Below are 72,089 nucleotides of genomic sequence, written 5' to 3'. Positions count from 1 at the left end.
AAAATGTAATACAAGTAAATTATGAGAATTAATAAAACTTTTTATTTAAAAAAGACATTTTGATTACAATAATAATTACAATACGTTATTTTTATTAATCCACGAATTATGGTTTGAATTTAATCCTAACCATTTTACAAAAACTTTATTTCCTTTTTTCCGTAATACTTTTTCTACTAAGTATACATCAGGATTTGCAACACTATGTAGTTCATACTCGTAAAATCCACCTGCTATTGATTGACCAGTAGAATCCTTTAATAAATATGTTATTGGATTTGTTCTTTGAACTTTTTCTATTCTAAATACTTCTGTTGTCCAATTCGGTGTATAACCCTTATTAAATAAATGTTTATATTTACTTATACGAACAGCATCGCCAACTTTATACTTTGCCTGTGCAGCTATTTTTATGAAATTATACACATTTTTCAATAAATCTTTTTCTCGTTCAATTGTTACACTTTGTGGAGACATACCAATAGTTCTGTGCTTACGATTGTTGTAATCTTTAACTAGATTTGACAGTATGTTCAGCCATTGATAATTTCCATTAAGCGTAAACATTTTCCACATACTGCTCTTCAATGTTCTATTGAAACGTTCAATTACTGATGCTTTAAGTATACTATACGTTGAATAATGATTAATTCCATGATGTTTCATTAGTTGTTGAAAATTTGTATTGTAAAATTCTGTCCCATCGTCAGTTTGCAAATTTTTTGGTTTTCTCTCTTCTAAAACTTTGGAAAATGCATGAGTAACATTTTTCCCACTTTTAGTTTTAATTGGTATAGCCCAAGCATATTTTGAAAATACATCGATAATTGTCAATATATATTGATGATTTTTATTAATTTTTGAATACAATCGCATATCCACTAAATCAGCTTGCCACAAATCGTCATATCCATGAACAATAACTCGTCTTCTAATAAAATTTTTTCGTGCTGGAGCATGTAATTCATCAACAAATTGTTTTTTTTCTTTACTCATTTCTGTTTTCCCTTATCCAACAGTTCGTGTAATTTTTTCAATAATTCTTCAAAATTACCAGGTTCATTCTCTGGAGTAACTGAAGGTACTGTAGGAATTGGTGGGAAGTTAGGTTTTATAGTAAGGTTTTTTTGGTCTTTCATTCGTTTAATTTCCTCGGCTAATGTATTTATCATACTTACACCAAAATCCATTTGTTTCTTAATTTCACCTTTGATATCATCATTTAGAGCTTTAACGTCAGTTTTTAATTTATTAATATCTTTCAAACTTTTATTTGTATCCTTATTAAAAGTATCATGTAATAAGTCTATTTTTTTTATTTCATTATTAACATAATCGTTTATAGTTTTCATTTTATTTTCCAAATTTTCAAATTTATTTTTTTTCTGTTCAAAATATTTGTTAAATTCATCAATTTGATTGCTTAAATCCACTATTTTAATTTCATCCTTAAAATTTTGACTCAAATATCTAACATTATTCTCTAATTTTTCAATTTCACTCTTCTTTCTGTCAAAGTCCTCCTCGAATTTTTTCATTCTATCATTCAAATTCAACTTCTTAATTTCAGTCTTCACACTCTCGCTCAACGATTTCACACTACTTTCCAACTTCTCAATTTCATTTTTCTTCCTACCAATATCTTCCTCGAATTTTTTCCTCTTATCATCCCAATTCATATTTTTAATATCACCTTGAAGCTTTTCGCTCAATAATTTCACACTTTTCTCCAACTTTTCAATTTCACTCTTCTTCTTGCTAAAATCTTCCTCAAATTTGTTCCTCTTATCGTCTAAATTCAAATTTTTAATGTCACCTTGAAGCTTTTCGCTCAATGACTTTACACTATTTTTCAATTTTTCAATTTCATTTTTTTCCCCGTTAAAGTGTTCTTCGAATTTCTTCCTTTTATCGTCCAAATTCAAATTTTTAATTTCACTCTTCACACTCTCACTTAACAATTTTATATTATTCTCCAATTTTTCAATTTTGCTTCTCTTCTTACCAAAGTCTTCCTCAAACCTCTTTATTCTATCATCCAAATTCAATTTTTTAATTTCACTCTTGACACTGTCACTCAAAGATTTCACACCAATCTCCAACTTTTCAATTTCACTCTTCTTCCTTTTAAAATCCTCCTCAAATTCCTTCCTTTTATCGTTCAAGTTTAAATTTTTAATTTCACTCTTAACACTCTCGCTCAGTGATTTTACATTACTTTCCAATTTTTCAATTTCGCTCTTCCTATTGTTAAAATCTTCCTCGAATCTTTTTCCTCTATAAACTAAATTTAGGTTTTTAATTTCATCTTGAAGCTTCTCGCTCAACGATTTTACACTACTCTTCAATTTTTCAATTTCACTCTTTTTCCTATTAAAATCCTCCTCAAACTTCTTCACTTTATCATCCAAATTTAATTTCTTAATTTCACTCTTGATATTATCGCCTAACGTTTTCACATTAATTTCCAACCTTTCAATTTCACTCTTCTTCCTGTCGAAATCCTCCTCGAATTTTTTCTTCTTCTCATCCAAATTTAATTTCTTAATTTCATTTTTAACACTATCACTCAACAATTTCACATTACTCTCCATTTTTTCAATTTCACTCTTCTTCCTGTCAAAATCTTCCTCAAATTGTTTTGCTTTATTTTTCAAATCAAGTTCTTCTATTTCATTTTTTACTTTATCATTCTGTAATTGTACATTAGTAGTTATTTTATTAAAATCATCTAATTTTTTCTGCAAATTTTCATTGAAATCCTTTATTTTTGTATCCAAATCAATTTTTTGAATATTATTTGAAATTTCCTTCTGTAAAAATACTTTATCAATTTTTGTTGGATCTTCATTATTTTCTTTTTTTTTAACTTCTGTATCAACATATGATTTTGTCACTGCATCTGTATGGTTTAATGGTTCACCTAAATTTATAATTCGTCTTTTGTGTGCATCATATTCACCTCCATTAATGTTTAAAGATTCATTTTGATTTGCTGTTCCTACAATAGGATTATCTATTCTAGGTCTTTTTCTTGACACTGAACGATAACGGTATCGTTCATTTAGAGATTTACCAAACACATCGATGGTCATCGTGATACTGATTGAAAATGTGAAAATTATTTTAATTTATTATAAATCCAGCCTCTTTAAGCTCCTCAATAATAGATATTATTTCATTTTGATGTGAATTGTTTCCTGCAGTTTGTGATGCAAAGAGTAATCGTAGTCGATCAACAAGTTCATTAGGATCATCCCACTGAACATAATCAATGTTATTGTTTCTATTGAGCAGCATACTGGGAGAAGTAACCTATAAACATTGCCCTTTTATTTTAGAAAAAAGTGGTTTTATAATAAACATATTGTTATGTACATAGAATAAACATACATAACTCATTGCTACAATAAGCATTATATAATTAATATTATTAATATTATTATCATTTAAAGATATAATTAATAACTCTAAATCTATCATGATTATATTAAAATATCAATAGCCTCATTGTAAAGGAGAGATACTCCTAAAAGCGACAAATTCCTAAATGTAATACGAAGCGCCAGACGCAGCTCGTTCACACAGTCGCCAAGGCTAAGTCCCGACACGTGGCAAAATGCACTTCGAAGGCAGTCGAATGTTCTAGAACAATGACGCATTTGACCATTGGGACCCGCAAATGTTACCATATAAGGTAATGTTTGACGCTGCACTTTGAGGGTAGGAGCCCCAAACGTGCAGCCCCAAAAATCAGTTCGAGTCAAAAGCTAGAAGGAGCAAGTCGAGTCTCCTAGGACCTTCAGTCCTCTTATCTCTTAAACTTATCCAGGCAATCCCTTGTCTCTTAAAACTATAATTATCTAGCTCATAGCTCTGGTTATCAATTTGTATAAAGAAGAAACATTGTAAATCAAACGTCAATAAACTTTATTATACAAAAGAATTTCGAGTTTGTCGTGAATCAGCGATAGAACCACAACAAACTGGTGGCAGCGGTGGGATCCGTTGACTGGTGAAGATCAAACCTACATAAATCTTCATCCCAAGGAAAATCAGGAAAATTTATTTCTCCGATCGACCAACCTCTACAAGGACGAATCGACGTGGATGATCATCGATACTCAACGAGACATCCGCCAACTTCGCCTTTCTCAGCAACGGAGCGACAAACCCACAACTTCGAGGTTCAACCCCGCATACTACCTCACGACTACAAGAAATCAACGACTGGAAACCAGCAGAACTTGCAGCCAGCCAACCAGTGAAAATGAGCTTTTGGTGAGTACGGTATCAATCATATCAGTAGCAATTTTATTTGTGAACATTGTAACCGCGAGCCCATAGCGTTCGTAAGTACTAAATTTTTTCCATGTACCGTAATCCCGATAATTTAGACCGAACTCAATCTGAACCCAGCTTAACTCCCTCGACACATAGTGTACCTCGACCAAATCGTGTTTCAATCTCCCGAGAGATAGACAGTTGCATCTCTCAATTAGGGAATAGAACTTTGCGTACTCTTAGGGAAACCGACGAAGGAACCCCATTTCGAAACGTAAATACGCGAAGACGGAATAGACTAACTATGGCTCACCGTGGCAACGCGAATAACGACGCCCCAGAATTAGATCATAGTTACACCGCGGAACGTCCGCCTGTCAGAATAGAAGACGCACCAACAAACACGATTCCTCTTGACGAGAGCATACCTCCTAGCGCCATAGATGCTGAAATTAGAAGATTACACAACAGCATAAGGCCCCGCGAAATTAGCGCAATTGAAGAAGAAAACACGAGACTGAGAGACGAACTCTCCAGGCTACGCCAAAATTTTAATAGGTTCCCCGCGAGGACCTCCACGGCAAGACCGGCACAAAGAACATCGTATGTGACTCCCTGCGAAAGACCTCGATACGTGCCAGATCTAGACGATGAGGAAGAAGAAGAACCTCACCACGGATATGCCTCCCTACATGTAACTCTCGGAAGAATCCCAAAATACAAAGGAGACCCAGACGAGCTAGAACCGTTTGTGAATTCTATAGTTATGGCAAATCAAAATCTACACCCGTTAGATAGAGACGAATTTCTACGGCAGGTTAGATTCACAATACTAAGAGGCAAAGCTTATACTGAAACTAAGCACAACGTAATCGAAAACATCGAACAACTAATACGAGAATTAGAAGAAGCGTTCAAACCCCGACGGTCTACCGCGACCCTCCAAAATAGTTTAAATCGATGCCGACAAGGAAAAGATGAATCGGTGCGATCCTATGCTTCCCGACTAGAAGATATATTATCAGGTTTGAAAGAAAGATGCATCACGCCAGCAAATGATCCGGCTAAAAACGAAGCCATAGAAGAATTGTTAACGCAACAAGCGAAGCATCAATTCATAAAAGGATTGAATTTTAAACTCCAAGTTATGGTAGCATCATGCGAGAGCGCAACTTTCAGAGAATCAATTGCTATCGCAATCGATCGCGAATCCTTGACTCGCTCCGACGAAGAGTACAGAACTCAACAGGGCTCGACTCATGGCAGACGCGATCACCAAGGACAACAACGATCCTCCGGACAACGGAATAATTCGCACCTCCATTGCAAACGCTGCGATAGGAAAGGACATGTAGCCGAAAAATACTACGCGAGACTTAGCAACGCAAAACGGACTCAGAGTCACTCATCTTCTGTTAACAAAGTATCCACCTCTTGCAATTATTGTAAAAAACCAGGACACACTGTCCAAGAGTGCCGCACCCTAAAAGCAAAGCGAGAAAGAGAAGCTCAACAGAATGCCAATAATTCAGAGCAGCCAGTTAACGAAAACTTGAATCGACCAACACCTGTAGGAAATCTAACCGCTAATATGGTATTATGTACTCCCATAAAAAATCTGATCGAAGTACAAGCCGCTGAATTCATACGACCAGCAACCTTACTCTTCAATACTGGAGCCGATGTCTCCATAATTAAAATAAAAGTCCTGCGCAAGGAAACGATAGCTGACAAAACCCCGATTACGCTAACAGGAATAAGTGGAACACCTGTAAAGACGCTTGGATCAGTTTACCTACACGTAAAAGTCGGAAAATACACTATAACCCATAAATTTCAAATAGTACCAGACACCTTTTCGCTAATAGCCGACGGACTAATCGGTATGGATTTCTGGAAAAGAAACAGTTTCCATTATGAAAAGGACGTGTCCTTGACGATGCTGGGACACACCTGGCCAATGAAACAAGTAGTATCACGCACGGTATCACTAAAACCGAGATCCCAAACACTAGTAGCCGCGTTAACAGATAGTAAACAAGACGGCATTGTAAACGGACACCAAATACTACCTGGAGTGTATATAGGTAACTGTGCCACTAGGCCAACCAACTCTACCTGCTGCGTCAGCATTTTGAACATCACGGAGAAAGAACTAGAGATACCCTTGCCTACAGTTGTGTTAGAAGATATCCCGAGTCCACCGACTCAGGGCGACGACCCTTCTGTACCCATAACCGTATACGCTGTCAATAACTGCGCCAGCGATCGACTCGCCCGGTTAAAGTCTCAATTAGAACTAAATCATTTAAATCAGGAAGAATTGCGCACTCTAACAGAACTCTGTGAGGAATACAATGATATATTTCACTTAGAAGGTGACAAACTCCTCACCACTGAAGCGGTAAAACATACCATTACTTTGGTAGAAAATACCAAACCTATCTTTAAAAAACCCTATAGGTTACCTGAAAAGCATAAACAAGAAATTGATAAACAAATTTCTCAGCTAGAAGCTGACGGAATAGTACGGCCGAGCCGAAGCCAGTGGAACGCGCCACTGCTCGTGGTACCCAAGAAACCCGATGCACAAGGAAATATAAAAATGCGCATCGTCGTAGATTTTCGCAAGCTAAACGAAGCTACTATAGGTGATGCCTATCCATTGCCAAACATCACCGAAATATTGGACCAACTAGGCCACTCGAAATATTTCACCACCCTTGACCTAGCCTCTGGATTTCACCAGATAGGCATGGCTGAAGAAGACAAGGAAAAAACAGCCTTCTCCACACCCCTAGGGCACTACGAGTACAACCGCATGCCCTTTGGATTGAAAAACGCGCCAGCTACGTTTCAACGTTTAATGAACACCGTATTATCCGGACTCCAAGGGATCCAATGTTTCGTTTACCTTGACGACATAGTAATTCACGCCCCTACTCTAATAGAGCACAACAAAAGACTGAAACAAGTGCTCATTCGACTGCGTGAAAATACTCTAAAGCTGCAACCGGAAAAATGCCGTTTCCTTCGCAAGGAAACTTGTTACCTGGGTCATATAATTACGGACAAAGGCATCTCTCCAGACCCAACTAAAATAGAAGCTGTAAAAAATTTTCCAGCACCCAAGAGCGTAAAGGACGTACAATCCTTTTTAGGCCTAGCAGGCTATTACCGAAGGTTCATTGACCATTTTGCTGACCTGTCGAAACCCATGACGAACCTATTAAAGAAAGGAGTGAAGTTCAACTGGACCTCCCTAGAACAATCATCATTTGAAAATCTAAAGGAAAGATTGACTACTGCACCACTTTTACAGTATCCAGACTTTCATCTTCCTTTCATTCTGACCACGGACGCCTCCAATAAAGCAATAGGAGCCGTGTTATCGCAAGGCGGGGTAGGCAAAGACCTCCCCATTGCTTACGCCAACAGAACGCTTAACAAGGCCGAAGTAAACTACAGCACCACGGAAAAAGAATTAGCAGCTATAGTTTGGGCTGTACAAAATTTTCGACCTTACTTATATGGTACTAGATTTACCATCATCACCGATCATCAACCACTTACTTGGCTTTTCAATGTAGAAAACCCAGGCTCCAGATTGATGCGTTGGAGATTAAAGTTAGCCGAGTACGATTACGAAATTAGATACAAACCAGGTACTCAGAATACAAACGCAGATGCGCTAAGTCGTATATACGTGACCACGCGCTCCAGAGCACGGCAAGCCGCCCCAAGGCCAACCGACTCAAACGAAGATGCAACCTCAGCTAACTCCGACGCCGAGGAAGAAACAGCTGATGAGAAATCATCGACCTATACTCCCACAATGGTAAGTCAAATCCTTTACGAGTATCACGATACTCCCTTCGGAGGACATGAAGGCGTAAATAGAACCCTGCAAAGAATTAAAATTAAACACGTATGGCCAAATATGAAAAAGGACATCGAAGAATACATAAAAAAATGTGACAAGTGCCAGCGCAATAAAACAGGCAACGTGAAACGTGCACCAATGCAGATAACAGACACGCCAGTAGAACCCTTCGAAAAGGTCGCCCTAGATATAATAGGACCATACCCTGCGACCAAACAAGGAAACAAGTATGCCTTAACCTTCCAAGACCTTTTTACAAGATACAGCATAGCCTTACCAATTCAAGACCAGTCAGCCTCTACTGTGGCACGACTATTCGTTGAAAGGATCATTTTTTCTTACGGGTTACCCCAAAAGGTTCTAACTGACCAGGGTACTAACTTTCTAAGTAACCTATTTAAGGACGTCTGTAAGCTATTAAAAATTGACAAAATACAGACCACGGCATACCACCCACAGTCAAATGGTGCGCTAGAACGGTCGCAACGAACATTGGCGTCGTACTTAAAAAACTTTGTCAACGAAGATTTAGATAACTGGGACGAATGGTTACCCTACGCCATGTTCACCTATAACACTACGCCACACACAGCTACAGGCCGAACGCCTTTTTCACTGCTATTCGGACGCGAGGTTGAATTACCGACCACGCTCAAATATCCGCCGCAACCTACGTATACATTTGAAGATTACTATAACGAGCTCCGCGAAAGAATTCGCTCAACGGGTAACATAATGAAAGACCAATTAATATGGGAAAAGGAAAAATCGAAGATCTATTACGATCACAATACACAAGAATCAAATTACGAAGTAGGAGACCAAGTATTGTTAAAGCGAGAAATGATTCTCGCTGGAAGACCGAAGAAATTGGAACCCCTATACGACGGTCCTTATACCATAACCGCAAAACTAAGCGAGTTAAATTATGAGTTAGCAGTGGGTAAAAAGAAAATCGTGACCCACGTCAATAGGCTAAAGCCGTATCACGTGTAGTTACCGACTCAACCACCCACACATACCATCCTCTCTCACCTCCTTTTCCCATCACCCTAATCAATTTCCTACTACAATTTACTCTTATAATTACTATTAAAATTAAATCAATTCTATATGCTACTACCACTAGAATTATCTAACCATAATAATTAAATTTTATGAATAATCAACCTTACCAATTTTTTTATATCAAAATCAACTCTTAAATATTTTCGTTACAATTAATAAGTAAAGCTCGATTCAAAAAAAAAAAAAAAAGGGGAAAGAGATATATATACATAATTTTAATCCCTAAGATATTTTTATAACTTTTCCCCTCCCTTATTATTATTAGAATTTCTCTAATTTCTCCCTCCTTCCTCTTGCCCTAACTATCTCTAAAACTTAAATATCAGGGAAAGGTACTAAAATTAGAAATTAGACATACATTTTAAATAAATTGAAATTTATTCAAGAACAAAGGAATCACCTCACCGTCTCTGACAATTGTTAAACAAAGAATTTTTTTTAATATAAATACATTTGTTTGAATTTTTAAGATACAAAAAAAAAAATTTTTTTTTTGGCTAAATTAAGCCATGGTATCGGAGGACATCATTTTCCTCCAAGGGTGGACCCGTCCACCCCTCAACCTGCTGGTTGGGGTACCCCCAACCACGGTAGGGCTCCACCCCGGTGTACTGGAGCCACCTTATCCCAAACAGGTCGAAGACGACCCAGAAGCTATCCTCCAGGCAGTCATAATCCCACTCGTGATGCCTCTGGATGCGGTCCGACTTTCGGCACATCCTCCGGAACTGCACCGCACCCACGTTGAAAATTATGACTAAATAAACAAAAGAAAAGGGATAGAAACAACGAAATTAAAATTAAGTAGAAACAAAAACTAAAACAAAAAAAAAGAGAGAGACACTCACCATTATCCAGCCTTAAGAAAAGGCGACGCCCCTGGCCGTCAATCTCCCCTCGGTCATACATATCCTTTCGCTTGTAAATTTGTACAGCCATGTCACTGTCGGTTTACGAACTTTGAGAATAGAAATGAAATTCCCCGTACGGAAACCACTAATATATAGTCCATTCCCCACTTCGCGCAAATTCACGCAAAAACGCTGACCCAATGTCTACGAACCAGACGCACCTTCGCGACCGACTAAAATAACTCCCAGTAAAAATTAAAAACTTGTTAAAATTTTTTCACATTAAAACTACACAATTAACCACACTTACCCTTTATTATAGGTGCATGCTGACCCTTATGGTCATAACGATCCACGGAAGCTCCCAGCAAGTCCAAAACATTCCCATCAAAGGTCAACCGGGACTATTTTATGAAAAATTCGGCACGGTCAATTTTTATAAAGAAAAATGGAAATTAGTGATAATCACCGACATAGTAGAATATCGCCAAAGACTCGCGCAACTAGACAAATTCCTATATGATCAAACCCTTTGCTACAAACAAGAAGGAAGAAAAATCTGTAAACACCCCGTTATTGATACCGTCTACAAGCTAGAGACAGCCGAAAAGAACCTAGACGAAATAGATGAAATAACATTACACCAAGAAAGAAACAAACGAGGACTAGCAAACGGAGTAGGATCAATCGGAAAAATTTTATTCGGAATAATGGACAGTAACGACGAAGAAGAAATAAATAAACATCTACAAAGCATAGACCAAACAGTAGAGACCAACAGAATAGCACTCTTAAAACAAATACAAATTATCGACCAAACTATAGAAACTTATAATAACACGATACAAAAAATAGATGCGAACGAAAAAATGCTGATGAAAACAGTACGTGATCTAGAAGCCCAAGCGGACGAGCGAGAAGCTCTATATAACATTAATCTTACATCCGAAGAATTAATGATAGACACGGAACACTTACTAAATTTCGTAATACAGGCGAGCCAAGGAGTAATAAATCCAAAAATTATTCGATATACAAAAATTCTCGAATACCTTAAAGATGCGATCCCTCACATCCCTCCTGGCACGCAATTCCCTTTTCCATTAGAAACACTAAATATACATTTAATTTCAAAACTAATGAAACCCACAATTTATACCAAAACCAACAAACTAATTGTAGTATTTCACATACCTCTAATAACGCCCAAAGAATTCGATCTCTTGCAAATATATCCAATTCCAATCCCTATTCGGAATTCTACAACATTACACTCCATAATAGATTTAAGACAGGAATACATAGCAATAGACAGCATTGCTGAGCACTATACAGAGTATAATGAAGACGAACTACAAAAATGTTATACGATAAAAGATAATTATTTCTGTCCAACGGATAAACCATCCAACAAAATAAAGACAATTAATCCATGCGAAATTGCATTATACTTAAAATACATAGATATAAATACGTGCGAGTATAAACTTATACATTTAGTGCAACCGATGCTAATTCCCATGAAAAACCAAGCCTCGTGGATATACTCCACACCGCGATTAGAAATTGTAGAAGTAATCTGCAAACAAAAACCTACTTATAATATAGAATTAATGGGCTCCGGAGTAATTAATTTATATAAAAATTGTATCCTAACAGCTACTGATTTTGTTTTGGAACCCGTACAAACCTCCAAGCCCAACAAACATAAACACTATATCCCGCACTATAATTTCTCTTTGAGAGCCATAGATCCTGAAAACTACGTAGCAGCAATCAACACAACCAAAATTCCCAGGCTGCATAACATCCTGAACAAGGTCAACGACCTCAACACGCTCAGCATCCAGTTAAAACAGCTGAAAAAGGATGTACAAAACGAAGACCTAGGACAACACCACACCTATCAACATATGGCCATCTCATATTCTACTACAACGTTAATCATCATAGGATTAACCATTTACATAGTCTGGCGATATCTTCACAGAAGACCAAAACCTAAGCCAAGACTCAGGTCAATACAGGCATTGCCATCCAATGCCATCGTAACAGATGACGCCGCCGCCCCAGCAACGGACGACGCTGCCCCGACGCACATGATCATCGTCACACCTGAGCAAGCAGTAAACCTTCAATACAACCCCGATTATTAACCACCCACCCTCTTTTTCCAGGAGGGGAGGGGTGTTATGTACATAGAATAAACATACATAACTCATTGCTACAATAAGCATTATATAATTAATATTATTAATATTATTATCATTTAAAGATATAATTAATAACTCTAAATCTATCATGATTATATTAAAATATCAATAGCCTCATTGTAAAGGAGAGATACTCCTAAAAGCGACAAATTCCTAAATGTAATACGAAGCGCCAGACGCAGCTCGTTCACACAGTCGCCAAGGCTAAGTCCCGACACGTGGCAAAATGCACTTCGAAGGCAGTCGAATGTTCTAGAACAATGACGCATTTGACCATTGGGACCCGCAAATGTTACCATATAAGGTAATGTTTGACGCTGCACTTTGAGGGTAGGAGCCCCAAACGTGCAGCCCCAAAAATCAGTTCGAGTCAAAAGCTAGAAGGAGCAAGTCGAGTCTCCTAGGACCTTCAGTCCTCTTATCTCTTAAACTTATCCAGGCAATCCCTTGTCTCTTAAAACTATAATTATCTAGCTCATAGCTCTGGTTATCAATTTGTATAAAGAAGAAACATTGTAAATCAAACGTCAATAAACTTTATTATACAAAAGAATTTCGAGTTTGTCGTGAATCAGCGATAGAACCACAACAATATATTTATCTCCTCTACTACTTTTAATGTGTTCACCGGGTATATGACCTCGTCTATGTGCACTTGTATACTGTAATATATCTTTATATTGTTTTAAATCTTCATCGTTATAGAGTGTCTCATTAGGTTTTTTTATTAACAAAAGTTCAAATAATCCTTTAGTTCCTTGATACTTTTTTTCACCTACTGTTATAACATCATTGGAATCAATATGAAAGATTTTATTTCCCAAATATAATTTATTATCACGAGGATCGGTGTATATACCAAAAACATCATCAATTGTTTCATGTTGTCCTAGAAGTAGTTCTCTTGCATAAGCTGATTGTATTGTAGCATATTGTTTTGAAACAGGTAATTCATCCATTGATATATATTCCATGGGCAATGATGTTTCTTCTTCAATCGTTTGATTGTTAAAACTTTCATTTAAATTAATTATATTATCGTTTGTAGGAGATGTATCATGTAAATTTCGATTTAATTCAATTGCGTTATTTGCTGAAGTATGACGATTTGTATTTATTTCTTCTGAATTAAAATTAATTTCACGTATTTTTTTCAACGGAACTTCCTTTATTGGAGTAGATGACTCTGGATGAATCCTCTTCAACGGACCTTCTTTTATTGGAGTAGATGTTTCCGAATGGATTCTCTTTAATAAACGTATTTTTTTTCTCGGTTCCATTTTCATTAATATTTTATCTTCATCTGTTGTATTAACTATTTTCTGTAGTGGTTGAATAATAGGTTCTAAACTTTTAATAACTTTCATCCTATCTTCTTGTTGACCCATCTTCAGTGCTCGATGTTTTTTTCGTATTGATTTACTAGCATTAACAATTGCTTTATTCACTTTCTCTACCTGTTTTAAACTTCTCATGTTTTCACTACCACTTTTGTTGGTTTGTTTTTCCATGATGTGTTGTCTTTGCCACATATAATATAACTAACTTCAAATAACCACATCATGTACGTTTTAATATTTTTGTCATGTGACACTCTCTATTCTCTCTCTCTCTCCATTTTTATTTGATAATTATAAATTCATCAAAACCTTTACGATATCTTCCACTATTGAATTGACTATCCTTGTCAATTACCAAAAAACCACATTTTGGTTTTCAACATATTGAGCATAAATCAGAAAAATTTTCAAACGACATATCATTATTTACATGTTCATTATAAATATGACGTAAATTTGTATTATCCTGATTGAATATTAGTATAAAATTTGCATTGTCACGAATTAAATGTTTAGGAATTTTAGCATAAGTCTGACAAAGATAAAAACAATCAATTTGAGAATGTCTACCCATCGAAAAATATTCCCGAATTATTGATTGGTTATCACAGGCTACATCGTCAAAGATAAAAATAGAATTTTGCATACTATCATTAACAGGAATAACATCTATATTGTTGGTAAAAGTATAATAATTAATTATATCTTTTAGATTATTAAAAACATTTTGTATGAAACAATATTTTGGTTGATTTAATGATTTAAAATAAACATACACATGCTCAAAGCGTAATCCGTGAGGACTGAGAAGAAGTGTAAGAACTGCATTAGTTTTACCACAATTTGATGGACCACATACTAATGCTCTGATAGTATTAGGTAATAATATTCCATGTCTTCGTTGTTCTTCTGCACTTGTTGAATATTTATTATCTAAATTATAAACTGATATTCGTAGATTTTGCTTTATAAAATTCATTTTTACTTTATACTACAATTCCAGGTTAGTTGAGGGGTATATTTAGAGAATGCACTTAAGAGAGTGAGTCAGTCAGTTTATATCATGATCATAATAGTGATTGATTCTCGTATTGGTGATTTGACAGAAGAGGAATTAAAGTATGTACCAAAGGTGATTCTTACAAAATATTATTCACATGAAATACAATATTTGTGGAATCGATTACCTTTTTTTTTTTTTTTTTTTTTTTTTTTTCCGACGCTTTGCGAGGTAGGGGGAAACTTCTTAAAGCCTTACGGCTTGTTAAGTACCTCCGGCGGCCGATGTTTTGGCCAGAGGTTATGTGGGATTCTAACCCACCAAAACCCCCTACCTGCCCCCCTACCCGGTACCAAGCATAGCTTATAACATCAGGTAGGAGGGTATACGCTCTACTCTACGACCGTATGCGGTCATCCCAAGACAAACAAAAACCCCAGACTCTACCCCACCCCAGAGGAGAGAGCAGCAGACTCCTCAGCTCGGACTCTACTGTCCTTGGAGGTGAGGACCCTAACCGAGAAGCTGGAAAATGCATTCCAAGCTCTCGGCGTACTCGTAACATGGGACACAAGGGTCTCCACCTCCAACGAGGGCACACCTAAAGCATCACAGAGTTCTGCTCTTTCGCATTCCCACAGGGGACACCACAACAGCGTGTGCTCCGCCGTATCCGCGACCGGATTCGGGGAGCACCAGCAGTCGGGAGTCGCCCTGCGGCCCACCCTCGCGCGATGACTCATGAAACTACCATGCCCCAGGAGCATCTGGGAAACATGGTAGTTCAAGCTTCTACAATTAGCAGCCAGCCAGGACCGGATGTCCGGGATGAGGCGGTGGGTCCACCTACCCCGACCATCCGAGTCCCATGCTGCCTGCCATCTCTCTACTAAATTAGCCCTCGCCAATCTCCGCGCTTCGGCCACGCCAGCCGAGGAGCCACCCGCACGCGACGCATCGTACACCTCCCTGCGCTCCAAAGCTAAAAGATGGGCCGGTGGTATGCCCGAGATTACTAATAGCGCACAGGACGAAGCCGTACGACACGCGCGGGAAACCCTCAGCGCCATGACCCTCTGCGCGGAGATTAGGGACCTCGCAATGGTTGGGCGAGAGGCAGCCTCAGCCCAGCAAGGCGCCCCGTAAAGAAGAATGCTGTGCACTAAATTCGTGTACAACATCCTTCCCGAGACCCCCGACCCACCCACGTTCGGCAATAAATTACTCAACGCCCACCCAGCCTTTTTGGCTTTTCCCACCATGCAATCAATGTGAAACTTGAAGGAAAGACGACGATCCAACCACACACCGAGGTATTTCGCCCGCGGGGAGACGGAAACCGTCTCGCCCCCGACCGAAAACCGCGGAGCCCGATCAGACCGCCTCCTAGAGAAGAAAACAGCCTCCGATTTGGAGACGTTCACCTCCAGGTTCCTCCCCTCAAGCCACAGAACGATACGCGACAAAGCCCTGTTAGCCTTCAACTGCAAGGACCCGACGCTTCCCGCAGACACACACAATGCCGTATCGTCCGCGTAACAAGTCAACGTGCAGCCCTCCGGGAGACTCAACCGCAGCAGACCGTCGAAACAAATGTTCCACAGGAGAGGTCCTAAGACCGATCCCTGCGGAACACCCGCCCCAACGCGCCACTGCCGTCCAGCGCACTCAATGACCCGGTCCCCCAGGTAACTGCGGACTATATCCACAATCACCCCCGGGACCGCGCCATTGGCGGCCAGGGCCTCCAAGATGGCCGCATGCGACACAGAATTGAACGCGTTCTTAATGTCGAGAAGGATTACGGCCACGCGTTTGCTCCGGTACACAGACCCCCGAAGGGCGATCCGAATAAAATTCTGGACAGCCGATACGGCATCCATGGTACTTCTACCAGGACGGAACCCGTATTGACCGTCCGCGAGAGGTGCGACCCCCTCATAAACCTCCGTAAGACGAGCGACAACTACCCTCTCGAACAACTTCCCCACCACCGGTAGGAGAGATATGGGTCTGAAGCCCCCGATCCCTTTCGGGATTAGGACAACCCTCGCCCTCCTCCAGATAGCGGGAAAGTCGCCGAGTTCCAGGCAGCGGTTGAACAACCGGGCAAAATCAGCGGGGCAGCTCATTGCTGCAACCTTAACCACTTCCGGGAGAATGCCATCGACACCAGGGGCCCCCTTTGCAGGGGACCTCCCGGCAGCCATGACAATCTCTGCTTCCGTGATGAGATCAGACTCCAAGATCGGCCTGGTGTTACCGCGAAACACGAATGGAACGCCCCCAGGCCTCACTTGCGACGTCGAGAAAAGACTCTCAATCGCAACCACCGTCCCAGACTCCGTCAGACTAGCAGATGTCTGTCTCTTCAATCTCTTGTAGGCCACCCAGAAGGGGCGACCCCAAGGATCTGCCTCCACTTCATTCACCAGCGCCAACCATGCGGCCCGCTTCCTCTCGCGTATAGCGGAGGAGAAAGCGGTTCTCGCCGTCTTATAGGCTTCGCGCAAGTGAACTTCCGTATTGGCACCCCTCGACCTCGACCACCTCCTGCGGGCAGCATTCGCTGCCTTACGGAGACGGTCGAGGTCCTCACACCACCAATACGCTGCTTTCCAGCGCTTGGCAGTTCCGTGAGCCCTGGGCATAGAAGCGTCGGACGCCCCGACGAGTCTCCGGAGATAACCCTCCGGCGAGACGCCCGAGCCGTCACCGCCGACGTCCGCCCCGGCCCTCCCCCGCCCGGACGGAGGGGAAGCTGAGCTGCTCGAGGCTATTCCCCACGCAAATGCCAATTCGCATAAGAGTGGGTCGAACCTCGAGCGAACCCAGCGCACCCCCCGCTCCGGCGAGGCAGGGCCAGGACCCCCATCCGTGAGAATCCACTGGATGAAGCGGTGATCGCTCAGAGTCTCGTCATCGAGCACCTCCCAAGAGACTACTCTCGAGGCGATCGACGACGATACCCAGGTGAGATCTATTATACTACCACGGTCGCCTGAGACGAAGGTCGGAGAACGACCTCGGTTGAGCAATGTCAACCCGAGCTGACCGCCCCATTCCTCAACAAGCTCTCCACGTCGGTTAGTGCAACCGGATCCCCATGATGTCGACCACGAGTTGAAGTCTCCACCAATGAGGACCGGCACCCCATGCTCCCTGACACTCCCCGCCAAGTCCTCCAGGAAAGCCTCGAACTCCCCGATGGGGGCATTAGGGGTAAAGTAAACACTGTACACCCTAATGCCCCCAACGAGAGACGAACAAAACCCCCGACCGGACGAGACGGATGCCAGTTTGCACGAAGCACCGGGCAGCATAGCCGAATCCCCCCCGACATCCTCCAAGCCGGTGCTTGGGAAATTACTATTCCTATGCTGCTCTGAGACAAGGCAGACCGTGTACTCGCCAGAGTACGTGCAATGGACGGCCAAGTCCTGAGCAGATCGCGAACGATTGACATTGATCTGGAGACCCTTCATGTACGTCTCGATCCTCTCCACACCCCGATCGATCCGCACGCTGAAGAGCCCCCAGCGTGATCATGCGCAAGCCCCGAGTCCCTACAGGCGAGACAACAAGGAGAACCCCTACAACTGGCAGAGGCATGACCCCCCTCCCCGCATCTCCAACACAGCCCCGAACGGTCTGTGCTGAATTTGCAGCTACCCGAGGTGTGACCGAAGTGGTGACACCTCTTGCACCGCACGATACTGGTCGCAGGGCGAACCCTGCAGACCACCCACCCAACGCGAACGCGCCCAAGCCGCAACAACTTGCCAGCCACCTCGGGTGGCATGGAAGCGCCGACGGCCCAGGAGCCCCCACCAGTTCTTCGCGGCGCTGAGACTCTAACCCCGGCTGCCTCCTCGCCCAGTGCGGCCAGAAGGGCCGCACGCACATCCTCCCCGGACGAAACCCCATCGAGGTCCCGGATCTCCACCCTCTCCATCGGAGAGAGAGCAGAGACCGGAATCCCGTTACCCAACGCCTCCGCGACCGCCCCCGCGAGCGTGGACGCGGAGCCCCCTCCTTTGTTCAGCTCAATCAGGAGGTCTCCCCTGCGAGTCCTCCTGATCGACCTGACCTCAACCCCGACCTTACCGGGGTCCACCCTTTCCTTCAGCAACCTCATCGCCCCCCCATACCCATCCGACCCGCACGCTACGAGCACGGCCTGGGCACGGGGGCGACGAGGAGGTGCCCCAACCCTACCCGAATGAGGAGGACGGGATATCGGGGCCGGCCCCAAATCCCTCCTCCCCCTTCCCTTCCGCCCAGCCACGACCGACCATTGCACCCCCTCCTCCCGCGGAGGAGATGCCGTAGCCACTGGTGGCGGGCCAGCTGCCCCAGAGGCCCCCTCCTTCGGCGGAGAAGGCGTCCCCAGGGCAGCTCCCCTTTTCGCGCCCCTTTCCCTATTGCCGCTTCCACCCGACTTAATCGAAACCCCCCTCCCCCCTTTAGAAGTCGGTGGAAGCGGAAGCGACGTCTGCGTACCCTTATTCTTCAGCGCTGGCCGTTGCACCTCTTCTCGCGCTTCGTCCCGCTCCCTCGTCTCAAGAAGCACAGGGAGAAGTGACCCACAATCCTGGGTCGCAGCTCCCTGCACCTCCTGCACAGTGGAGACGACGAGATCCCGCAGGTCCCTCACTTTTCCCTGGATGCTCCTCTTGACGCCCTTTCTCCCGTCCGTGAGTCCAAGAAGCTCCGTCATTGCTACTGACATACGCTGGATGAGCGTATGCAGTTCCTGCGCACTTCTGTCACGGGCCTCCAGGCGCAGCCGCACCTCCTCCAAGTCCATGGCTCTGGAGCCCGTTCCTGCGCTAACGCCGTTACCTGTAGGGGAAGAATAAGAAGAAGTTTGGTTTTCCATAAATTAATAAATAATCACCAGCATGCGGAGCGTATCCGAACGCGCCGCCTCAGGAAGTGGAGGGGTGATCACCATGATGCCTACCTCCATCAGACACCATGGCTTTGGGCTCAAGCCCGGGGACAAACATCCAGGCCGCCTTACACCTTCTTCCATCACTGGCATTCCGCATACCTCCGTGGGAGGACGGTGCGTAGACACCGGGATCCGACACGAGCACGACCTTACTGGAATCATCCACACATCCCTTTCGGGCAGTGTCAACACAGAGGCCGTACCCGTGTCCCCTGAAATGGGTGAAATGAGAAAAGTGATGTTATGGGGCCCTCGTCCGGAATCCGTACGACGGCAGATGACACATGAGAATGAAATGAGGCGAGGGTGAGAATACCATTTTGGTTCGCGACTGCTTATTCGTCCGTATGAAACGGCTTATTTCGCAGCTAACCGGCATATCTGCCGGCCGTCCCCCTATCCACCACCCGGGGACGCGCCTGGTAGCGTGGTAAACCGCCCCAGGTGGAATCGATTACCTGACCATATAAAATATGATAATGAAATTACAGAATATCGTTCGTGTACAAAACATTATAATCAACCGTGGTCACGAATTCATATTGATGGTCCTACACCAGCTGTAAAAGATTGTCGTGAATGTCAAATTTTAAAACAAAAGGAAAAAGAGGTAGAGGACTAGTTAATAGTGTTATTAATGCTCCTCCATTTGAATTACATATACCTGGGTATCAATTTTGTGGACCAGGTACACATTTAAACAAAAGATTGACAAGAGGAGACAGTGGTGTTAATCAACTTGATGTTGCTTGTAAAGAGCATGACATTGCATATTCAAAAAACAGTGATCTGAAAGAGCGACACGAAGCTGATCGAATTCTTGCTGAAAGTGCAAAAAAACGTATAACTGCTAAAGACGCTAAATTTTCAGAACGTGCAGCTGCTTTAGCTGTCTATGGAGCAATGAAAACAAAAAGAAAATTTGGTATGGGTGTTGTAAAGAGGAAGAGAAAGAAGAGAATTATTCCAAGTGCAAAACGAGGAGGATTTTTACCATTTTTAGCACCTATTTTAGCAAGTTTCAGCCGTTGTATCATTAGCTGGTGGTGCTGCTAGTATTAGTAAAGCAGTGAATGATGCTAATGTGTGCAGCACGAAAACGATTGGAAGAATTAAAACGTCATAATAAATCAATTGAAGGACAAGGACTTTATTTGGCCCCCTTAAAAGAGAGGTCGTGGATTAAGAAAACAAATAAAAAAACAGAGGAAGAAGAAAAAAAAATAAATGACGTAACAACCAATATATATCTGGAGAAAATGTTAAAAAATTTACCAGGATTTCGAGGTGTTTATATGCGTACAAATCTACCTAAAAAAATTCGTAAGAAAGAATGTGCAATTGTAAATTTGGATAATAAAGAAGGATCTGGTACTCATTGGGTTGCATATATAAAAAATGGAGATAATATTAAATATTTTGATTCGTTTGGAAATTTAAAACCACCGAAAGAATTAATAGATTATTTTGGTGAAAATACAAAAATCGTATATAATTATAAGCAATATCAGCATTATTCTGAAAAAAATTGTGGTCATCTTTGTATTAAGTTTCTTCGTGAAAATATATAGAACTATCATAATATATTTCTTCAGTCTCCTTAAGGAGTTTGCTATTTTGGATAAAAATAAAGTGGGGTGTTATGTATTTTCACCTCCTTTTCCATTTAATAATTTAAGTGATGAAGAAAGAGAAACAGCTAGATGGTTAACAAAAAACCATCATGGTTTTAATTGGTCTGACGGTTACATTGATTACAAATACCATAAAAATATAATAACCAAGTATATCAAAGAAAACAGTGGAGTTGATGTTTATGTGAAAGGATCTGAAAAAGTTACATATTTGAAACACATTGTAGGTAATGTAAACGTTTATGATCTAGATGATTATAAGGATTATCGAGTGAAAGATTATGTCAAAGAAAATCTTCCACAATGTATAACTCATTCTGGTATTTGTGCTTTAAGAAATGTATATTTGTTTAAACAAAAACATAATTAAAATTTTGTATTTATATATATGTATGTTATAATTATCATAATAAATACTAAATAACTTAGTGTTAAAATAATAATAATAATTTTTCCTTTACCACGTGTATAGAGGATATTGTTCTTTCTCATTTACATTTTTACTCATAGATATAAATATACAAGATGTAGTAGACTTAACTGAAATTACGAGTTTTTTTACTTTTTTCTATCAGTTAACAACGTTCAACTTCCTTATTCATGCTTGTTTAGACAGTAATTTAATAAGATGTAATAGACTTACTTGAAGTCAATGAGTTACTGTATTTAATTTTTTTTCTGGCACGTGTATAGAAGATAATAGTTTGTCAATTAACAATTTTTTTCTTTTTTCCTATCAACACGTGTCTCTACAGTTTTTTTGTTTTGTTTTTTGAAGTCAATGATCTAATCAATTCAAATTTTCATTTTTTTCTGGCACGTGTATAAAAGATACTAGTTTGTTAATTAACATTTTCCTTTTTTTCTTTCAACATGTTTGTATCTCTACAGATTTTTGTAGAGGGGACTCACTATATAAAACAAGATGTTTGGTAGATTCGTTAGTTTTTAGTTTTGCTTCACGCAAACAGTTTACATTTAACAAGTGATAGTACATTTTTCAACGAAAATGCAGTGCGGATACATTATGTTCTTACTTGCTGGATTTATTTCAATTATAATAAACGAAAGTAGTCAATATGATAAATTTATGATAGATTTTTTGATAAAATTTGGATATGTTAGTAAAATTAATAATAGTTCTAATGCAGATGAATTAAATTGGTTGAAATATACCAATGAAGAAATAGAAACTGGTATGACGTTATTTAAACAATACTTTAATTTAGTGCATGAAAGTTCATTTACTGAAATAATTAAATCTATGAAAGAAGTCAGATGTGGTGTAAAAGAAGATGTTTTCAATCTTAATCAAGAACAATTGAAATGGAATAAAAAGAAATTATATTGGCATTTTATTTTGGGATTACCAGAACAAATTGCTACTACTGTTGAAGTATTTAAAATATGGAGTAATATGACAGGTTTAGAATTTAATCACACTAATGAAAAGCAATACGCTGATATAGTTATATCGTTTGAATATGATAATCACTATTATAAATTAGAACCAAACATCAAATGTACTGGTCATTTAGCAGATAATGTTTTAGGACATGCTTTTCTTCCTGATAAAGAAAATAGCCCGAGAGAGATTCATATACGAAGACGTATAAACTGGTTTTATGGTTTGGGAGAAATACCAGAAGAAAAACCTAGTCTTTTTTATGTTTTAATGCATGAAGTTGGTCATACATTAGGGCTTTCTCATAATCATGAGGGTAGACTAATGCAACCTACTTATTTATTTTTTAAAAATACTAATGATAACTTATTTAATAATATTGACATATTAGATATACAAAGATTATATAATATTGAAAATAATGATAATGACAATCAAGAGGTTGATAGAAATAAAATTTCTACTACTACTATTACTCCTTCTGTTAGCACTACTAAACCAACTACTATTGCTCCTCCTGCTATAACAACTAAACCAACAACTAGAGTAATTAAAAAATCTTATTATCGTCCTAAAAATGAAATACCACCAAAATTTGATGATGTATGTGAAACATCGTCTAAAGATTTTGTTTATTTAATTACTGATGGTACACTATTCATTATGTACGGAAAATGGTTTTGACACTTTGAAGTTCATAGAAATAAAAAAAAAGATATTATAGAAATGGAAAATTAATTAGAGATTTTTTAACATTTTTACCGAGTAATTTTACTAGAATAACAGCAATACATGAAATATGTGTTGGTAAAATAGTATTATACTCAGATAATAATATATATATATATTTGATGCTCTTACTAGAGAATTAGACTCAGGATATCCAAGAACATATCAACAATTATTAGGTAATTATGTTAATTATGATGGTGTTAAAGCAGCTGTTTTAACAAATTCTGGAAAAGTTTTTATATTTTTTATACTCCTAATTATGTAATGGAATTGTCCAGTTGTGAAGTATTAAAACCCAACAAATTCACCACAGTTGAATCAGTTTTTCAAACTGAAATAAATTTTTATCAGAACTTTACATTATTCAAATATACAAATGGAAAAATATATATAATACAAAATGATATGTATAAAGCCTATGATGAATTCATGGGTATAATTGTAAAGTCAGATAAATTTGATTTATCATTATTTAATATTGAATGTTCAAGTATCACTTTAGGTGAAAAATTAAAAACTCTTATGGTGAGGATGTTAACATTTTATGGAAATGATACCAACCATTATCATAATCTTAAAGGAAATTATTTAAACGATGATGCTAATAATGATAATAATGATGATGATGAATATAATAATGATTTTAATGATGAATCATATCAAAGTATGAAAGGAGTATCCTTCGATTCTGGACGTGTTAAGAGATTTAATTCATTTGCCGAAGTGCAAAAGTATAAAATTGATCAGTTTAAGAAAAATGAATTATAAGACAACAAAAATTTCATTAAAAACTAGTCAGTAATCGTTTAATCGTCAAGCATGAACGCTGTTCCTCGAGAGTAAGTAAAAAAAATTAAAAAAATTGTCTTTTTTATTATTAATTACAGATATATTTGTTTAAAGGAAACCGATTCTTATTCTGGGAAGGCGATATCCATTAACTTCAAATGATTATGAATATTTGGAAATTGGTATTAAAATTTCAAATATTCAAAAAGCTACTATATCAATCATCCTTAGTCATATTGCAACAAATGACTTCATTGAATTTTCCGAAGAAACATGGAATGAGGTCTATAATTATCGTGAATATATTTATAAATTTTTTGATAATATACCTACACCCACTCTTCATCTACTTAGTGATGATACATCAATAGAATTGTTGGATAAAATTGATGGAATTGGAAAAAAAGTTAAATTTAATCAAGTAAATAGTGTTATTTATGTATCAAGTAAAATTTGTAAAAATATGTTATCTCTTTATCGTTGTATTAATATTACAACTCAATGGTTACAATTTAATTTGGATACAGTTTTACAAACATTTCAGGATTTTGTAAAAATTGCTCGTTCTGCTAAGTTTAAAAATTGTATTCTTGAATTGATTGAAAAACATACAATTTTTAACAAATATTCTATTGTACAAAACGAAATTTTATATTTTTATTTAAAATCAATTGTTTTATATTCCAGAACAAATTATATGTAAACAATTTTTAAGTGAAAAATAATTTTAGTGTATTTAATAACAATTGTTTTATATAAATATTGTAGTATTATAAAATAGTATACGTTATAAACTATGGGGTAATTTGTAATAAAAACTATTATTTATAATTAAAAAAAATCTTAATTTATTTATTTATTCATTTTTTTGATAATATACAAAATATATTCAAAAATTACACTTTTCACAAATATTTTTTATAATTTTTATTTAAAATCTCTCTCAGGTACTAGACAATACACATTCTACGAAGATGTTTTCCCCTATCCTTAATTTTATTGTTAGTAATTTTTTTATTTTTCATTAATTTTATTGTGTAAAATTATAATTTATTATGTAATTTTTCTAACAATATTAGTTAGTGGACTGTATTCAACTATACGATCGTGTAAAATTAAACAATAAGCGCTAGTATTCAAAAGTATATCTTTTTTACATTCAAAATCTATTCTAATGTCAACAGTACCATTCTTAATGGATTCAACTTGACGTGAACAATTAATGACAATTAAAGGCGCTATATTCTTAAATTTATTAAGAGTTAATAAATTATCCTCTTGTAATCCATAATAAACAGATTTAAATTTTGAATACATTAAATATAACAAACTATAGTTATTTTTATCAAAATCTATGTTTAAGTTGTCGTAAGGATATGATTCAGAGTTAAGATAGAGACGAGCGTTTGATATATTACAATGATCAAAAATATGAGATTGATTTGATATTTGATCTTTTCGATTTGTTTGTAATGCTAATATTATAAAACGTGGTTTTTCCAGTTGAGTAAATGCTTTCACAGCCCAAGTATGTTTGGTTGATGATTGTAAAAGAGGATATTCATATAAATCCCAAGTTCGATAGTTCATAGTAACAACATTTCCATTTTCAACAAAACGTAGAATTGCTAATTTATTCATTTCCTCCAATGTAATATGCGGTATTTTCCATTGAATTTTAGTTAATTCAATCGATGCGTTAACTTTGGGTTTATCATACCCAGAAAAGAGAGAATTCAAATCGTTTCGAGATCGAATTAGTATTAATTCGTGTCGGGCATTTATTACAATGTGATTGTAATCTTCGCAAAATCCCAATAACATTCGTAATGGTACACAAAAATTAAAAAATAATTTTTTATCACTCGTTGTTTATTTTAAAGCAACATGACACCAACCTGCATTTTCTACATAATTTTTATTAATACTGCCAACTGATAGATAATTTTTAATAGATGTTGTAATCCCAACATTTCTACATTGATCTATTTCAACACCATCCAATTCATATCTAATCTCATCGAATAGAAACGCCATACAATTATTATCAAGATATACTTCATCTTTACCTTCGTCAGTTCTTGTTACTTTTCCTTCTATGTAGAGAAAACTTTGACTTGGTAATATATATAGATCTTGATGTTGGATTGGAATTCTAATTTCATCATTGTTTCTCAAATTTGTATTGGCATAAGGATTATATCCATGAATTTCAATTTTTGTTATTCGATTGTCCAACACGGGTGATTCTTGAATGTCTAGTATGTCGATCATTTTTCACAATGTAACCTAATGATTGTAGAAGTTTAATATTTGATAGATTTAAACCTCTTCTACTAAGTTGTACTTCCGATTCACGAGTTGCTCCAGGAATGAGAGTTGAAAGATGATGTTTTTGATTATATATAAGCATTTTACTTATGCTTCTTTTTAATATGTAATCGAACAGTAATTTCTTCGCCACGAAAATTAACTAAATTATCATTTTGATCCAAAATACGTATAATTAAATGATTTATAATTTTTTGAGTTACCGGGAGATATATTGCATTTGGTGGTACCTCAACAATTTTATACCCAGGTGGTACAATTGGTGCAAATTCATGAATTGTGTGCACTAACGATCCGTTGCTATAGGCTCCTGTTGTAATACTACAGCTTATTCGCAAAATGTTCACTTTATTAACGTTAGTAGGAAAGTCTGATTTATGCCATTTGTTTGCCAAAATTGTACGTTTAGTAAATCCAAGTAAAGATCAGATACTGTTGGATTTTTCAAAATGTATATCATAAATGCAGAAGATTTCACTTTTTAAAGTTGTATTATTACCACGTATTGTCATTGGATAATTCTCAATATTGTCTGGATTTACCTCATTTGCTGACAGTGACTCACGTAAAAAATCATTCAATGCTTCTATTTCGTACAAACCATGAGGAATATCTATATTCAAATTATCGAAATAAAATTTATCGTTAGTTGCGTCAATATTTGGTATAGAATTAAAAGCTTCAAAACTAATTAAACCAAGTTCATAATCTTCATCATTTTCCAATTCAATAGATGGAAAATAATAAGATTCTAGCTGTGAGTTTGTATCGTTTAATGTTAACATTATGGACATTTTAACCCATTAACGTCCAAAATGTCAAAATTTCTTGCACGTTTTCAAAGTGATTTTTTCCTATGTAATTGGCGTTGAAAAAATTCTTGAACCACATATTCTGATGTAAAATTGCATGCTCTTTCAGAATCCGTTGCCAGAATCATGATAAAACTCACAGGAAAAGAGATATGCTCGATTGAAACATAAAAAACACCTAAATTTTCGAAAAAAAAAATTTTAGGATTTTTTTTCGAAGTGTTACAGTGAAGATATCACCTTGCGACCATGATCAAAGGTGATCATGGGAGTTGAAGTTTAACAGGGAATTTTTTTGTTGACCTTGAACCATCGCTTCTTTACAAAATGGCAGAAAAAACGATTTTTTTTTTTCAATCTTCATCAACTTTTTTCTCGAAATCTATGGTCTTTAGAAAAAAATTCATAAAAACAAAAATGCCTTAGAATCGCTCGAGGAATATTCTCAAATTTTTTCAGAATTTTTTGAGACAATTTTTGATTTTCCGGGAAACTTGTGAAATGGAATTTTCAAAAATTGTCTCAAAAAATTCTGAAAAAATTTGAGAATGTTCCTCGAGCGATTCTAAGCCATTTTTGTTTTTATGAATTTTTTTCTAAAGACCATAGATTTCGAGAAAAAAGTTGATGAAGATTGAAAAAAAAAATTCGTTTTTTCCGCCATTTTGTAAAGAAGCGATGGTTCAAGGTCAACAAAAAAATTCCCTGTTAAACTTCAACTCCCATGATCACCTTTGATCACGGTCGCAAGGTGATATCTTCACCGTAACACTTCGAAAAAAAATCCTAAAAATTTTTTTTTTCGAAAATTTAGGTGTTTTTTATGTTTCAATCGAGCATATCTCTTTTCCTGTGAGTTTTATCATGATTCTGGCAACGGATTCTGAAAGAGCATGCAATTTTACATCAGAATATGTGGTTCAAGAATTTTTTCAACGCCAATTACATAGGAAAAAATCACTTTGAAAACGTGCAAGAAATTTTGACATTATGGACGTTAATGGGTTAAATATAGTTCTTTTTCTACACGTGCCGACGATAAAATTGCATCAATGTCCAACCAATTAGACTTTATTAGCGGATGGAAGTTCATACGCTGACGACTAAATGAATACATTATTCCTTATAAGAAGTCTTTGAAGTTCGTGTATCGATGCATCAGCAAATGCATTTTGATGCATAATCGATTACATTATTCATGCATGCATGCATGCATGTGCGCTTACACACACACACACACACACATAGCTCATCGAAATTTACTCGTGCAGACAATTATGTTCTCTTAAAGTGGAGGGAGAGGGAGAGAGAGAGAGAGATAGAGAGAGAGCAAAAAACTTACCTTTTTCATGCTGATAAAGATACTCACTGCCTTGCCGACGGGGTCGGGGCCTTGTCGGCGGCGCGCATCCAGTTGCGTTGCACCCTCGGCGGCGGGAAAAATGCGCGCGGGGTTTTGAAAAAAAAAATAGGGGTGGGTGGGGGTGGTGGGCGGGGCCTTAGGGGCGGGGCCAGGGGGACAAACCCCACCCAAAAACGGACACGAACCATATTTGCACATAACCATATTTGGATCGAAATCTTTTTTTTTTGGACATGCCCATATATGGCTCGATCCTTATTTGGAATACCCCCCTCACCTCTCTTCACCCCCCCTCACCTATACTTCATCCAGGTCCTGTCTAGCCCTACTACTAACCATCAAAGAAAATACAACGCCAGTGATTTGAACAATTTCCACTGATAATTTGGAGACTCTTTGAACTCTTATTAGGTTCAATTAAGTTTCTATATACAATATATAAAACACTTTGTGTCTCGAAATCTGATGTTTCTCTTACAACTCGTAAAAATCTGTCTATTGATTGATCATTTAGTTTTTCAGTCGTTGGTAATACATTCTTCTGTATTTCTTCCACAGAACAATCTGCTGCATCGAGAAATTGACTTCTTCGTTTTTTACAGGCATCATCAGCCTCTAAGGTACTAATTTCTACAACACAGCAGTCGTCTTCTTATTGTTCCTCAACGACATCACCGATTGAATCTAAACGATCATTAGTTGTAAGATCGTCGAGATCAGTAAGATATATATTTTTATTTAATTTATTGCTTTGCTTCTGTTCCTTTTTAATTCCCGCTTTCTCCTGTGCCTCCAAAAATAAGGCGGATCACGAATTTGCATGTTTCGATTTTTACGACGATCTAAAATTTCAGGAAACAAGCAATACTCATAAAATCGTACGAGCTTAGTTTCCATTTGTCTATGCCAGAATTCATCGTCTCTTTCCACACGAATTGTGACAATGCTTTTGGGTGTCCATATACTAAACAGGCAGTATTGCCGTTGAGTAATTTGAAGCTGACCCTGCACCTGATAATAATAATTATAGCGTTTATTCATAGTTTTATTCATTTTTCTATTACCGAAAATTCGCCTCAGATGGAGTTTAGCTTCAATAACTTCTTTCGCTGACAGGTCCTTTCCGGTGAACGAGCATTTAATTTCTACTATCCCTTCATCATCAATAAGGCCATCTGTTGAAGCGCCCAAATATGAAAGTTTTCTTTCAATAAATAAACCGCAGCTTCGAATCTGCTTGTTTATTTCTTTTTGTAAACATTCTCTCGCATTTTTTTCATTAAGACGACCATATGTTATTGCATCATTTTCCAAAATTGGCGGATATAGTATTTTCATCACCATATTCGCGCAAGACGTAGTCTCGCGCATGTGACATACTTCGCCAAAGTTCGATGCTGTCAACATTTCTCTTCTGATCGTCATCAATAATTCAGAATTAGCCTGACCTCTCGTTTTACGTTCTATATCGATCGACTTCTTTTAATTATCTTTCAATTTTTCAAAGTGATACTGGCGAAGTTGATCTAACGCTTCTGACGAGATATCAGGCTTCTGCGATTGTAGGCCCGAATACCTATTTTTTAGGCTTAAAGAAGAATCGATTTTACGACATCTCCCCTTCTCCAACCGGCTAATTTTCTTTAGTAAAATCTTTTTTTGGCGTCGCTTCACTAATTTTTTTTATTGCGGAAGGAATTTCTTTGGACATCCCTCTATAAAGGCTTGGCAAAACTTCCTGCTTGTTATATTGCAGTACAGCTGCACTAACGCGACCATTGTACGAACCACGCGAGCCAAAATTTATACGTTTCCCTCCAATCTCTTTACAGATTATAAGTTCCCGCGTAAAAAAAATCAGCTTCGCAAACGGACTCGGCGATACTTTTAAAGACCGTTAAAAATCCGACTCGCCGATACGTCTCTTATCAGCCCATATGCAAGACGTATCGGAAATACCATCGGCGATACCTTTTTTTTATATTTTTTATCTTAGACTATATTACACTTTGTGGATTTCGTCAGTTATATTATTCAAAGATTATCACTTTAATTTTACGATTGACTTAGTACTAAATTATATTAAATTAGTCAAGGCTAATTATGCAATTAAATACAATTTATTTTTAAAAATTATAAGTCAATTACAATGCGAAATATAAACAAGACAAATATATTTAAAAATGGTGTGAAATGCCTAATCTCTCCTCTTCAACGACAGATTCATAGGTACATCGACAAGTTGTGAACAGCAACGGGTGATTGAATTTATATAGAGGAAAGAAAAATTATAATTAAGTAAATGAGGCTGAAGTTAGCCGACAGTTTCCAGCCGACAATTAGCTCGCGTCAAAAAATTGTCCACGCAGCAGCAGACCGGCAATCTGCACGCGTTCGGACTATTCCCTTTGTTATTTATTAAGATCTACAAGGATGTAAAGTTTACAAAATTTTTTAAAATTTCCTGGGTATAGAAAATCGCATATATAAGTGCGAAATTATGTAGCATCACTTCGCCGTTTCTAGCTTTTCATCCTACTGTACTTACTTGAAATGATCGAGATCCCTAATGAGAAATACATAGATCTCTTCGAAATTTAATACAGTAGGATTAAAAGCTAAAAACGGCGAAGTGATGCTACATAATTTCGCACTTATATATGCGATTTTCTATAACCAGGAAATTTTTAAAAATTTTGTAAACTTTACATCCTTGTAGATCTTAATAAATAACAAAGGGAATAGTCCGAACGCTTGCAGATTGCCGGTCTGCTGCTGCGTGGATAATACTTTTGATGCGAGCTAACTGTCGGCTGGAAACTGTCTGCTAACTTCAGCCTCATATTAAGTAACAAATGCAGAATAAAATCTGATCTTGACGAATCAAATGAGACCATTTTATTACCGAGCTATTGATTTCTTTTTCTCTTCGGGGATTTCTGATGCTGGAACAACACAAATTTACTGTCCTCGTAAATTGGCTTCTTTTAAGGGGAAAAGCCGCATGTTTTTTTACAAAACCTGGAAATATAATTGTTTTATATAAGACACAACTCGTCAACATTTACTATGAATAAAACAGTAAAATTACATTCTACGGCTTTTATTATATGTTCTGGCACCCCTTCTTTCCCTCCTTTTCCCCTGGCTGAGTAATTTTTCAATTTTTCTGGATCAATAATATTTTTTAATAAGCGCCGGACCATCTCATTGGGTTTGTGACTCCATAATTTTATATATGCAAGGTCTGCTGAACTCACATACACTGCAGACGCTGGCCATAATTCGATCTGTAAATTTATGTCGCATTTAACATTAAGAATCTAAATATAAAAAAGTAATCAATAAATAATCATCACCTTATCGTCGTCTTCAGTTTCTTCCGATTGCTGTACTAGAAACTGTGCTTGGTTTATTAACTAAAATAAATATCACATATCATTTCATTTTTCAATATGTTAATATTAATGTATTTGATCCAATGTGTTTGATTAATACAACACCTTTTTTAAAAGAGGAGATTTCTCTTGACGTTCTACGTTTAAACATTTTAATAGCTTTTTAAATATATTAATTAAAACCGCAGTGTTGCGCGTATTATTAGTGTGATTACTCGTAGCAGGATTTTGTATATTTGCATCTGATCCATCAGTTTCTATAGCGTTATTACTAATATTGTTATCAGCAGCCGAATTTTCAAAATCTTCATCTGATACAGCCCTTTCTATAGCATTATTACTAATAGAATCATCCAAATCTCTGTTTGTTATAGACTCTTCTACAGTGTTAGAAGTAAATGTAATTAATTATCAATTATTAAAGTAAAAGAAAATAATCAACTAGCATTATAAAAATGATTTCAATGTTTATGTCTTACCAGCTAATTTCTCAGCAGTGAAAGTGGAAAAGGATATCGGAGACAATTGAACTTCATTATGTTCTTGAATAAACTCATTATCTGAATCGTTTACGGCCGTTGGAATGTCAGATTCTGTTTAAAACACAAATATTATAATTAATATTAAGCACATTACAATTTGTATATAATTTTCTGTAACTCTAGAAGCACTGAGCATCTCATTACTATGCAAATATCAAGTCATTCGCCTTAAAAACTGAACATATGAAGCAGCTACATACTAATATGCCTAATATTTAGCAACATAAAAGCAACTTTATACCGAAAAGTGATATCCTTACAATAGCCAAACTGTATAGTCTACTTTCTTAATTGTACTTACCATGATTGGAGTAAATTGGTTTCAGATTTAATATCTCATGATGTTTTGAATCGTTTTTAAAATCCATACTTTTACGGTACTTCTTTAAGCTTATTCTTTTCGCCACATTCTTTTTAGGCTTAAATGCGCATTTATTTAGCTTTTCATTAAATATTTTTCCACTGGTTGTGACGCCAAATTTCTTCAAATACTCTTCGTCTTCTGCAAGTGATAATATTTATGAATGTACATTTATTAATTAATACAATAATGATAATATAATAAAAGGAGTTACTAACCGCTTATTTTTATGACAGTCGCTTCATACTTGATTTTACCATATCGCACATTAATTTTGGTCTTCTCTGCAATTTTCTTTTTCTTAGGAAAATGATTTTGATTTAAGATGGTAATTTGTTTTCCTATAGTCCACTGCACCAAGGCGTATAGCATTTTAAAATTTTGTCGATGAATTACAGATTACAGCTGTTACTATTCAGTGTAAGCAAACTCATTGATATTTAATTAAGTGCAACTTCATGATGCACTTTCGTTTGAATGAAACAGCTGATAGTATGGTAGGCGGACATTTGGCCTAAAAATTTTTTGGTCATGCGCATCCCCTCTATATAATCATGTGAAAATGGCTGGAGTTCGCGCAACCTATTAGCAACTCTAGCGGAGAAATATGTAGTTAATATTCACAATCCGGCAACGTCGATCTGAACTGTCAGATTGCAGACTATTATTTTTTGGTGATAACAATAAATGTCAGGTCAGTAATAACTATTTATTAAACTATTAATTTATTATTGCAAGGAGCACGATGCTTTGTGTAATTTTTTGGTTGCAGGTTTTTTCTAAATTTATACGTGTCCTTTAATATGAAGAAATTTTTAAACTCATTATAAAAATTATTAGGAAAAGGGAATATATATATTAAAAAACATAGTGTAAAACATAACTTCTAACATTGTTTTAAAGGTATGCATTAAATGTCTTACATAACTAATGAATATATATTGCAGAAAATATATCCATCTTAATTACAATAATCGAAGTTGGGAATAAATATAAGTATTTGAATATTGTAAAATGTTTTTAAAGGTTTCGATGGTCACAAGAGGTGAAAGTGAACAGATGTATCGGTCAAATGTAAACCTTCTATAATATTATCCAGCCTTACATGGATTGCATTCAACGGGACAGGACATTATTATTACAATATGGAATTGTCGAAATTTGTAAGAGCCATATATATGATCAATGGAACATTCCATTGATTTAGTCAATGATATGGTATGTATTGCGTTGTGGTGGTAAAAATTATACTCATACATTTAGAAATCTTTAATTAAAATAAATTACTCTTAATGTAATATTTTTATCTTATATTTGCAATATCTACCAACTCGACAACAGCTGTTAAAGCATGAAGTGCCCATGGAGATTGTGTACAAGCAGTGCATGAAATAAGGTATAAGGAACAAAATTCTAGTGCAAGTTTATATGTATATAGCAAATTTTAGTGGGACATTATTAGACTTCTTGGCCTTACTGCATTCAATATTGTATAGTAAACCGTAAGTACAATATTTTGTGCAAATATTAATGCATCTTTTACTTTATATGCTTTTTCCTAAATCATTTTTGTACAATTATCCGCAGTAAGTAATGGAAATTCAATGTTATAGCTTAACTGCGAATCTCCCTGGAACTAATATTATGAAGTGAGAGGATATATAGAAAAATTTACAAGAGCTTGAAATTGTAGAAAATGTTAAAAACATTTATAAGTTAATTTAGGGGCTACGTGGAAATATTGAGGCTTCGACTTTGAATAGAGATTGTACTGAGTCCAGCTCTCTGTCCGTAATCAATATATGATTAATTTATGTAATGGTTTCTTCGACAGCAGATGTTTATTCAGAAATATATGCTACATAATAGAAAGTATGTGAGTATTGCTGGTTAATTTTCAATAATCACCTTTATTTAAATAGATTTTAAATAATTTTAACTAATAATTGTATCATTCATATATAGATAGGGGATTTTGTTTTTAAGAAATGCTATATCTGGTGAAAGAGAAAGGATTATATGATAATAACTGGACCAAGCCAACTATATAAATTTATAGAGGTATAGAAAAAATAAAATCCTTTTTTGAAAATGGTCACACCTAAATAAAATAGTGGTTGGATAGCAATAAATTTATTTAACCATCAATAACTGGGTATAACTAAATTATAAAAAGTTTTGTTTTGAATTATTGAGCAAGCCTTTAGTAAATTAAGTTTGTATGCTTTCAGATGAGAGAATGATGCGAGTCATGTAATTGATAAGCTACAGGAATACATAATTCTTGTGATACATATGGCAGTGAAGCACAGAAGCTAGTATTTTTCAGATGTTAACCATCCACTTACACCAAGATTTAAGCAATTCTTTCTTAACTTCGCTTTCAATCCAAGAAACAAGCTTTGCTAAAAAGTATACTATGGATGGACGAGGTAATTAGAGGAGAAACGTCAAAGATATAAATAAGAGATAAAGTGTAAGGATTTTAATATATTTATAATTATAATTATTTGTATGTTGAACTTTGAAGGTCTTGTATTTCAAGCTGCTAATGACAGATGACGGAACAGGAACGGAAGGCCTATCTTTCACCGAAGAAGCGCCAGCACGTGTAGTTTCATGGATGGTCCAACTCATCAATATTTGCTTCGTCCTATTTAAGAAAAAGTTATGTAGATCTATTCAATATATTCAGTTAGCACGAAAAGTTCTTTTAGAAAATTTTTATTTTATTGCTGCAAAATGAAATAAAAATTCTTTCTTTTACTCTGAATGCAAAGAATTCGAAGCCATTTTCTAAGAAGTTAAGTTTTCCAGCAAAATATTTTATTTTTAAAATATAATAAAATGATACTCAAAAAGCATTCTTCGTGCTAGTCAGTTATGCTATTATACGCAATATAATAATTCTGTTACATGTTAAAAATGCAATAATGAACAAGTATCCCAATGTGCATTTCAACGTTTTATGAGCGTGTATTAATTGTTCAAATGGGCACTAGTGATTTATGGGCTGTTAATTATATATAAAAATGCTTACAAGCAAAATGTTTTCAATTTTTTCCATCAACTTTTCGTTATTAGCTGCTAAGGAACTCAAAAAATGAAAAATAACTTTTCTCTCTGTTTCTTTTAGTAATTTAAGAAAAGCTGTGTTCCATTGTCTTTGTAAGAACTCTTCCTTTTCTTCTAAATTTTTTATCCCGCGTTTTCCATTGATTGTCTGTTCATTTTCTATTATGTAAAGTGACATCAATTCAGTTAGATTTTCTGAAAATATAAAACTACGTTAAAAGATCATACACATAAATGTGGAAATAAAAATTACTTTTGAATTAGAGAAGAATGTAACTATGACCACATTTATAATATAGCCCTTACCTACAAATTTAAATATGTCGGGATGCGGTCCAAGCAATTCTTTGAGCGCCTTGTGGTACCTCTCTATACGATTATTTGTTAGCTCTTTTTGATTGAAAACAGACAAAACATCTGGATCTACCTTTCTCATCCAATAACTTCTAATATATTTCATTAGTTTGTTAAATAGTTCAGATAAGCCGTATTTTATTACTTGTCCATCGATAACTTCTAAACCCTCGCTCATTAAAAAAGATGGGAGCAATGGTATGTTGTACAAATGCCTTAATATTAGCCAAACTCTAGTTACATCTAATGGCTTCAATCTTGAGAGGTTCGTAAAAACTTTACATTTTCTTGCCATTTTTCGTACATTCTGCAATAAATCATAATTGTAGTTGATCGCATCTTTTATTTAGACCTTAATTAGCTAAAAAGAAGATAATACTCACCTGCACATAATGGAAATAACACCCTATTAATCGTGCCTGCGGAAAATTATCCATCAAGGCATTTTGCAGCGCTTTTTCATAATCCGCGTGTATAACTTTAGGACAAAAATTTAACACCTTCTCTTTTATAAAGAAAAACAGTTTATTGTACAAGAAATAAATTAGAGTACTAACAAAGTAATGCCTTTATAATTAAACCTTATCAATAGTTTTGATTAGATTTCGCAATAACGTTTAGCGTATGTTGACATGTGTAAAATAATATTTTAATTTTATACATGACATTGGGTTTTTTAAAGGGATTTTAGGATTTTACAAAAGTGAATAGTTTTAGTCACGTATTAACGGCCGAATTTTTGTAAGGTTGAACTACTTAACACGTGTATAACTAGAAACTAACTTGTGAGAATATACTTTATATATCTATTTGTTATTTGACAAATACTTTCTTTTACAAAAATAAGAAAATTGTAGAAGCTTTATTTATTTTATATGCTATTTTTATCCCTTTTCTTATAGAACAAATCAAAGGCAAAAACCACTTTTAGAATAAAATAGAATGGTGAAAAATGTTAGCAAATTTAAGTAAAAGAGAAAAACATAACATTAGCAACATCTTTCTTCATTATTCCATCGAGAACCTTTATCGGCTCCTTTCTCTCTTTACGGCAAAATATGAAAGAAGCCGCGCGGCACTTTTTCTAAAGAGGCGCGCGGCATGAAGTAAATCTAGTCAATTTGTAAATAAACAACATCACGGATGGATCTATTATCATGGCAAGCATAGAGTTCAGTCTCGATTGAAAATTCATAGGGTTCATATCGCTATTAATATTATAAAAATGTCATTCGAATGTGATTACAACTTCCCCGATAAATATTTTTACCATAAAGTAAGAAGCTATCAGCAAAAGAACGGGACTACCGTAATGTAAGTATACGGTTTTGTTTTTTTTTTTCTTTTGTCTTCCACTTCGATAACGTTAATTTGGATAGAAAAAAGCTCCATAACAATTTTAACTTAATGCAAAAATATTCAGGGCTACCTAGATCCATTTGCATGTAAAAATTAATTTTTTTCATAAATTAATTTATATAGGTGTTATAATTTTATCTAAGACCTTTAATAATACATATATAGAGAGATCGGCTTAAAATGTCCTTAATAAAAACTAGTATATCAATTGCGTAGAAAAATACAACTTTGCCTGTATAATGTGTAGTAAATCAAATAATATACCGTGTTAATTCTCGATTTACTTAAAAACTTGGCAAACATAAATATAAATTGTAATATGAGATTTTTATTAGATATTTTAGATGTGCTTTGAAGAATAGTTGCCCTGGTCGGGCTAAAATTTTAAAAAGAACAGGTTGCACGGATAAGTTCTTAATAAGTAAAGCACATAATCATGACGTTGATGAAACCAAAAAGATTGTGAAAACTTTTAAATCAAACTTAAAGAGTTTTGCGTCATCAACAAGAATAATGCCATCAACAATGGCAAGGCATATTTACAATAATTGTGCAGTAAGGTAATAAAAAATTAATAATTGTAAGATATTGGTATAATTTTTATTACATGAAAATATACCCATGTTAATTTGTTGTAATAGAAACCCTAAAGGATCCAAAATGGTTCCTTTTACAAAAGTTGATAGATCAATAAGAAGATGGAAAGGGAAGAAATACCCTAAAATTAAATTGACACTGCACAATATGGAAAGAGTATTTAACGGAACTACATATAGAAAATTGTTAAAGTTCAAAGTTAACAATAAAATGCATTTTTTAACAATTTTGAAATATGATGAAAATGACATTACTTTCACAATTATTTATGATAAAAAAATGATCAAAATGATTAAATATTTTGATAAATTATATGTAGACGGTACATTCGAGACAACGCCAAAAATCAAAGATGTATATCAATTGATGACTTTAATGACAGAACATAACGGAAAGGTCAAAATATTATCTTGCATTTTATAATATAATTAATATAAAAAAACGAAAAAGGCATTCTAATTGTTTCATATGTTCAATGATAGGCCATTCCGTTTATATGGGTTCTAGCCAATAGTAAAAAAGGACAACTGTACAATAAACTGTTTTTCTTTATAAAAGAGAAGGTGTTAAATTTTTGTCCTAAAGTTATACACGCGGATTATGAAAAAGCGCTGCAAAATGCCTTGATGGATAATTTTCCGCAGGCACGATTAATAGGGTGTTATTTCCATTATGTGCAGGTGAGTATTATCTTCTTTTTAGCTAATTAAGGTCTAAATAAAAGATGCGATCAACTACAATTATGATTTATTGCAGAATGTACGAAAAATGGCAAGAAAATGTAAAGTTTTTACGAACCTCTCAAGATTGAAGCCATTAGATGTAACTAGAGTTTGGCTAATATTAAGGCATTTGTACAACATACCATTGCTCCCATCTTTTTTAATGAGCGAGGGTTTAGAAGTTATCGATGGACAAGTAATAAAATACGGCTTATCTGAACTATTTAACAAACTAATGAAATATATTAGAAGTTATTGGATGAGAAAGGTAGATCCAGATGTTTTGTCTGTTTTCAATCAAAAAGAGCGAACAAATAATCGTATAGAGAGGTACCACAAGGCGCTCAAAGAATTGCTTGGACCGCATCCCGACATATTTAAATTTGTAGGTAAGGGCTATATTATAAATGTGGTCATAGTTACATTCTTCTCTAATTCAAAAGTAATTTTTATTTCCACATTTATGTGTATGATCTTTTAACGTAGTTTTATATTTTCAGAAAATCTAACTGAATTGATGTCACTTTACATAATAGAAAATGAACAGACAATCAATGGAAAACGCGGGATAAAAAATTTAGAAGAAAAGGAAGAGTTCTTACAAAGACAATGGAACACAGCTTTTCTTAAATTACTAAAAGAAACAGAGAGAAAAGTTATTTTTCATTTTTTGAGTTCCTTAGCAGCTAATAACGAAAAGTTGATGGAAAAAATTGAAAACATTTTGCTTGTAAGCATTTTTATATATAATTAACAGCCCATAAATCACTAGTGCCCATTTGAACAATTAATACACGCTCATAAAACGTTGAAATGCACATTGGGATACTTGTTCATTATTGCATTTTTAACATGTAACAGAATTATTATATTGCGTATAATAGCATAACTGACTAGCACGAAGAATGCTTTTTGAGTATCATTTTATTATATTTTAAAAATAAAATATTTTGCTGGAAAACTTAACTTCTTAGAAAATGGCTTCGAATTCTTTGCATTCAGAGTAAAAGAAAGAATTTTTATTTCATTTTGCAGCAATAAAATAAAAATTTTCTAAAAGAACTTTTCGTGCTAACTGAATATATTGAATAGATCTACATAACTTTTTCTTAAATAGGACGAAGCAAATATTGATGAGTTGGACCATCCATGAAACTACACGTGCTGGCGCTTCTTCGGTGAAAGATAGGCCTTCCGTTCCTGTTCCGTCATCTGTCATTAGCAGCTTGAAATACAAGACCTTCAAAGTTCAACATACAAATAATTATAATTATAAATATATTAAAATCCTTACACTTTATCTCTTATTTATATCTTTGACGTTTCTCCTCTAATTACCTCGTCCATCCATAGTATACTTTTTAGCAAAGCTTGTTTCTTGGATTGAAAGCGAAGTTAAGAAAGAATTGCTTAAATCTTGGTGTAAGTGGATGGTTAACATCTGAAAAATACTAGCTTCTGTGCTTCACTGCCATATGTATCACAAGAATTATGTATTCCTGTAGCTTATCAATTACATGACTCGCATCATTCTCTCATCTGAAAGCATACAAACTTAATTTACTAAAGGCTTGCTCAATAATTCAAAACAAAACTTTTTATAATTTAGTTATACCCAGTTATTGATGGTTAAATAAATTTATTGCTATCCAACCACTATTTTATTTAGGTGTGACCATTTTCAAAAAAGGATTTTATTTTTTCTATACCTCTATAAATTTATATAGTTGGCTTGGTCCAGTTATTATCATATAATCCTTTCTCTTTCACCAGATATAGCATTTCTTAAAAACAAAATCCCCTATCTATATATGAATGATACAATTATTAGTTAAAATTATTTAAAATCTATTTAAATAAAGGTGATTATTGAAAATTAACCAGCAATACTCACATACTTTCTATTATGTAGCATATATTTCTGAATAAACATCTGCTGTCGAAGAAACCATTACATAAATTAATCATATATTGATTACGGACAGAGAGCTGGACTCAGTACAATCTCTATTCAAAGTCGAAGCCTCAATATTTCCACGTAGCCCCTAAATTAACTTATAAATGTTTTTAACATTTTCTACAATTTCAAGCTCTTGTAAATTTTTCTATATATCCTCTCACTTCATAATATTAGTTCCAGGGAGATTCGCAGTTAAGCTATAACATTGAATTTCCATTACTTACTGCGGATAATTGTACAAAAATGATTTAGGAAAAAGCATATAAAGTAAAAGATGCATTAATATTTGCACAAAATATTGTACTTACGGTTTACTATACAATATTGAATGCAGTAAGGCCAAGAAGTCTAATAATGTCCCACTAAAATTTGCTATATACATATAAACTTGCACTAGAATTTTGTTCCTTATACCTTATTTCATGCACTGCTTGTACACAATCTCCATGGGCACTTCATGCTTTAACAGCTGTTGTCGAGTTGGTAGATATTGCAAATATAAGATAAAAATATTACATTAAGAGTAATTTATTTTAATTAAAGATTTCTAAATGTATGAGTATAATTTTTACCACCACAACGCAATACATACCATATCATTGACTAAATCAATGGAATGTTCCATTGATCATATATATGGCTCTTACAAATTTCGACAATTCCATATTGTAATAATAATGTCCTGTCCCGTTGAATGCAATCCATGTAAGGCTGGATAATATTATAGAAGGTTTACATTTGACCGATACATCTGTTCACTTTCACCTCTTGTGACCATCGAAACCTTTAAAAACATTTTACAATATTCAAATACTTATATTTATTCCCAACTTCGATTATTGTAATTAAGATGGATATATTTTCTGCAATATATATTCATTAGTTATGTAAGACATTTAATGCATACCTTTAAAACAATGTTAGAAGTTATGTTTTACACTATGTTTTTTAATATATATATTCCCTTTTCCTAATAATTTTTATAATGAGTTTAAAAATTTCTTCATATTAAAGGACACGTATAAATTTAGAAAAAACCTGCAACCAAAAAATTACACAAAGCATCGTGCTCCTTGCAATAATAAATTAATAGTTTAATAAATAGTTATTACTGACCTGACATTTATTGTTATCACCAAAAAATAATAGTCTGCAATCTGACAGTTCAGATCGACGTTGCCGGATTGTGAATATTAACTACATATTTCTCCGCTAGAGTTGCTAATAGGGTACATACTAGATTGTCCGAAAACTTTTGTAGAAGTGAGTCGACTACCTATATGACTAGTGAATATGGCCGAAATCTAGTAATATATTGCTATAATGTCGTAAGGCATTTATTGTAGTATTCATTTAGATATCAAGATGAGAAAAAGATAATTGAATAATCTTCAAGATAACGTCAATTTAAAGAAGCAGAAGAAAAAACTGCAAAATAAATGTAATTAAGAAAAACTATGGATCTTAGATAAGTAAAAACGTTTGAATAATTTAAAGTATTTATATATTGAATTTACTAGTGTTACTTTGTGGAAATATATTTTGTACAAATATGATTTAGGTGTTTGTGGCTTTCGCAAAGGATTAAAGAAATGCAGCATAAATGTTTATCAGAATAATAATGAGAGACGAGACAAAAATGACTGATAAGTGTAATTAAAATATTCATGCGTACTTTATTGACATATATGTCATCTGGTATAACTTTTACTGCTACGATGTTCATATTAATTATGATTTTATGATGAGAAACGCATGGGTCAAAGAAGGCAATACTTCTTACAAGGTAAATGTAAACAATTTGCAAATGTATTATACTTTCAATTTCAAATATAAAACTGTGTCTTAACTGTTTAGTTGATTAATTATTTAGATATTACTTTTATCGCTGGAATGATATCTTGCTCATATCTACGATGAGCAGAAATAAGAAGATATGAAGGACTTTCGACTAATCCCATCCATGTAAATTGCTTCTTTTGGCACAGAGTTTATGGTTAGTAATCGCAAGGTATATGTAATTTTTATTACAGTGTTTATTAATTCAAAGTTACTTTTAATTTGCTTAGCTTAATGAGTTTATATATTAAATATGGTCTGCTTTGGTTTTTCAGATATTACTGAGCGACTGAAGTGGAACTTTTATCAAATAACCTATTCAAGGATTATAATAAATATATAGAGTATGGATATATATATAATTATTAATAATCATACGCTGCAAGATTTGTACAGATGACAAGTGTCTTTATAACAGTGATTTTGCAATACTTAATTAGAACAAGTTCAAGCAAAGTTAAATTATACAAGTTAATATTGAAATTTTATCATTTTCACTATTATTAAATATATTTAATAGATATACAATATGCAGGGCGTACCACTTAAATGCCCCAGAGCATAGATACAAAAAGCGTGTATTGCGTTAATTATAAGAGATATTCAATTTTTTCATATGACCCTTTTGGAAGCAAATAACAAAAGGTTTCGAAAAAGTCCTGTGCAAACATTGAATATCTCTTATAGTTGAAGAGGTACGCGTCTTTTTGTATCTATGTTCTGGAGCATTTTAAGTGGTACGCCCTGCATATTGTATATCTATTAAATATATTTAATAATAGTGAAAATGATAAAATTTCAATATTAACTTGTATAATTTAACTTTGCTTGAACTTGTTCTAATTAAGTATTGCAAAATCACTGTTATAAAGACACTTGTCATCTGTACAAATCTTGCAGCGTATGATTATTAATAATTATATATATATCCATACTCTATATATTTATTATAATCCTTGAATAGGTTATTTGATAAAAGTTCCACTTCAGTCGCTCAGTAATATCTGAAAAACCAAAGCAGACCATATTTAATATATAAACTCATTAAGCTAAACAAATTAAAAGTAACTTTGAATTAATAAACACTGTAATAAAAATTACATATACCTTGCGATTACTAACCATAAACTCTGTGCCAAAAGAAGCAATTTACATGGATGGGATTAGTCGAAAGTCCTTCATATCTTCTTATTTCTGCTCATCGTAGATATGAGCAAGATATCATTCCAGCGATAAAAGTAATATCTAAATAATTAATCAACTAAACAGTTAAGACACAGTTTTATATTTGAAATTGAAAGTATAATACATTTGCAAATTGTTTACATTTACCTTGTAAGAAGTATTGCCTTCTTTGACCCATGCGTTTCTCATCATAAAATCATAATTAATATGAACATCGTAGCAGTAAAAGTTATACCAGATGACATATATGTCAATAAAGTACGCATGAATATTTTAATTACACTTATCAGTCATTTTTGTCTCGTCTCTCATTATTATTCTGATAAACATTTATGCTGCATTTCTTTAATCCTTTGCGAAAGCCACAAACACCTAAATCATATTTGTACAAAATATATTTCCACAAAGTAACACTAGTAAATTCAATATATAAATACTTTAAATTATTCAAACGTTTTTACTTATCTAAGATCCATAGTTTTTCTTAATTACATTTATTTTGCAGTTTTTTCTTCTGCTTCTTTAAATTGACGTTATCTTGAAGATTATTCAATTATCTTTTTCTCATCTTGATATCTAAATGAATACTACAATAAATGCCTTACGACATTATAGCAATATATTACTAGATTTCGGCCATATTCACTAGTCATATAGGTAGTCGACTCACTTCTACAAAAGTTTTCGGACAATCTAGTATGTACCGCTAATAGGTTGCGCGAACTCCAGCCATTTTCACATGATTATATAGAGGGGATGCGCATGACCAAAAAATTTTTAGGCCAAATGTCCGCCTACCGATAGTATAAATAAACGTAAAAAATGTCATATGTTTTAAGCATGATTAGATAAATTGTCCAAAGCTACTCTTGTAATGTACTAGCTAGCTTATTATGGAAAAAAAACGTCCGTTTCGTTTTAATGATTATTCTCTTTATACCAAGAGAAAACTATATAGACAGCTTAAGAGAGTTCGGAGTGCACGAAATGAAGAACACGAAAGAGAATTAACTAAGTAAGCACTTTTATTTATTGGGTGTCTCAGAGTATCAATATTATCATTTTCATAACATATAATAGCATTTTTTTGCTGATATGCTATCTGGGTAATTTTGGGAGAATTTATAACTTAGTTGAATCTATACTATTAGTTTTACAAAGTTATTTGATATTTATATTAGTGTTTGTTATTCGACAGCAATGAGCATACTGAAATTGCAATAAATGAGCAAACTGTAAATACTATAAATGATGAGTCAAATGATGAGTCTAATGAATTAAATGTAAATAATATGAATGATGAAGAAAATGAAGAGTCTAATGAGCAAAATGAAAATAGAATGAACTATGAGGAAAATACTGAGGAAAACATAGATGAATTGGAAACTGAAATCGGTATTTAACACCATTTAATATTCATAATAGATGTAGGTTGTATAGGGTTCACATAGATTCTTGTCATAAGAACACGCGGTATTATTAATTATGAATAACGACATAACAATTGAGAATCAAAATGTTATAATGTAAAGAAATCAATAAAACGTGAATCGGTATATTACACACATTTCTATATATAAAACTGCTTTCTTCTACTTAATATACTCGTCACAGGATGTATTATACTTATTAAAGGCTCTAGCACTATTTCTTTTTATTTTTTCAATGATAGTGAAAGCTATTTGAAAACTTTTCTAACATTTGTATTTACTATTGTTAGATGCTATAAATGAAGAAAATGATGTATTTTATGAATGTAACGAATGGATGGAACAAGAAGATGATTATGAAGAATCTGAGAGTAGAAATATACCTCTATTTTTGAATTGCCCTATCACCAAAGAAGAATGTGCAGTTGCGATACTAAGTTTTGCATTAAGACACAATGTTACTGCTGCTCTACTTTTAGATTTATTAAATTTAATAGCTTTAATCTGTCCAAGCCCAAACTATAGCTTCGATTCATTACATAAACTAAAAAAGTTCTTGAACTATGATAACAACAATATTAAAAAGCACAATTACTGTGAGAAATGTGAAATTACCACCGAGAAACACGAGGAATGCCCACAATGTTCTAGTAGAAAAACTATAAAATACTTCATTGAAATGCCCCTTCTACCCCAAATTAAATTGTTGTTTAGTCAGCCTAGCTTTCTTCAAAATTTACAGTACAGATTTCAACGTGAAAATTCAACATGTTTATTAGACATATATGATGGAAAAATTTATAAGGAGTTAAACGACAGTAATGGCATGCTAAACAGTAAATTAAATATTTCATTGTCTTGGTACACGGACGGTATCTCTCCCTTTAAATCATCTAAATTTTCCGTATGGCCGTTTTTCTTTATTATAAACGAGTTAGAATATAAAAAAAGATATCAACTACAAAATTTATTCTTTTTTGGTTTATGGTTTGGTGAAAAGAAGCCTATTCCAAATTTGTTTTTGCGTTCTTTACACGACAGCTTAAAATTATTGTACGAAGGTATTTCGGTTAAAATAAATACATCAAATATTCCAGTGACGATTAAAGGAATTGTTATATGCGGCACGTGTGACTTACCAGCGAAAGCTCTTTTTCTTAATATGATACAGTATAATGGCAATTTTGGATGTCAGAAATGTTTACAAAAAGGGGAGAGATACTGTAATGTCCAAGTATATCCTTTTCAAAATTTTAGTATGAGAGATGAACAACAAACATTTGAATATTGCAAAGAAGCGTTAAAATCAAAATTTCCAGTATACGGAGTGAAGGGGCCAACAATATTATCATCATTAACTTATAAATATTTAAGAACTACAGTAATATATTCTATGCACTGCGTCTTTGAGGGTGTCGCAAAGAGCTTAATTAATTTTTGGACTGATTCTAAATTTAGTAGTGAAAAATTTTCGATACACAAAAAGTTAAAAATCATTTATAAGCGATTAAGGGGATGCATTGAGCGACCCAAACAATCATTCAAGTTTATTTTCCAAACTATTAGGAATATGAACTTTTTTGTAGAGATTAAATTTACTCTTTTAAATGTATTGAAGCGCGCTACAAACTCGGTTTCTCAAAATTATAAAAAAAAAAATTTTTCATAAAAATTATAAAAACTTGTAATTTTCTTGGTCATATTAATATTGAAAATTTGGCCTTGTAGCGAGCTAAAGAAAAGTTCTATGACTAATTGGAGACCAAAAAGAAACAAATATACCTAAAAATGTGGAAGATTTTTTTGAAAAACTAAATCAGCTATTCAAAGACAAGTTTTACACTGTTTTGCCGACGGAGAAATTTCACAGTGCGTTAGACAAGGACAGGCCTATTAGCTCTCTCGCTTTGAAAAAAGCACCCACTCTCTCCCTACCATTTCCCGCTAAACCAACCAACTCTCTTACACACAGCAAGATGGCTGGCTAACACTGCCTGTCGGTATGAATCCGTAGTAGAATAAAGGAACAAATAATTATTTCTAGGTTTTAGGTTAAGGTTTTCGCAAAACCGACCTTGTACCGCCCTTCCATATCATTTCGGGAGGCTACAGTAAAATTTTCAAAGTATTTTGTCATCTACAAATCTCAAAACACTTGATTCAGTTGACGAATGCACGACTCATTGCAGCCGATGCTGATGCGCTATACAAGTTAGCGATCAGTGTCGGCTGCTACGAGTTACGCTTTCTTCAACTAATTCAGGTTTTTTGAGACTGTGCGAAACAGCGTCCAAGTAGGCTCCAAACCTGGGGTCAGATGGGAAGGTTTTTCTTAAAATAAAATGTTCAAAGACAATTTAAGAGGGAAAAGGAGTCTTTATTTAAATAAATAATATTGTACAAAATTTACAATATATATATATAAATGACCGCTAGACTTAAATATATCGAATTCCTAGGGAATTTGCTCCCGTCAAATTCTAGGAAATTTCTTTCGCAGAAGATACCAAAGAACTCTAGGAACGAAAATTCCCTAGGAAGGTACGCGGACTGCAGAGCTCCCTGACCGGACAATTTTGCTGGGGTATTCCCCAGCAACATCCCCAGCCACAGGAGGAAGCAAAGGTGGAGAAGTGGTTTAGGGAAAGGGAAGTCCCCTTACACCCAAGCCTCCTTCTCCACGAGCTCTAGTGGCTCCGAGCCACCCCAACCCCTAGGATGAATTTACCCCTCCTTACTACCCGACTCTTGCGAGAGCCCTGGACTTTGGGTTAGGAACACTGAGTCCGAGTAAGCCCTCGGAGGCAGTGTGGTAGGGGAAGGAGAGGGTGGATTTCTCCCGGGCAGTCCCCGGAGAAGTCTCCCTTAGGAGGGAGGAGAGTGCCGCAGAGGGGTAGTCCCCTCTTGGTAGGTGGTGGGTGGTTGGGTGATACCTACCAAAGTATTCGACCCGTAGAGTTCGCCGGTGGAGGCGCTCGTTTGCTGGCCTGGTGGAGGCGCCGATGTCGTGGAGGCGTCCAAAAGGTGCCTGGTGAGGCGGTGATGCCAAGAAGGCGCAAAAATGGCTAGCGGTGCTGGCTAGCGGTGCTGACTGCTGCTGCTGTTGCTGCTGCTGCTAGCGGGTTTGGGCTGCGATGGGTCCTTATCAAGGACCCATCTATATAATTCCGCGGCACGAAACTTGCCAGCGACAGAGCTGCTCGTGGCGCTAGCCACCTAGTGGCCAGACGCGCAAGTCGTGCCGCTACCGCGACGTGCCAGGGCCAGTTCACGCGCAAGCGCGCCGCTGTGAAATAGCGAGTGAGACAGAGTGAGCAGCTAGACGCTGGCGGTCTAGCCGTCACTCTGAGCGCAAGAGAGAAAGGGAGATATAGCAGAAAATACGGAATCTACTTCTCGACATTTTTGCTCCTCCAGATCTCGAACAGAGACTTATAGATGATAAAATACTTTGAAAAATTTACTGTAGCCTCTCGAAATGATACGGAAGGGCGGTACAAGGTCGGTTTTGCGAAAACCTAACCCTAAAACCTAGAAATAATGATTTATTCTTGTATTGCGCTACGGAATCACACCGACAGGCAGCGTTAGCCAGCCGTCTTGCTGTGTGTAGGAGAGTTGGTTTGTTTAGCGGGTAATGGTGGGGGAGAGAGTGGGTACCCCTTCTAAAGCGAGAGAGCTAATAGGCCTGTCCTTGTCTAACGCATTGTGAAACTTCTCCGTCGGCAAAACAGTGTAAAACTTGTCTTTGAATAGCTGATTTAGTTTTTCAAAAAAATCTTCCACATTTTTAGGTATATTTGTTTCTTTTTGGTCTCCAATTAGTCATAGAACTTTTCTTTAGCTCGCTACAAGGCCAAATTTTCAATATTAATATGACCAAGAAAATTACAAGTTTTTATAATTTTTATGAAAACTTTTTTTTATAATTTTGAGAACTCGAGTTTGTAGCGCGCTTCAGTACTGTCAAAAGAGTAAATTTAATCTCTACAAAAAAGTTCATATTCCTAATAGTTTGGAAGATAAACTTGAATGAGTGTTAGAGTTGCTCAATGCATCCCCTTAAGGAATGAAGCTTCTATTAATATTCTGCTACTTCATTTTACATTTTAGGCGGAATTGATAACATTCCAGCAAGACGGAGCTCCACCCCACACCAGTGATGCCAGAAACGGACTTTTTTTCCAAAAAAACAGTTGAACAGAGGGGGCATGCACACAACGATAAATACCCCTATGCGTGTGACTAGCCACTTTTATGCCGATTCGGGCAACTTCGGCTTTAGAGAAGGACAGCGACATTTACTACGTCACTCTACATACACAAGTCTACGGCATATGCGTGTGAGCTGCTTGCGTCATCGAATACCGGGAGACTAACACATATGTATGATCCATCCGTGAGAGCCTTCCCAAAGTTTAGCAAAGTGTCAAAAATTCTCGTGTTCATAATCTATATTAACCTGTTCGAATGTTTTACGTGAGTAAAGTGTAGTGAAGTGAAATGTCAAGTGTGGATAATAAAGAAGATTGTGGGGAATCATCATCGAGTATGACATCCACAGGTAAATTATGAATTATTCTGTAAAGTTTTTGGTGCTTGTTTCAACGTTTTCGTTTTTGTAGGTTATTTTAATGGAAGGGTTTTGGTGGGTAGGTGCGGAATAGCCATAAATCCTGTTGAGTGTCGAGTTTGGATTTAATATTCCAAATAACTTGACCTCTCCAGGTCGGCAGCAAGTCCCACACTACCCGTGCAAAGGATCCTTGTATCGTTTGCACGGGTGAACATGAGTTTTCCCTGCCATTCTAATTAAAAAAAAAAAAAAAAAAAAAAAAAAAATTATAACTGGAATAAAGCTTATGGATACTGAACACCAGTTAAAGTGGACGTTCATAAGGACTCGACCAAAAGAAGAGATAGTTCAACTGGCAACAAGGATTCTTCGAAGGATGAATTGCTGAATGGTGGATTCTTTCAATTTGCTGTCAATCAAAGCGTCCAGAGCATTATTCTGCAAACAGTGTACAATACTCATTGATTTGCCATCGGCCTGGAAATGGAGATAATGGAGAGAAGTTGCCTTGTTATAATCCATTAATTCAAGGATGTAGAAACATTCTTATGGTATTGATGGATTTAACAATATAAGCATCAGTGACAACAGTAGATGGAAAAATCATTTTAAGGTAATCCAGTCATACATTTGTACATCAAATCTTATTTCAACAGGAACACGCGCTGAATCTACTCCAATAGTGGCATCTGGTAGTATAATTCCAATAATGATTGGTAGTTTGCTGACTAAATCATTTTCCTGTTTCCTCCCTGCCTCATGACCATTAATCAACAGCAGATACATGTTACAATAATAAGGTATATTTTTCAAAACTGTCATCTTGAGTGTTACATATAAACAAGTAAAATATAATTAATTCTTAATTTCTATTACTTTGTAACTTATAAATCTGTATTTGCAGAAGCTGCGGCTCACTCCAACATCAAGAGTCTATTATGGCTGGAATATTGCTTGAGGATTCTGAACACCAGTTGAAGTGGACGCTAATATGGACTCGACCAAGAGAAAAGAGATGGTTCAACTCGCAACAAGGATTCTTCGAAGGATGAACTGCTGATTGGTGGCTTCATCCAAATTGCTCTCAGAGTCCCCACAGTATTATTCTGCAACCAATGTCCAATGCTGTCGGATAAGCCATCTGCCTGGAAATGGAGAAAATGCATATGAGAAAATTGGTTACAATCCAAAAGTGCAAGGATATGAAAACATTTCTATGGTATTTATGGACTTTAATAACAACTACTTAAATTTGCAAATATTGGAAAATCATTTTCAATGGATCCAATGACATTTTTTAAAAGCAAACTTACTTTATCAGGTACACATTGAAACTCTTCCAAACGATGCATCTGGTGGCCTGAATACAAGGAAATTGGTCATTATTCTGACTGGAGGCTTTTTTCATCAACAAACGATCCACATGCTTCCCCACTGCATCAGGACCATTCATCAGAGGCAGGCATGCTAAAATTGTACATTACAGATTACAAAAATGTTATTCTGAGTGTTATATATAAACAAGTTTAATATTGTTCATTCTTAATTACCGTTGCATTGTAACTTATAAATCTGTATTTGCAGAAGCTGCGGGCCACTCCAGCATCAAGATTCTCTTATGGTTGGAATATTGCTTATGTATCCTGAACACCAGTTAAAGTGGACGTTCATTAGGGATTCAACCAAGAGAGAAGAGATGGTTCAACTGGCGACAAAGATTCTTCGAAAAATGTAATCATAAATGGTGATTGCTGCTAATTTGCTTTCAAAGTTTTAAAGATAAATTGTATAACCAATACTCTCGCAACTATCATCTCTCTTGAGATTGAGAAAATGCAAACAAGTTTCTAATATTTTAATAATATAATTTTACACTTGTTAAAGAAATATTATGTATGTATACTCATTATAAATAATGAATTAAATTATTATATGTTTCAGTTAATTTAATATTTTCATTAAAATCTGATAACATATATAATTGTAATCTCCAACAGCATGTTCACGCGATGTGTTGATATTTTCGGTGAAATACATGAATATTATGAGTATATTTGAGTTTTACTGGGGAATTAGCGAAAATTGTATTTTTATTTATATAAATGTTACATCGCTTCATTTTCCTTCGCCATTAGCATCACCATTATTTTTTTTTTTTATTTTAAAATTGCACCAGTAACTCACAAAAATATTTAATAAATTTTCAATTTTGTTATTTTTTGAAAAATTCACTGTAATTTAATTAATAAAATAGATTAATATTTAAATAATTTTTTTTCTCAACTTGATAAATAATTATCTATTATTAATCGTATCATCGGGATCATCTGCATCTTCGTTATTATCATCTATTGGATTTATCGTTAATGCATTTTTAATGATCCTTTCACTTGCCTTATATAAGTTTTTAGAATCCATTAAGGCAATATGTTTATCCGATAATTCTATATCTATAGCTTTACGTTTCTTAGCTTTTAGAGCACTTTTAAAAACGCAAGCAGAATTTACGGAATCTGCTGATAATCTGTTACGTTTTCTGGTTTTTAAATCACTTAATACAGAAAAAGTTCTTTCTGGATCAGCGTTTGAATGTGGAAGACATCTTACTTTTGATAATAGTTTTGACAAATTAGGCCAATTTTTGCTTCCATTAATATCAATTTTTAAAATGTTTTTCCACATGTCATCAAAATTTAATTGTGACAATTTAACTTTTTCCTCATCTGTTATTTTATTGTACAATGAAACCCATTCTTCCTTTAATTTTGTTTCATCATAATCACCTAATGATTTTGCAATTAAAGAAATATCGTCAAACGATTTTTCTCTATCGCATTGTTGTAAAGCTATATCCGCTTTTAATACTCTTAAATTTTTTAAAAATTCATCATTGAATGGTAATCTTTTTTTAATTTCTTTTGCAGCTGTTAAATAAAATTGTAAACAGTGCTTCCTTACATCAATTACAATGTCTTTTCGTCCCTCTTTTTCTAATTCTGTGAGATATTTTTCACAATCTGGTCCTAAATATATTTCTTCAATATTCTTTATATTATGTTCATCAGACAATCTTATGTTGTCTGTAAGATAATTTATTAGTGGTGTTTTCAAATAATTAATACATAAATCTTTTAATAGTTGAACAGATTTATCGTATATTAAATGCACCCTTGTTTCACGAGTTTGAAAATATGCACTAAATGAATTGAAATAATTTAGTACGAATTTTAGAAACAAAAAATAAGCTTTAGTATCCACATTCTCTACTGTGGATAATAAATCTTGGGCAGTTTTACTATTTTCAGAAACAACCATTTCTCGTAAAAAATTTACGATGGAATTCCAAGAAGTTAATATCCTTTCAATACATTGATATCGGCAAAGCCAACGTGTATCACACAACTTCAAAATTTTTTTATTTTTTTCTTGAAAAGCTGTAGAAAATTCTTCGTAAATGGCAGACCGTTTTGGACTGCTGTTTACATAAGTTGAAATTTTTTTCATAAAATCTTCGCAGAAATCTGGAATTTTGCTACATGCAGCATTTGCCGCTAATGCCAAAGAGTGACAAATGCATGGAAAGGTTTTTAGATTTTTACATTTTGCTTCCAATTTTGTTTTAAAACTGGAATGTTTACCTATCATGACTGAAGCATTGTCACAAGCTAATCCAATTATATTTGAAAAAGAAATTCCCATTCGAAGCATTTCCTTTTCGAAATAATCAAATAGTTTCTCTGCACAACAATCTTTGGCATCGATATCTATCAATTTTAATAATGTACACTGAACATCTAACGTAGTAGAGTCTACGTAACGAACGAAAAATGTCATCCATTTCTTATTCGTAATATCACTTGTTTCGTCAATGAAAACAGAAAAATTGTTTTCTTTTATATTTTCAGCAATGCTCTCAGTTTCAATTGGGCATAGAACGTTAGAAATTATTTTTGTACATTTCGTTCTATTCATTCTCATACTTTGTAATACATTACTATCTTTTCCAATTTCTTTAAAGAAATTTAAAATATCATTAGCAGCATTAAAAGGTATATTTTTTTCGGTCATTAATGCAGCAAATCTTATTTCAGCAGACTTTTTTCTTTCATCGAAAGAACAAGCTGTCTGTTCAAGGTTTTCAATATTATCCATATTATTTTCTGGTAAATTGCTCTTATGATTTTTTGATCGAGCATGTTCAGTTATATTGGACAGTCCACTTTTACAAGTCACATTGCAGACTCGGCAATAAAAATAATTGTCATTATTAGGTATATTGCGTAACCATAATTTAAACTCAGATTTCTCTAGCCAACTTAGGCGAAATTTTTTACTGCTTTCTTCATTTTCATTATCTGTCAAAACTAAATTGTTACATAAATTTGTAATGTCATTTAATCGAGCATTATTTTTATGTTTATGTTTTGAAACGTGCGTTTTTTCGCATGAAAATTGTTTATTACATTTATTGCATTGATAAGAATAATCATCGTCTGGAACAATGCTTATCCAATCTTTATAACGTTCATCATGTAGCCATTTCTGACAAAATTTTCCTTTCTTTAATTTATTTTCAATTCTAGATTCCATTTTAATTTGGATATTATATATTTTTCAATGTTAAATTTATTGATATATATTATTTATACCGATCAGATGGCTCTGAAATTTACTTATTTTAGATTAATTAACTTTTCAGACAATTATCTATTAAATGTGTTTTATGTTTTTAAATATTTAAAATTGTCTTCAAATATTTGGCGTACAATGAGTGAAATACTCTGAACTACCTTTAAATATATGGCGTACCAAGAGTTAAATACTCTGAACTGCCGTAAAATAATATTTATTTGTACCCTGGACAACAAGCTGTTGTTGGGTATGCTGAAAATAAAAAAGATTAATTAGTATATGTATTTATGAAAATAAGGTGTACTTATATTAAACGCAGTTTTTTTTGTAGTGGCAATTAGCAAGTTTCGACAGTGTGTTAAATGAAATATTATTGTATTTCAATATAAGGCCCACATATTATTTTAATATTAGACATTTTTAATTTCAATTTTGAAATAATTATTTGTATATTAAAGATATATAATTCAAATAATTTCTTCGTTATTGAAAACATTTTTAAAAAAATGTAAAAACAATTTTATCACCATTACATTATTTAATTTTTAACTAATCAAAATAACAATATTGATCATAATGATGTAAAAATGACAAAATTTGTTAATAGAATATTTAGCTGGCTATTACAGTAAGAGTACATTTTCTTCTGTAATCTGTGTAAGAATTTATTATTAAAATAAAATGTACACTTGTATGTTACACAATGTCGTAAGTCACAGTTGCCCACAGCTTATCATTTAAGAGTGTTTGTTTTTTGGTATATTCACTGAAAACATTGAACATTTATCAAAAATGTCAATAATATAATTTGTTTCTAAAAAAGGTATTTTTTAACATCTAAAATATCTCCGCTGTTTTTAATAACAAAAAATAATGATAAATATATATTGTAATCAAAAAGCTGTAATGGTTATTTGCCCAATAATTGCTAAAGTCTAGCTAGTTTTTGACTTTTTCATTACAAAAGTGTAACTATCTACTGTTACCTTTGAGGTTTTTAAAAAAGGGAGCAGGCCATAAAACATTGATAGGTTTCGTTTGGCTAGTTTGTAACAGGACCTAAAATAATAATTATTGCAAATTTAATCCTAATACAAACTAGCATATAGCTCACCAATGATACTTATATAATTTTTGTTTTCCATAATACAATATAAAAGCTGTTTATAATTTTGTAAATTATTGATTTGCAAACATTTTTTTGTATTTGTTTAAAATAATTAAACAGGATCCTTAAAAAAAAAAATAAATCTCATTTTTAATTAGTACAAACAATGCCTTTTTTATAATAAAGTTTATACTAAAAAGTTAGAAGTATTAAAAAGTATGAGCAATGCATTATGTATTTTACAATTTTTTATAACGACAGTATGCTTGAACTAAAATTTATTACTTTGCGAAAGAGATCACATTTCGAGACATCATGATTTTTAACTTAAATTCTTCATATAATTTATAAAATCATAATTAAATGATACTTTTTTTTCATATTAAACCCCATAACTCAATATTGATCATGAGTAATCTTAAAATGACGCAGAATTAATTGAAAAATGGGTAACCTAAATTCCATTTAAATAATATTATACTACAATTTGTCATTTGTAACGATTTTTATAAATGATTGATATTTTTACATTGCGATGTTACATACTGTAAATTTATACTTTTATTTTTTGTTTATTTTGGAGAATGTTTTAAAGAACTTTGCTATCAGCATATAAAATGTGTATTAGCAATGATGCACATAATTTTAACAACATATTATTGTAGAAAAAACCAAAGCAAAAAGTCATTTATAATTATCTTTCAAAAACCAGATGAAGCTCGTAGTTTCACCATTATGTACCTCTACGCTAATATTGGGTTGATGATTCCTGCAAGTTCATGATCCGTGATTCCTTTGAATATTTTTTTAAAAATAATTCACTATATTCCTAACATATTAATGAGAAAGTAAATGATGTATTTTTACCTATAATTTATGCTTATTATTAAGATTCGTCAGACGATGCCGTGTCAAAATTAAAGGTCCAAACACCTATTGAAATATATATTTCAAGTTGTAATTATTAATACATAACATTCAAATAGTAATTTACATGAATTTTTACCCTCTGGTGTAAGTGATCTTTTTTTGGTGGGTGGTCTTGTTTCATCCAACTTTAATTTTTTCCTTTGTTCCTGGACGGCTCTATCGTACTAAATCAACAATATTCTTCATTATGAAATATTTTTTTGCGTAAAAAGAATATCTCTTACCCGTGTGTTTCTCCAGGGACTCCAGGGATAATCATCTTTTTTTTCTCTTTTTGATGAACTTGCTGTTTGATCGCAAAATTTTTTATTGGTTTTTTCTTTTTTAATATTGGATGAAGAATTTCCCATTTTATTTGAACTACAGTTTTTCTTGTCGTCATTGGATAACTAAAAAAATTAACATTTTTAATAATACAATTTACTTAACAATATAATGCAGGACATATACCATTAATTTATTTTAAAAATTGATATAAATAAATTTAAGATGATATTAAATGATTACGCAACAATTTTCGATTCAAGAAAGATAAATTTTACATACGCAACACATCATAATACACGTATAGGAAAGACCGGAGTAAATTGTAACATTGAAATATATGGCTCTGTACATTAATGAATATTAAAATCGTTTAGTACTTTTCTTGAGTACTACAAGATTCTGTATAGTTGCACTACATTTCCAGATAGCAGACGAATATTCAACGAATATTCAGCAGAATTCTTTCAAATATATTCGATATACTATGGAATATTATCTCATACTCAAAATTACATAAGTTTATAGGGTGAAACGTTAACGCCGCAATTCCATGAAAGGGGTGATTTCTGAGTTATTTAAAAGCAAAACGTTGTTGGCTGTTTTTAAATCTAGCCCCTGGTTAAGTAAGAGGTAATAGATTGCATTTTGCGTGCAATTAAGAGCATCACCTTCATGAATTCAGTAGTATTGGTAAGTACGTGTGACAAGTGCAATTATCAGATAGAAGAGAGAAGTTGCTGCTTATACGTTTCACTCTCCCTTTTTATTGATTGAGCAGTTGATGCCGGTTTGATATTTTGTCTTTTTATTGATTATTCGGAAATTTTGGAATTTAATTCGCATTCTCGTGCAAAAACTAACGCGTACGCGCAATTTACCTACGGAGAATTTTGGTTAAATGTTATTGTGCATCTCCATACAATTTAATTTACGATACCAAGTAATAATGGGCAAATGTGGATAATGCAAATTAAATTCTATGAGAATTTCACGCTGTAAACCAAGACTATGCACCAGTCAATGAGCGCTCAGTTGTGCATAGCTAGCGATCATTGACTGGTGCATAGTCTTGGTTTACAGCGTGAAATTCTCATAGAATTTAATTTGCATTATCCCGATTTGCCCATTATTACTTGGCATTGTAAATTAAATTGTATAGAGATGCACAATAACATTTAACCAAGATTCTACGTAGGTAAATTGCGCGTACGCATTAGTTTTTGTGCGAGAACCCGAATTAAATTTTTAAAATTTTCGAATAATCAATAAAAAGACAAAATAGCAAACCGGCATCAACTGCTCACCGATTATGAAAAAATCAATAAAAAGGGAGAGTGAAACGTAATAGCAGCAACTTCTCTCTTCTATCTGATAATTGCACTTGTCACACGAACTTACCAATACTACTGAATTCATAAAGGTGATGCTCTTAATTGCACGCAAAATGCAATCTATTACCTCTACTTAACCAGGGGCTAGATTTAAAAACAGCCAACGACGTTTTGCTTATAAATATCTCAGGAATCACCCCTTTCATGGGATTGCGGCGTTAACGTTTCACCCTATAAACTTATGTACTTTTGAGTATGAGAGAATATTCCATAGTATATCGAATACATTTGAAAGAATTCTGCTGAATATTCGTCTGCTATCTGGAAATTTAGTGCAACTATACAGAATCTTGTAGTACTCAAGAAAAGTACTAAACGATTTTAATATTCATTAATGGACAGAGCCACATATTTCAATTTTACAACTGAGACGTGTTACAATTGACTCCAGTCTCCCCTATACGTGTATATACATAAACATACGTGTATGCTTATTATTTATATAAAATTCTAATTAAAAGAACATATAAACATAAAACTACAATTACAGGTAATTTTAACAATGTGTTATATAAAAAGATTACTTACAGTTTTTTCATCTTTTAAAAATTTATCCATCGTTGGTGTAACAATTCCGCAGGCTTTAACGTAATGTTCTCTTAATGAAAGAGCACGGTAGACAAAACCACAGTCTTGCATTGAACAGTGAAGAAAAGCTATTTGATCCGTGATATTGATTAATAACAATGAAAGTATTTCATAACGTTTCATCTTTCGTATATTGTATTCTTTAAACAGATATTTTTATCTATTTTCACATTAATTAAGATGCAGACACTCCTTATATTTTAATAATATCATTTTGCTCCGCGTACAATCTTATATTGCATTATACTATATCTATATTTTTTTTTTTACTAATAATGGACACATTTTACCCAGTTGGACAAATAGTTTTAATAATAATTTCTTCCAAATTAATTCTCCAAATTGCGTGTTAATCATAAAAAACAGTAAAATTAAATGTAATTAAGAAAATCACGTAACTTATTTTTACGCTTTATGATTTTGTAAAAAAACATCTTGTACTAAGATTAAACTTATCGTTTACGAGACGCTCGATATAAACGATTGTAACAGTGTGTATATCTATAAATTCAATGACATAAGCTATTATAACAGTGAACGTCATCGTAGATTCATTAAGAGTGAATTTTTTGATAATCTCTGATATGAAGAGGCCCTGGTCCAATTTGCGGCCTGATTGCCCTTTGCGTTTGGCCTCCACGTATTATGCAAGATGTTAGAATTTCTTCTTATTTTTTTAAAAATAGAGGAAGTGCTGTCCAAAGATATTCATAGTACTGTCGTTTTACATAATATTCAAGGAATATATGCAAAAAATTTCAGCCTCATTGCTCTTTGCGTTTTGCATAGGTATTGTTTTTGAAAATTTAAGAGTGATACAGTCCTTAACAAAAGTTTCGCGGACTGTAATAGTGTGATCGGTAATTGTGGCTCTCAGTTTCAGATTCATCAATGCAGAGCAAAATACAGGACATTGTTACGATATGTTATTTTACAATCCACATTTTTTTAATTAACGCTACAAATTGATCTTTCTCTTAAAGATTCCAGATTATACAAGGCACAAAAAAAAGACAAAATGGATTAAATAATTGGTTTAATTTTATTATTACACAAACGAATTTTATACGATGGGCGTTTTTACAATAAGATGCCACTCCAAACGAGTAAAAAAAGTCACAAAATTTTAAATATGATGAGAAATGACTAAGTATCGTTATCTTGTATTTTTGAGACAGACTGACAAAAACGAAGACATAACAGAGACTTGATAAGGAGGGATACTATAGGAATAGTAGAGTAATATGTCGTGTCACGGATACCAATTTCTACTTAAACGTTATTCATATACAAATGCAGCTACACAATCTTATCGAAAAATTAAAAACTTATGTCCATAGCAAGCTTCTCTTTGCTACAATAATATAAAATTATTCATATTATAATTGTACTTTTCCTTTTCTCAAAATGAATTGTAAAATCGAAGACTATACATGATGTTTCAAATATCGGGCATACAGAAGAAACGGTGGAAATTGAGAAATAAAACATATTTTACTAAAAAATGCTGGAATTAGGCATTATTGAAACCTTTAATTATATAAAGTAGCGTAAACAAAATAAAATTTGGGTAAAGAGAGTATAGTGTTTTCGTTTTTAATTGGACGCCAAAGAAAAATTCAAATTTTTGTCGCGCTTTTTCAACTTGCAATGCTCGTAGTTATGTAACTATGAGGTTTCGTCAATAAACCAGTCTTTACAACAATACGTATAAAGAAGTACTTCCATAATTCTTCATTTCAGCAAGTTTTCTGGATATACACTGCTAGCCAAAAGTTTAGAACAACCCGACAAAATTGGCAGAATGACATGTTCTACTTCATGTGCCAGTGGTTTAGCAGCCCCAGGAGTTAATAGAAATTTTAAGGTACTGTTGGAAAGCTTATAAAATTTCACGTAGAACCATAATGGTTTGATCTTAAAAAAAAAACCAATAGATGCCCTTATTTTTGAAGAGAAATATCAGACAATTTTTTATGTCTCATTATATATGGATATCCAATTTCAATGACTTGCACCGAGTATAGTAATACTCTTACGAAGTTGAAACTTAAGCTTTCATTTAAGACCAAAAACATATACACTACCGGTGAAAAGTTTAAGACCCCTTGACAAATTTGGCTGAAAAACAGTTGCTTCTTAAAACGCGCATAGCTTGATAATGAAGAAAGATACAAGAAAATTGAAAACATTATTGGAAAGGTGACGAAATTCCGCATAGGATGGAATTAGATTCATTTACGAGAAGCTTATAATTACAGAGTTGCAATTAAATAATAATGCTGCTAAATTAAAAATTTTTAATTTTTCGTTATGTCAATTCAACCTGTTGCAGCACTTGTAATAATTATGATAACTATGTGAAACTTTGGTGACATAAAGCTCAAAGTTTTAGCTTTAATTTGAGCCATCAAACATAACAATATTCATTGTACTTCCTTATTTTGATAACGTTTTTCTGAGTGATGTTGAAATAAATTTTTCACCGAAAAACAACTGCCCAAGCATTTGAAACAATTTCAAATTGAAGAATCCGTCGGTATTAAACGACCTATTCTACTTGTTTCATATTGCAATTTTATTCAATTAAAAGAAATATAATAATTGTAAATCTTCGAATTTTAAAATAGATTTAGTTAATCAATACTCTACATTTGTTGATTTAATTTAAAAATGACTTTTTTTTATCTAATTGAATAAAAGTGCAATATGAAAAAAGTAGAATAAGTCGTTTAATACCGACGGATTCTTCAATTTGAAATTGTTTCAAATGCTTGGGCAGTTGTTTTTCTGTGAAAAATTTTTCTAAACATCACTCAGAAAAACGTTATGAATATAAGGAAATACAATGAATATTGTTATGTTTGATGGCTCAAATTAAAGCTAAGACTTTGAGCTTTATGTCACCAAAGTTTCACATAGTTATCATAATTATTATAAGTGCTGCAACAGGTTGAATTGACATAACGAAAAATTAAAAATTTTTAATTTAGCAGCATTATTATTTAATTGCAACTCTGTAATTATAAGCTTCTCGTAAATGAATCTAATTCCATCCTATGCGGAATTTCGTCACCTTTCCAATAATGTTTTCAATTTTCTTGTATCTTTCTTCATTATCAAGCTATGCGCGTTTTAAGAAGCAACTGTTTTTCAGCCAAATTTGTCAAGGGGTCTTAAACTTTTCACCGGTAGTGTATATATTGTTATTTAGTCCGGAGTTATATGACAATTAGTCGAGCAGTGCGCGACCAGCATTTCGTCCGCAAAATATCGGCTCGTTAAGCTGTAAGAAAAAATGCAGGTCGGTATAAGCAATGGGTACCAAACGGTTAGCATTTTTAATTATTTTAATTTTGATTATTAACAATAATACGTGTTACAATTCAATCAATAAAAGTATAAATATGATAATTGTATTTAAGCTTTCATTGTTTTTTTTGAAACCGTAGAATAGTTGTCAATCAAATGAAAGAAAAGTTAAATGTGGCTCTCCCTATTGGCATCCATAATTTATACATACCAGAATTTGCATCTAGGGCTTAGCGAGCAAATGTTTTATGAAAAAAATGCTGGCCGAACACTGATTCATTAATTATCAAATAACTACGAACATAATTAGAATTTTTAAACGTTTTTGAAATTGAATGAAAGCTAAAGATTCAAGCATTCACTTTTTTGAAGTTCAAATGCCTCGGACAATTTTTATGAGCGGTGCAAAAATTTGAAATTTAATATTGATAAATAAAGAGACATTAAAAATGTTGTCATGTTCCTCTCCATTAATACAAGCACGGCAAGAACTCATTAGATTTTCTTAGGTCAAATGAATGTAGTAAGACGCAGAATTTAATAAACTTCATGACGATATCCTTAAATTTCTTCAACCTCTTAGGGTTACCAAACTACTCGCACTTAAAGGAGATATATTTTTTTTGATAATTTTACCAAGTGGTCCTAAACTTTTGGGCTGCAGTGTATGCTAATGTTTTATTGTCTAGCGTTTCTCCCGTACACCCTGGATTTGGAACATCACGTAATTTTCGATTTTACAATTAATTTTGAGGAAAAAACATAAATACAATTAATATTAATGAAAACCATTAACGGGATCCCTCAAGCCCTCTGTAGCCAACATTACGGAACGAAAAACGAGGGAGAATTGTCCAGCGTTCTTTTTCGACCGATTTTAATGATTTTGGGCTTGTTGGAACCGTTAGGACTCGCACCTTGTCATAAAAAAGCCTTATTTTCCAAAAAATGAAAAAAAAAATTGTTTAAAAATTCGCATTAATAATGTTGAAACGCAAAACAAATCGAAAAATAGGGCTTCTTTATGACGAGGTGCCAGACCTAACGATTCCAAAAAGCCCAAAAACATTGAAATCGGTTGAGAAATAGAGCCGTACCATTGTCCCGCGTTTTTGAGGTGGACGAAAACTAAAAAATTTTTAGGAAGAAAGCTAGGCTTCCACCCCTCTCGCGGCTCACGCTAACGTGTTCCCCTACTCCAGCATCGAAACTTACTGCGAAGCTTTCCTCATATTTACGCTATTCCCCTATCTGTAGCTATTCTCATATATATACAGCTGAAATAATATTGAGAACATTTCATTTCGCCGATATAATGAAATAGCTGAAAATGCAATTATCATTTTGAAATAAAATTGTAGAAAAGGAGATTTCGTAATGCTTGAAATATAGGGCATACGGCGAAACGCGGGATAATGGTACAGTCGTATTTTTCAACAGAATTTGATGAGACTAGTAATAATTAAAGCCATTCTTCGTGTAGATTGTCCTAAAGAGCTCGCATTTTCGATAAAGCTTATAGTTTTCCAATTATGAACGATTGAAGATGGACGTGCGCAACAGTTGATCTACGCGAGAGAAGAAATATGTATTTGTGCGCCGTGCAACTTCAAACGTTCATAGCTGAAAAACTATAAGCTTTATCGAAAATGCGAGCTCTTTATGACAATCTACATGAAGAATGGCTTTAATTATTACTAGTCTCATCAAATTCTGTTGAAAAATACGACTGTACCATTGTCCCGCGTTTCGCCGTATGCCCTATATTTCAAGCATTACGAAATCTCCTTTTCTACAATTTTATTTCAAAATGATAATTGCATTTTCAGCTATTTCATTATATCGGCGAAATGAAATGTTCTCAATATTATTTTAGCTGTATATATATGAGAATAGCTACAGATAGGGGAATAGCGTAAATATGAGGAAAGCTTCGCAGTAAGTTTCGATACTGGAGTAGGGGAACACGTTAGCGTGAGCCGCGAGAGGGGTGGAAGCCTAGCTTTCTTCCTAAAAATTTTTAGTTTTCGGCCACCTCAAAAACGCGGGACAATGGTACGGCTCTATTTCTCAACCGATTTCAATGTTTTTGGGCTTTTTAGAATCGTTAGGTCTGGCACCTCGTCATAAAGAAGCCCGATTTTTCGATTTGTTTTGCGTTTAAATATTATTAATGCGAATTTTTAAACAATTTTATTATTTTTTTTCATTTCTTGGAAAATAAGGCTTTTTATGACAAGGTGCGAGTCCTAACGGTTCCAACAAGCCCAAAATCATTAAAATCGGTCGAAAAAGAACGCTGGACAATTCTCCCTCGTTTTTCGTTCCATAATGTTGGCTACAGAGGGCTTGAGGGATCCCGTTAACTGATTCAGCTGATGCGAGATTATATTTTTGAAATCAGTGCCAATCTATGCAACGGAGATATTTTAGACTGTTAAACAGTTGTGCGAGAAACATTTATAGGTTTTCAGCTTAATAATTTATTCTACAAGAAAGTTACATTACTTACTCCCTTCTACGCTGCGCCTCTTCTACAAAATATTCCAATTTAGCAAGCGCTTCTTTGAATATTATTCAGTTTTTAACTTTACAAATTCCTATTAAGAAATACAGATTTTAAATTTTCTTAATGAATGTAAAATTAAAATGAAAGAAATTACTTACGTTATCAACTAATGAACTGCTTATTCTTTTAATTAAAATTAATGTATCCCAATATTTCCAGCTTCTCAAATTATATTATATTTCTATATTCTTTTATTTGAAACTTTCGCGAAACAATTTGATTTGGAAATATTTTGAGTAATATCGATTATTCGAGTAATCGAGTTATCTGACAAATCTGCATTCATTCAAAACATTCCAAAAGCAAGCAAATTAATTGATGTTAATTAAACTTTTGTACAATCGATTTAATCGAAAAAATCGAATGTTTTAAAAGCTAATATCTGATTATTTATGTCAACGATTAAATTCACTTCTAAAAAAACCGTTGTCAGGGAAGGATGTCTGAAGTACGTATAACATTTCATTTTTCAATTTTCATTAACATATTTTTATTTTAAAAAACTTAAGTAACACATTAATAAATATAATTAATAGAAATTGTTTTTAATTACAGCAAAAGCAGATGCAGAAAGGAAAAGAAGGGCAAAAAAGAGCTACAGCTCAATTTGGCCCACCTGGATGGCAGACAGGAGGCCGAAGGCCAGGCGCTGCCCCTGCCGCTGCCGCTGTCGCTGCCCCTGCCGCTGCCGCCGCCGCCGCCGCCACGGACCAGCAGTCCCAACCGGGTCCGTCGGGTATTAAATTAAGAAAAAATGAAGTGCCGCGAGTCATGGGTATCGGCGGCGTGGTGGACGAGCCGATGCCCATGACTGAGGCGGCACGTCCCGACGGACCCACCAATGAGGATGGTCATGGTGTCGTTGGAATAGAAGAAGGAGAGTTTCTCCATGAGGGAGCTATTGAGGGAGAGAATGGGCAGAATGAGCCCCCAGCTCATTATAAAAGTATGTATTTCTTTTCATAATCTATATATATATATATATATAATGTAATAATTTTAGGTAATCAAAAATTGGAAATTAATAAATATGTATTTTATTATTTGTTGCAGAAACCAGGCGGAACTATCGAGCTGGCAGGAAGGTCCGGCAGAGGGCCCAGCAAAGGGGGAAACAGAGGGCCGCCGCTTATATTGGGCAAATTATGGCGGCCCAAAGTTATTATATAAATAAAATTTTTACTTGGGAAGAAATGAAGAGAGGGAGGGGAGGGAGGGGTGGGCGTGGTGGTATGGGTGGCAGAGGTGGGAGGGGAGGGTTGCATTTGTAAATTGTAAATAAATAAAATTTTTTGTAAATATTTATTTAAAATGTAAATATGTTTAATAAATTATTTAAATCAATATATATTTAAAGTTATTTTATAAAATTAAATAATATTCTTTGAAAATTTAAAATAAATAAATTTTTTAATTATAAATTATCGATTTATTTTCATTTATTAAAAAATACAAAAACGAAAAGTTAAAAATCTATTATATCTTTACGCTTAAAAAAAAGTACAAGTCAAACACACATAATAATAATAAATTGAGACTGTGTACAAATGAAAAACATTAACTTTAATGATAATGCTATATATTTCCAAATTTATCATGTTTACCATTACTTATTTGTATAAGAATGTAGCTACACATTATTAATATATTATGTTTTTATTAGTACTTGCCATGGTTTATAATCTGAATTAATAAACGTGTGAAAAATTTAATTTTTAATTAAAAATAAAATGATTTCCATAAAATATGACTTGAGAGCAACAATTACTCTGAGAGCAATTTGGTTGAAGCCACCAATCAGCAGTTCATCCTTCGAAGAATCCTTGTTGCCAGTTGAACTATCTCTTCTTTTGGTCGAGTCCTTATGAACGTCCACTTTAACTGGTGTTCAGTATCCATAAGCTTTATTCCAGTTATAATTTTTTTTTTTTTTTTTTTTTTTTTTTAATTAGTATGGCAGGGAAAACTCATGTTCACCCGTGCAAACGATACAAGGATCCTTTGCACGGGTAGTGTGGGACTTGCTGCCGACCTGGAGAGGTCAAGTTATTTGGAATATTAAATCCAAACTCGACACTCAACAGGATTTATGGCTATTCCGCACCTACCCACCAAAACCCTTCCATTAAAATAACCTACAAAAACGAAAACGTTGAAACAAGCACCAAAAACTTTACAGAATAATTCATAATTTACCTGTGGATGTCATACTCGATGATGATTCCCCACAATCTTCTTTATTATCCACACTTGACATTTCACTTCACTACACTTTACTCACGTAAAACATTCGAACAGGTTAATATAGATTATGAACACGAGAATTTTTGACACTTTGCTAAACTTTGGGAAGGCTCTCACGGATGGATCATACATATGTGTTAGTCTCCCGGTATTCGATGACGCAAGCAGCTCACACGCATATGCCGTAGACTTGTGTATGTAGAGTGACGTAGTAAATGTCGCTGTCCTTCTCTAAAGCCGAAGTTGCCCGAATCGGCATAAAAGTGGCTAGTCACACGCATAGGGGTATTTATCATTGTGTGCATGCCCCCTCTGTTCAACTGTTTTTTTGGAAAAAAAGTCCGTTTCTGGCATCACTGCCCCACACAGCTAGAGTTGTTACCCAATATTTGAACCAGAAATATCCTGGGAGATGGATCGGGAAAAATGGTCCAATTGAATGGCCTCCTAGATCCCCTGATCTAGCACCTCTAGATTTTGGAATATGGGGAATCATAAAAAACCAGCTGTACAATATGGAGATGGAGACCGTAGAGCAGCTAAAGGAGAACATCATTGCGTTGTGCGAGAGTATTACACCCACAGAACTGCAGAATGTATTACACTGTTTTGAAAAGCGAATAGAGCTTTGTTATGCAGTTGCTGGAGGCCTCTTCGAGCAATATCTTTAATTGCAAATTTTTGATCGAGATTAGAATAAGATTTGAGAAAGGAAGGCGCGATTCATAGCGACCGGCGCGGCCCTACATGGTAATATCGTGATACGACATGGCTGTGTAGAGCTTGCATACCGCTGGAGTGGTTTAGCAGGTATGTCTCTTTCTGCTTAGATCAAGTCTTCGTTTTATAGACTGAAAACATGCTAGCGAAGACGGCACAGCAGGAAAGAGAAGACTCCTGCACTCAGTCCTCAAGGGATTCCCTCCAGTGTAAAAAAAAAAAAAATGTATCATTTGAGTTGAATGTGAGTTAATAGAGTGTCTGTAACTTCTGGAAAAGAGCAAATGGAAATCATGAGAGGAATGAGATTTTGCGTGGACGAATGAATATGCGCTTAATTTACTTGTATGAATATGAGTAATTAAAACAGAGTAATTTTTGTATTCTGAGTGAATATCCGTGTGTATTTTGTAAGATTTAAAAATAAATACCCATTATTATAATTAATTGTAGGATTTTTGTTTCAGAGAACTCCCCCCTCCCCCTCTATGAATGAATCCATTGTTTTACACTATTAGAGACAAAATCTGTTGGCAACGACCTATTTTATGTTGGCACTACACGGAATTGACCAATGAGAGCTCTCGGATTCCATGCTCCACGGCTCTATAGTCAACTAACACGAATCTCCTATGCTTCTCTGTTAGGATAAAACCCTGTATACGAAAATATATATATATATATAATTACTGCTTCTATATTCTAATATTACTTTTTCCCTCCTATAGTTGCTTACACTATTTCCACAATGATGAGAAACTAAAATCGCATGAACGTGATTGTGCGCAACTCAATAAAACATCCGAATTGTGCTACCTGACAAGGACCGTTGGGTTTCCTTCAATAACAAGAAGAACAGTGAGAGGGTGCCATTTTTCATATACGCTGACATTGAATGCTTGCTTGAAAAAGTTGAGCAAACGGATGACGATATTGGTATTTATCAAAAACACATACCTTTTAGTATAGGTTATTATTTTAAAAGCGTTCGTGATTCGACGCTTTCTAATTATAAATCATATCGAGGACTTATTGTATTGAATGGTTTAGACATGAGCTTGATAAAATGGCTAGTATAGCGAGTGAAAAACTGAAAACAGTAATACCTATGCATAAACTAAGTGTTCGAGATCGGGAGGAGCAAAAATGATGAGAAGTAGATTCCACATTTTCTGCTATATCTCCCTATCTCTATTGCGCTTACAGAGGACGGCTAGAACAACAGCGTTTAGCCGCTCCATCTGTCTCTCTCTATCTCTCACCACGGCGCGCTTACGCGTCTACTGGCCATGGCGCGTCGCGGCCGCGGTACAGCTTCCGCGCTTGGCCACTAGGTGGCCAGCGCCACGAGCAGCTCTCTCGCTGGCAAGTTTCGTGCCGCGGAATTACTTATATGGGTCCTTGATAAGGACCCATCGCACCTCAGCCTTGCTCAACCGACTGCGTAGCAGCAGCAACCGCAGCAACGAAGCAGCCTTTTTAGCCTCAACGGCATCTTGAAGAGCGCCTCCACCGGCGAACTCATCGGGCAAATACTTTGGTAAGTATCACCCACCACCCACTGCCTACCAAGAGGGGACTACCCCTCTGCGGCAATATCCTCCCTCGTAAGGGAGATTTCTCCGGGGACTTCCCGGGAGAAGTTAACCCTCTCCTTCCCCTCCACACTGCCTCCGAGGACTACCTCGGACCCAGTGTTCCGACCCTAAACTCCAGGGCTCTCGACAGAGTCGGGTAGTTGGAGGGGTAGAATCACCCTAGGGGTTGGGGTGGCTTGGAGCCACCATAGCTCTTGGAGAAGGAGGCTGAAGGGTAAGGGGACTTCCCCTTCCCTAAAACCACTTCTCCAACTCCGCTTCCTCCCGTGGCTGGGGATTTTACTAGGGAATACCCTAGGGAAAATTGTCCAGTCCGGGAGTTTATAAGTCCGCGTTCCTTTCTGGGGAATTCTAGTCTCTGGGGTTCTTGGGAATCTTCGGTTACCGAAATTCCTTAGAATTTGACGACGACAAATTCCCTAGGAAGCCGATCATTTTAGTCTAGCGGTTCTTTTGTAAATATATTGTAAAATTTTGTACAGTTTATTTATTTAAATAAAAACTCCTTTTACCTCTTATCTTTGGCTTTGAATATTTTATTCTAGAATAGGACCTTCCCTTCTGACCACAGGTTCGGAGCCAACTTGGGACATTGTTTCGCACACTAAGTATTAGTGAAAATTCAAGGCATTATACTGAACCCAACTATCATATATGTAAAAAGCCGTTTCTTCCAGATCAAATACGTGTTCGCGATCATGATCATTTAACTGGTAAATGTAGGGGACCTACTCATAATAATTGTAATTTAAACTTTAAAGATTCACATGTAATACCAGTAATTTTTCATAATTTATCAGGTTATGATGCACATTTTATTTTCGGTACAATCGCTAACTTGTATGAAGGTTCAGTACACTTGTTACCTGTACATAAGGAAAAGTATATTTCACTCACTAAATTCATCCGTAAATATAATATACAACTAAGGTTTATCGGTTCTTTCAAATTTATGGCATCTAGTTTAGACAAATTGAGTTCATATTTAACGAGATCACAGTTAAAAAATTTAGAGTCAGAATTCTCATATTTAAACATAGAACAATTTAACCTTCTGACAAGGAAAGGTATTTTTCCTTACGATTACATAGATAGTCTGAACCGTCTGGAAGAAACTGCTTTCCCTCCACGTGAGATATTCTATAATAGATTATCCGATAGTGATATTAGTGAGGGTGCGTATAATCACGCTAAGGAGGTATAGACCAAATTTCAAATACGAACACTTGGGGAGTATAGCGATCTCTATTTGAAAACTGATGTACTATTGTTGGCTGACGTTTTCGAACATTTTCGTGATAGCTGCATGCAAACTTATAATTTGGATCCTCCTCATTATTATACACTCCCAGGCTTCACTTGGGATGCAATGCTCAAACATACAGGAATAAGATTAGAACTTTTTACTGACGTAGAAATGCTGCTTTTCGTAGAACGGGGCATACGTGGTGATTTAAGCCAATGCTCGCACCGCTATGAAAAGGCTAACAATCGGTACATGCAAAACTACAATCCCAAGGAACCTTCTAAGTATTTAATGTACTACGATGTAAATAATTTGTATGGGTGGGCAATGTCTCAACCGCTACCTACTCACGGATTTCGCTGGATTGAAAATGTTAATAATTTGGATATCTCTAATATACCGATAGATTCACCCGAGGGTTATATTTTAGAGGTTGACTTAGAGTATCCAAGCATGCTTCACGATAAACATTCTGACCTTCCATTTTGTCCCGTACGTGATGCACCACCGGGTACACGTCAGAAGAAGCTACTTGCAACTTTAGAAAATAAGGAGCGCTATGTTATACACTATCGTGCTTTACAGCAATGTATGCGTAATGGTGTTGTCTTAAAACACATTCATCGCGTTTTAGGATTTCAGCAGTCCATCTGGTTACGTAAATATATCGATCTGAACACTAGTTTGCGTGCAGCATCTAAAAATGTGTTTGAGAAAAATCTTTTCAAATTAATGAACAATGCGGTGTTCGGTAAGACTATGGAGAATGTTAGAAATAGAGTTGATGTGAGACTCGTGAATAGGTGGGAGAGAAGATATGGTGCTGAAGCAATGATTGCTAAGGCTAATTTTCACAGTCGCACTATATTCAGTGAGAATTTGGGCACGATTGAATTAACAAAATTAGCAGCTAAATTCGATAAGCCTATATACGTAGGTATGAACATTCTTGATATTTCGAAAACATGTTCGTATGATTTTCATTATGACTATATGCTTCCTACGTTCGGTAGCAAATGTAAAGCGTTATATACCGATACGGATAGTCTAATATACAGCATTGAGTGTGATGATATTTACACTATTATGAGGGAGAATCTTGCTAGATTCGATACAAGCGATTATTCTCCCAACAATCAGTACAATTTACCTCTGGTAAATAAAAAAGTCCCTGGGCTGATGAAAGATGAGAATAATGGGCAGATAATGACAGAGTTTATTGGACTGAGATCAAAAATGTACACATTTAAAGTACAAAATAAAATTATCAAAAAAGCTAAAGGTATTAAGACTTACGTTGTTGCTAGAAACATAACCTTCGAGGACTATAAGGACTGTTTAACAAATTTTACTGTACAAGTCCGCAATCAAAATTTAATTCGCTCAAAATTGCATAATGTTTATTCGATTACGCAACGGAAAGT

The 72,089-nt window shown here is 34.7% G+C and overlaps 6 protein-coding genes and 2 long non-coding RNA genes across 10 annotated transcripts; 2 read left to right on the top strand and 6 right to left on the bottom strand.

The window, feature by feature from the left end:
* Window positions 1–992: 992 nt before the first annotated feature.
* LOC136783579 (putative leucine-rich repeat-containing protein DDB_G0290503) lies at window positions 993–3,095 on the bottom strand. Its single transcript, XM_066743834.1, has 2 exons — window positions 2,826–3,095; window positions 993–2,741 (listed from the first exon to the last, which is right to left on the bottom strand). The coding sequence occupies exons 1-2, from the start codon at window positions 3,093–3,095 to the stop codon at window positions 993–995; spliced, it is 2,019 nt and encodes a 672-aa protein (XP_066599931.1).
* A 22,114-nt stretch (window positions 3,096–25,209) lies between these two features.
* LOC136783578 (uncharacterized) lies at window positions 25,210–26,430 on the bottom strand. Its single transcript, XM_066743833.1, has 2 exons — window positions 26,055–26,430; window positions 25,210–25,958 (listed from the first exon to the last, which is right to left on the bottom strand). The coding sequence occupies exons 1-2, from the start codon at window positions 26,428–26,430 to the stop codon at window positions 25,210–25,212; spliced, it is 1,125 nt and encodes a 374-aa protein (XP_066599930.1).
* A 2,970-nt stretch (window positions 26,431–29,400) lies between these two features.
* LOC136783577 (uncharacterized) lies at window positions 29,401–30,006 on the bottom strand. The gene has a single exon (XM_066743832.1). The coding sequence runs from the start codon at window positions 30,004–30,006 to the stop codon at window positions 29,401–29,403; it is 606 nt and encodes a 201-aa protein (XP_066599929.1).
* Window positions 30,007–30,859: 853 nt separating this feature from the next.
* LOC136783576 (uncharacterized) lies at window positions 30,860–33,626 on the bottom strand. Its single transcript, XM_066743831.1, has 8 exons — window positions 33,182–33,626; window positions 32,904–33,104; window positions 32,540–32,653; window positions 32,166–32,440; window positions 32,022–32,081; window positions 31,754–31,952; window positions 31,568–31,683; window positions 30,860–30,871 (listed from the first exon to the last, which is right to left on the bottom strand). The coding sequence occupies exons 1-8, from the start codon at window positions 33,333–33,335 to the stop codon at window positions 30,860–30,862; spliced, it is 1,131 nt and encodes a 376-aa protein (XP_066599928.1). The 5' UTR covers window positions 33,336–33,626.
* Window positions 33,627–33,702: 76 nt separating this feature from the next.
* On the top strand, window positions 33,703–36,880 carry LOC136783614 (uncharacterized). 2 transcript variants are annotated; one of them, XR_010824285.1, is made up of 7 exons: window positions 33,703–33,866; window positions 33,990–34,181; window positions 34,305–34,465; window positions 34,577–34,835; window positions 34,929–35,118; window positions 35,195–35,395; window positions 35,494–36,880. It is a non-coding gene; the product is annotated as an uncharacterized lncRNA (long non-coding RNA). The 2 variants fall into 2 exon arrangements; XR_010824284.1 differs by having other exon boundaries at window positions 34,577–34,839.
* Window positions 36,881–38,545: 1,665 nt separating this feature from the next.
* LOC136783612 (uncharacterized) lies at window positions 38,546–42,101 on the bottom strand. Of its 2 annotated transcripts, none has more exons than XR_010824282.1 (7): window positions 41,938–42,101; window positions 41,623–41,814; window positions 41,339–41,499; window positions 40,965–41,227; window positions 40,686–40,875; window positions 40,409–40,609; window positions 38,546–40,310 (listed from the first exon to the last, which is right to left on the bottom strand). It is a non-coding gene; the product is annotated as an uncharacterized lncRNA (long non-coding RNA). The 2 variants fall into 2 exon arrangements; XR_010824283.1 differs by having other exon boundaries at window positions 40,969–41,227.
* A 3,048-nt stretch (window positions 42,102–45,149) lies between these two features.
* Window positions 45,150–51,112, top strand: LOC136783575 (uncharacterized). The gene is made up of 4 exons (XM_066743829.1): window positions 45,150–45,160; window positions 45,253–45,449; window positions 45,775–46,654; window positions 50,965–51,112. Exons 1-4 carry the CDS (start codon window positions 45,150–45,152, stop codon window positions 51,110–51,112), a joined length of 1,236 nt encoding a protein of 411 aa, XP_066599926.1.
* Window positions 51,113–52,355: 1,243 nt separating this feature from the next.
* LOC136783574 (protein FAM200A-like) lies at window positions 52,356–54,650 on the bottom strand. The gene has a single exon (XM_066743828.1). The coding sequence runs from the start codon at window positions 54,648–54,650 to the stop codon at window positions 52,356–52,358; it is 2,295 nt and encodes a 764-aa protein (XP_066599925.1).
* Window positions 54,651–72,089: the final 17,439 nt, after the last annotated feature.

This window comes from Prorops nasuta, unplaced genomic scaffold, assembly GCF_024137725.1.
Source record: "Prorops nasuta isolate Cenicafe-Biocafe unplaced genomic scaffold, Cenicafe_Pnas_1.2 PNAS00034, whole genome shotgun sequence".
NCBI lineage: Eukaryota > Metazoa > Arthropoda > Insecta > Hymenoptera > Bethylidae > Prorops > Prorops nasuta.
The sequence above is the reverse complement of the archived record's forward strand: the minus strand, read 5'-3'. Positions and strand labels throughout refer to the sequence as shown.

What these genes read in the sequence shown, in the direction of transcription:
- LOC136783579 (XM_066743834.1), bottom strand. Translation starts at nt 3,095, where the DNA reads ATGACCATCGATGTGTTTGGTAAATCTCTAAATGAACGATACCGTTAT. An exon ending in ATCCAACAAAAATTGATAAA is followed by an intron (nt 2,742 to 2,825) that starts GTATTTTTACAG and finishes GAAAATTTGCAG; the next exon opens with AAAAAATTAGATGATTTTAA.
- LOC136783578 (XM_066743833.1), bottom strand. Translation starts at nt 26,430, where the DNA reads ATGATCGACATACTAGACATTCAAGAATCACCCGTGTTGGACAATCGA. An exon ending in AAATTATGTAGAAAATGCAG is followed by an intron (nt 25,959 to 26,054) that starts GTTGGTGTCATG and finishes GATTTTGCGAAG; the next exon opens with ATTACAATCACATTGTAATA.
- LOC136783577 (XM_066743832.1), bottom strand. Translation starts at nt 30,006, where the DNA reads ATGGTGATGAAAATACTATATCCGCCAATTTTGGAAAATGATGCAATA.
- LOC136783576 (XM_066743831.1), bottom strand. Translation starts at nt 33,335, where the DNA reads ATGCTATACGCCTTGGTGCAGTGGACTATAGGAAAACAAATTACCATC. An exon ending in AAACTGAAGACGACGATAAG is followed by an intron (nt 31,953 to 32,021) that starts GTGATGATTATT and finishes ATAAATTTACAG; the next exon opens with ATCGAATTATGGCCAGCGTC. An exon ending in TATAATAAAAGCCGTAGAAT is followed by an intron (nt 31,684 to 31,753) that starts GTAATTTTACTG and finishes TTATATTTCCAG; the next exon opens with GTTTTGTAAAAAAACATGCG.
- LOC136783575 (XM_066743829.1), top strand. An exon ending in TGAATTGGAAACTGAAATCG is followed by an intron (nt 45,450 to 45,774) that starts GTATTTAACACC and finishes TACTATTGTTAG; the next exon opens with ATGCTATAAATGAAGAAAAT. An exon ending in CTTTTTCTTAATATGATACA is followed by an intron (nt 46,655 to 50,964) that starts GTATAATGGCAA and finishes CTGTATTTGCAG; the next exon opens with AAGCTGCGGCTCACTCCAAC.
- LOC136783574 (XM_066743828.1), bottom strand. Translation starts at nt 54,650, where the DNA reads ATGGAATCTAGAATTGAAAATAAATTAAAGAAAGGAAAATTTTGTCAG.